This window comes from Lutra lutra, chromosome 14 (assembly GCF_902655055.1).
Source record: "Lutra lutra chromosome 14, mLutLut1.2, whole genome shotgun sequence".
NCBI lineage: Eukaryota > Metazoa > Chordata > Mammalia > Carnivora > Mustelidae > Lutra > Lutra lutra.
Window position 1 is genome coordinate 49,737,350 of NC_062291.1, and position 70,623 is coordinate 49,807,972.

General features: G+C 48.3%; 1 protein-coding gene and 1 non-coding gene across 4 annotated transcripts; both read right to left on the reverse strand.

Moving 5' to 3' along the window:
* Positions 1-2,910: 2,910 nt before the first annotated feature.
* TMEM72 (transmembrane protein 72) lies at positions 2,911-29,684 on the reverse strand. 3 transcript variants are annotated; one of them, XM_047701739.1, is made up of 5 exons: positions 29,341-29,684; positions 12,398-12,464; positions 8,402-8,473; positions 6,682-6,821; positions 2,911-5,271 (listed from the first exon to the last, which is right to left on the reverse strand). In XM_047701739.1, the coding sequence occupies exons 1-5, from the start codon at positions 29,642-29,644 to the stop codon at positions 4,793-4,795; spliced, it is 1,062 nt and encodes a 353-aa protein (XP_047557695.1). In that variant the 5' UTR covers positions 29,645-29,684; the 3' UTR covers positions 2,911-4,792. The 3 variants fall into 3 exon arrangements, with proteins under 3 accessions (XP_047557695.1, XP_047557696.1, XP_047557697.1); XM_047701740.1 differs by lacking the exon at positions 29,341-29,684 and adding an exon at positions 16,991-17,104; XM_047701741.1 differs by lacking the exon at positions 12,398-12,464 and having other exon boundaries at positions 29,341-29,444.
* A 32,921-nt stretch (positions 29,685-62,605) lies between these two features.
* On the reverse strand, positions 62,606-62,711 carry LOC125085359 (U6 spliceosomal RNA). The gene has a single exon (XR_007122887.1). It is a non-coding gene; the product is annotated as a U6 spliceosomal RNA (small nuclear RNA).
* Between the last annotated feature and the right edge of the window lie 7,912 nt (positions 62,712-70,623).

Genomic DNA, 70,623 nt, shown 5'->3' on the forward strand with positions numbered 1-70,623 from the left:
AAAGCTTGCACATCACATTGAAAGAGATTGAAGACAGTCTAATTAAATGGAAAGTCACCATATATTTATAGGTTGAAGAATTAATATTGTGAAGATGAGAAAGTTCTCAAAACTGGTCCAGAAGGCCATGGAATCCCTATCAAAATACCAGCTGGCCTTTTTTTTTTTTTTTTTTTTGCATAAATTGACAAGCTGATCCTAAAATTCATATGGCAATGTGAGGGACCTTGAATAGCCAAAGCATCCTGAAAAAGAATAAAGTTGGGGGCTCACACTTCCTAGTTTCAAAACATACATACTACAAAGTTAGTTACAGTGATCTGAGCTGTGGAAATGTCATAAGGACAGATACACAGATCAATGGAATAGAGTTGAAAGTGCAGAAATTTATGGTCTATAAATTTTTAACAAAGGTGGCAAGATAATTTAATTCAACAAATGGCACTGGGACAACTGGATATCCACAAGTAAAGGAATTAAGTTAGACTCCATTTCGTGCCATGCACAAAAATTACCCCAAAACTGATATTTCTAAATTTAACAGCCCAAACTGTAAAGCTGTTAAAAGAAAATATAAGAATAAACCATGACCTTTGGTTAAGCAATGGCCTCTTAGACTTGGCCGCAGAAGAAAAGAAATAGATAAATTGGACTTCATCAAAATTAAATCTTTTGTGTTTCAGAGGACCCTACCAAAAAATGAAAAGGCAACCCACAGAAGTGGAAAAATACTTGCAAATCATTTATCTGATAAGGGTCTAGTATCTGGAATGTATAGGAAACTCTTACAACTCAAAATTGAAAGACAACCCAGTTTAAAAAAGGTGAAGCCTTTGAATAGCCACGTCTCAAAGAAGTTATGCAAATGATCAATAATGACATGAAAAGATGCTCAACCCCTTGAGTCATTAGGGAAATGTATATCAAAACCATAATGAATGGATGACTATAATGAAAAAGACAGATAATAACAAATGTTGGTGAGGATGTGAAGAAATCAGAACCCCCATACTGTTGGTGGCAATGTAAAATGATGTAGCACCTTTGGAAAACAGTTTGGCAGTTTTGCAAGAAGTTAAACGTTGAGTTGCTATTTGACCCAGAATTTCCACCCCTAGGCATCTGTCCAAGAGAAATGGAAATATGTATCCACCCCAAGACATGAATGTTTATAGCAGCATTGTTCATGATAGGCACAAAGTGTAAACAAACCAAATGTCTGTCAACAGATGAATAGATAAACACAATGTGACATATACATGTAATGGAATATTATTCAGCTACAAAAAGGAGTAACATAAGGATACATGTTATAAAAAGAAGGATACATGTTATAACATGGATGAACCTGAAAAATATTACGTTAACTGAACAAGACAAATAACAAAAGGCCACATACTATATGGTTCCATTTATATGAAGTGTTCGGAATAGGAATATCTATGAAGACAGAAAGTGGATTAGCGGTTGCTTTGGGTGGGGTTGGGGTAGTGATCACTTAGATACCAAGTTTTTTTGTTTTTTTTTTTTGTGGGGGGTGATGAAAACATTGTGAATTTAGATTGTGGTGAACTTGATTATGAATATACTAAAACCCATTTAATTTTGCACTTTATATTGGTTAATTTCATGCTGTGTGAATTTTATCTCAATAAATATAGTTTAAGAACTAAAAAAACAATCCCTTAGGGCTGATGAGAGACAGAGAGGACATACTGGGTGGCCCCCAGGGCCCAGCTCCTCTTGATCGAGGGTCCCCTGTGTCTCTGTCTAAGCTGGAGGATGGTGGCTATGCTCTTCCCAGGCTCAAGCACTGAAATCTGGAGGGAAGAAAGAAGCTCTTGGACCTGCACTGGCCTTGCCGCCAAGACATATTTTGGTGGTGTTTCCTCAGTGCTTCCTTACTCTGGGACTTCCTCGCAGTGCAGTTGCACACAGCGTGAGGCCCCCACAGCTATGGGGACGGGCACTCACACCGACCTGGGTGATTTGTAATCTTGGCAGCTCTTTCCCCATTCTTGTTGGTTGAGTCACTGCGACAGTCCTGAGAGAAGTGCTGTTATTCCCACATTATAGGGGACTCTGAGACCAGAGGGGTGAAGAATTTTGGCCAAGGTCAATCAGCGTGTTAGGAGCAGAGCCAATGATCCAGGCCAACGCTGTTTCTACTTCCAGTCGCTCTGTTCCACGTCTATGCAACAACATCTGCTCCACTTTCTTTTTTTTTTTTTTAAAGATTTTATTTATTTATTTGACAGAGAGAGATCACAAGTAGACAGAGAGGCAGGCAGAGAGAGAGAGAGGGAAGCAGGCTCCCTGCTGAGCAGAGAGCCCGATGCGGGCCTCGATCCCAGGACTCTGAGATCATGACCTGAGCCGAAGGCAGCGGCCTAACCCACTGAGCCACCCAGGCGCCCCTCTGCTCCACTTTCTGCTGAGAAAGGGAAAAGGAGAGGACAGGGCCAGCCCTTCTGGTCTTTGTTTCTCCATCAGGGATAAGGGTCATCACCACGTCTTTCCAGGGATAACAGTGCACAGGGATGTGACTGCAAAGTGTCTTGGGCTGAGGATCAAATGGTGGCATGTGGCACTCATCTGCTCATCAGAGGATGCCACTTTTTTTTATCTGGTCTACTGACAGAGCTGAGGGCTCCAGGCTGTTTAAGGATCTCATCCCAGCCTCGCTGAGGCTGCTGTGATTGGCAGCACTAGCGTGCTGGAGAGCTTTCCTTCACTAAGTTAAGGAAGATCATAACTGTCGAGCTTCTGATGTCTAGTCAGCAAACTCTTGCTTCACTGATCATGGACATCAGGAAGCCCAGATGTCTCAGGAGGGCAGGCCCATCATATCCCCTGGAATTCCCATCATGTGCCTCCCTGCTAAGACCCATCCCAAACAATGCTCTACTCTTTGGGTTTATAGAAGTGTTTATTAAACAGCTCTGATAATACGATTCTGCGTTTGCTTCTTGTGACCTGGTCATCCGTCCCCACTGGGCTGGCTTGGGTTCTGAGAACGAGCGGAAGTGTTGGGTTCCCCAGAAGCCTGCCAATCCTGTGTTGTGTGGCTGTCTGTGCCCATCACTTTCCCCTTCTGGGTGTGACAGGTGCAGGACCCCTGGATCCTCTCCACAGGGGCTCCTTCTGTGCACAGGGGTCCTGCCTGGGAAACCTAGCCCATTAGGAATTTGGTGCCATTCCTGTCTCCTAATACCCACATTCTGTGATTCAGTGTCCCCTGACTGTGGGCTGGCAGATTCTGAAGCTCTTGGTGGCAGCCGTCCGCGAGGGCTCACAAGAACATATTTACTTGTTTGTTCTCACTTGGTTTTACAGGAGAACTGGGTTACTGCGGGAAGAGAGCTGCTCACTTGGGAAATCTGTTGGGTTCAGGTAACAGAAAGATCATCTGGTTGGCCTTAGTCCCCCACGTTTGCGAAGGAACTACTAGGAGATGTTGAAAAGTGTGAACACATCTTTCTTATCTAGACCTTAAAGCATGTGCTCTAAGGGTTGCTCTGCAGAACTCTGGTGCTCACACACACACACATACACACACACACACTCACATGGAAACAATATAACTGTTTCTTCAGATTACCGGTTCACTGAGACTGCTTATGAATAATGTGTCTGCTCTTCCTTGTGACAATCCCATGATCCAAAAGACACCTTTTAGAAACAAATACCATTTTGCAAATCTTTGAAGGGTATCTGATTGAAATTTCTTTCTTCATGCTAGGTTAACTGTCACTTCCCTCGCCCAGTGTCCCAAAACTGACCTGCCTGCCCACTTCCCTCCTATCCGCCCCCCTTTCCTTCCTCTTCCTTCCCTTCATTGAAAACAAATGTATATTTATCACCTATTCTGCCACCAGGCTGCTGAGCATGGCATGGCAGTGTCTCTGTGACTGGTGTCTGGGGACCACTGCCTCCCCAGTACCCCCTTGCCCCCCACCCCACACACTGTAGGCACCGGGTGCTGTGCAGGGACTGGCGCCGCTGAATCCTTGTCACCATCCAAGACCTTTTGGTTTATGTCATCTGCTTGGAATCTTGGGAAAGTTCATGTGGTGGGGATGCCAGGAGTCCTCAGTGATGCTTCTGGAATGAACCCGGCTTTCCCTGCAGGGAGCACAGAGCGGCATTGTTTCCTGAAGGGCTCTGTATCTCCTGCTGCCCAGCACCCAGCCCCAGGACACACAGAGAAGGCGGCCCACGGCTCCCGCTCCTCCCATCCTGATGGCTGGCAGCCTTGCCTTCCTTCTACCTCGGGAGCGATTTCGCCTGGGGGTTGGGATCTAGGGCTACCTCCAACACCTGCCTTGGATCTGCTCATAACCAACACTCCCGTGGGGTTGTTCTGAGCCGGGTTGTTGCATCAGAGATGGGATGGATGATGAGTCCTTGCTGAGTGCTGGGTCCTCGTGTCTGGAGAAGGGAAGCCCACTGGCTTCTGGTGCCAAAGCAGCCTTATGTGAAGCGGGACTGATGGTCTCTTTCGGGGAAAGCACCAGAATTTCCCCACTCTGTGTCCAGGAAGGAGGAACCTGTGCTGGCTTGAGGCAGCGCGAGCTTCATTTGCGCCTTCCTCAAGGATCTGCAGGATCTGCCACACCCCTTGATGGTCCCAGAAGCCTAACTACTGTGGGGAAGTCTGGTCACGCCTTGAAGCCCTGACCTGTGATGACCCCCAGCTCCTGGGGGTCTCTCAGGTATCAGGAAACTCCAGGCAGGGCCATCAATCTCCGCAGACCCCTTGCTGAGTGTCCCTCAGGCTGGAAGGAGCAACTCAGAACAGGCTGGTGTCTGCGAGAGAAGACAGGAAGATAGGGGCTTGTGGGGGAGGGATGATAGGGGTGGTGTCAGAGGTGGTCTCCTCCGGCTCGCTGTCCCCATCATCCAGGTCTTCAGTGAGAGACGGGATGATTCTGACCGTACTGTCCTCAAAGTGCACCTGCTTCTTCTTGACCAGCGAGTCAGCGGGCTCCAAGGTCAGCCCCAACAGGGTGTCTGGGCACTGGAGGGCACCGGGTTTCTTAGCCCCCTTCAGGATGCTCTTCATGTGGACGAAGAGGGAGCTGGGCCCATCCTTGAAGGCCCCGTGGAAGGTGTAGGTTTGCTCGGTGTCCCCAGAGCCAGTGGTGTTCACGGCACTGCTGGAGGGGTCCGTGTACTGCTCAGGGGAGGCCAGCACCTCCGGGGAGGCCTTGCTCTTCTTCCGCTTGCTCAGCAGGAAGTAGGCCAGGCCAGTGATGATGAGCATGGAGCCTGGAAGGAATGCGGGAAGTCAGGAGGCTGGACGTGTGCTGGGGAGGAGCCAGACAGAATGCTGTCCGAGCCCACCATTCCAGAGGGCCACCGTGGCATGCTCAGGCCCCCCAGGCTCCAGCCTGCACCCCTGACTTGTCCGCACACACTCCCTTCTGATTCAGGGCCAGGCCTGCTATCTGGCTAAGGGATGTCTATGGGGCCAGAACTGCACTGGAACCTCCTCCTGACTGTTAGCCAGAGAGCCCTGTGCCTGAGGCCCCTGCCTGTTGATAGCCAACCCTGGGGCCACCTGCCTGTCTTCTCATCACCATCCCTAGCTTCTGTGTTAGGACCTCGTGTTGGGCCAGACCTGCAATGCCTGCGGTGGGTCTGCACTCTCTTCTGGATACTGGGCTCCAACTGCAGAACTGGGCTTCCTTTCATTCCCAGAAGTGCAGAGATGTTCCTTCCTCAGCCTTCTCAGGAAAGATGGAGGAAAGTGTAAATCCTACTAGGTGGGGCTGGCCTAGCATGGGTCCCTCTCTTGGGTGCACCCTCCCTCCCTCCCCACCCATCTCTCCCAGTCTCCAGCCTAGAGGTCTCTCCGTCTCAGGTTGAGATTGCTGCCCTGGTTCTCCTGCCTGCAGGCCTGCCCTATCCCGAGAAGGCCTCTGGGTGTCTCTCCCTCTCTAAAGAGCAGGAGGTTGTGGCTCGCCCTGGCCTCATTGTTGCTGAATCCTCTGGAGTCCACCAAGGGTTGAGCAGAGTGGCCTTGAGTTGCTAAGACAGGTACATTAAGAGAAACCACAGGAAGGAAGAGGAGGCTCTGCCTTCCAATTTTGTCTCCCTGCACACTGGGCTTCCTGGCATTTTAGGCCGGTCACGAGGAGGGACGGATTTTCATAGCTAGGGAGTGGGGAAGAAAAGGGTACTAGCAGAAGGGCTGTGGGCAAAACCCAGGGGTGGGAGCACGGCATGCTGGCTTCTAGCTGACTAGCACGGACTATGAGGTGGGAGGGAAGATGATGAGGCTTGGAGGGTCTGCTGGGGTCCCCTCACGGCATGCCTTCCAAACCAGGCTGAGGAGTTTGGACTGGAATGGGTAGGCACTGGGGAGACATGGGAGGTTTTAGACAGAGAAGTGACCATCTCGTACCCTCTGAAGGCCCAGACCACACGCAGGCATTGGAGGAAAGTTCTCCGTTTGTGGGTGCAGCCTCTGGGCCTACAAGAAGGGGCATTCCTACTACTTTATCAACATGAAGGATGTCTGACCCCACCTCATTCCCTTGATCTAGGCCAAAGAAGTCAGTGGGGCCAGGGGTGGGGGCCAGTGTCACTGAGGTCTATGAGGGGGGATTCAGCCCCTCCTGCTCAGAATCCACCTGTGGTAGATTTCCTCCCTCCACTAACTCCTGGAGCTCCTACCTGGGATGGTCACGTGCCAGACCAGGACGGGATGGAGAAAGCAGGCCACAGACAGCAGCATGTACGCCAGGAACTTCTGGAAGCAGCCCAACCAGCGGGCTTTCTCCCTTGCTCTGTAGGCCAGGGACTCTGGTTGACACCTGGCAGCAGGGGGGTGGGGGTGGGGGCCGAGTCCAGGATTAGCAGGAAATAGGAAACAACCCAGAAAAGCCCCAGGACATGGAAGCTATTAGAGGCTGGGATCGAGTCCTATTGTGCCCATGTTCTCTTTAGTGGCCTCTGGCCAAACACTCCCCAGGAGCTGGGGTCCTCATCATGGGTTCCACAGTTAGGTATCTTGCCTGAGTCCTTCAAGAGGGCCCACAATTTTTCTGAAAGGCTGCCTCGCCTGCTCTTTCTGTCAAGGGCGAAGGGAGCGCAATGATACCAGGATTCAGCAAAGTTAGTGGGAAGGAGAATAGGAGACTCAGGGGCCCTTTGAGAGGTCCCCAGTGGAGTGGAGGAGGCATGAGGTCTGGGAAACAGCTGGCTGGGACAGCTGTGTAGACTGGGCACTGCACAAGCCGCTTGTCCCCCTGAGTGAACAGGCCAGAATCCAGCTCGACCCGGCTCACAGAGCCTCGCCTAGGCATAAGATGGCGTCAGCCCCAGAGGGACCTCTTTTTAAAATGGCCCTCAGTTTAAAAGGTCCCTTTATAAACAGGCCCTTTTTAAACTGGCAGAGGTCTGATGCCGAGCCCATTTCCTCAGCACTCTTGCTTCTGGGTTTCAAAGAAGGAAAGGGCTTGCCTTAGGTTCATCTCCTTCATCCTGTGAATTGGTCTGTCCAGGCTAGTCTGGGGGCAGTGGTGGGGGCTGGAGGATGACAGTCTGGTTCAGAGCAGGGCCCTCCACCTGCAAACCATAGCTGTGGCTCATTGGTGCCCTCTGGTGGACATTGTTTTGTAACCAGACCCTGGCTGGGAGAGGAGGGAGTTCAGAACAGAGTGAAATGCCCCTTTGGGTTCAGGGCTCCTCCCTCCCCTGTCCCAGAGAAGTTGCAAAGATCCCTTGACTGTGCCATTCATCAGAAAGGAAGAAGCCTTTTGTCTCAGGGCTGGTGACCTTGGGAGGCAGCCGACGGCCTTGCAAGGTGCTAGGACACCTGGATTTGAGGCCTGGCTCTTTCTCTGATTACCTAGAGACACAACTATTGAGGTTCTGAGAACTGTGGTCCAGGGACAGCTCTTGGCCACAATGATGACAGTGTTTAGGAACTGAGCACTGTTGGATAGCAAGTATGGGCCTCTGTGACCATGTGGCTTCCCAAGGGGATCCTTAGAGCCCTTGTGCCTGGGTTCTAGCAGGAAAAAGAACCAGTTCCTGCAATCTAGCTCTGCTGCCTCCAAGACCATCCGGCCTTCCGCAGGGTCCTCCCCCTCTCCATGGGTGCCTGGGATGGCAGGTGCAGCTACGGGCTGTTCTTGGAGGTGGGAATGGACTCTGCCGGGGCTTCTGGGTGGGAACGGGCCCTAGGTGGATGCTTCACTCTGCTCCTCTGGTTGGGAGCAGAGAACGGGGGCCATTGAGTTCTGCGGGACTGAGCTGTGTCTGGGCAGGGGCAGGCTGTGTGGCTGGGGAGGGCAGCCATCACAGCGGCTTCAGGAGCAGGACCTCACCTGGGCTGTCCTCACGGGTGGTGGTATGTGGGGGCACCTGGGGCTAGGAGGAGACTACTTACTGGAAGCAGATGGCCAGCAGCTGAGCCACAAAGTACGCCCCTTCACACACGGAGACGGCAGCGCCTATGAACCTGTGGTGGAGACAAGGAAGGGAGTTCTAGAGCCCTCTGATCTGCCCTTTGCTCTTCCAGAGCCTCTTTTCTTACTGCCTCTGGGGCTCCTGGCCATCTCCTGCCGACAGACTGTCCAGGAGTTTCCTGACCTAATGCGGCCCCCCAGCCAGTGTTTGCCGGGAGCTGCCTCGTGCCAGGGCCTATGCTGGGTCAGGCCTCAGTGGACAGGTGCCAGCCAGGGCCCAAAGATGGGTGTGGGAGTGTAGGCCACTGGAGGACGCTGCCTTGACCCTGGCCCCCTGTATGGCCACTAGCAGGCACATCCTTCTACTACTGTCACTAACATAACATTTGCTGCTTGGTTGTACGAACTTGAAGGCTGGATCTGTTCCAGATCCCTTTCCTTCTCCCTCTTTTCCCACTGTCCAAACAGTCTCTGGCCTCACCTATATGACCTGAGTTTGGGTAATGCCCCCTTGGCCCCTGCACTTGTCTCCCCTTTTCTGCCTCTCTAACTCCCTGCCCTCCCTTCTCCCTCTCCTGCTCTTCCACTCGGTCCCCACTGGCTGCCCTGAGGGCTCCCTCTGAATGGAACTGTAGTCTTCCCAACCCACATTGCTTCAAAATCTCCTCATGTTCCTTGTGTGGTCCAGGGAATTTCCAATCCAAATCTTCTGGGAAATATGTGAAATCAAAGATTCCTGGGCCAGCCTCAGACTTTATATATCAGAATCTTCGGGAATGGAACTTACGTGTTTTATTGGAGAGTCCTATATAATTGAAATTTCTTAGCATGCCTTTAAAGCCTTACATAAAAATCCCTAGTCCTCTGACTACAGAGGAATTTACCAGGTGCCACAGGGACTTTGCACAAGCTAGCCCTTCTTGAAAAGACTCCTCTTTCCTCCTTTTGTCTGTCTCATGATCTCTTGCTTCTCTGTGTTTTACTGTGTGACCTGAGCTACCAGCCTGTGAGCTCTCTTTGTCACTTCCTTCCCTAATTCTTCCCTGTAGCCCAGGCCCACTCTGGGAATGGCTTATTGTTAAGAGCTCCATGGATATCACTGGAGTGAATGAATGAGTGAAAGGAGAGGCTACGCCACAGGGGAAGGTGGCTTGGGGCCAGAATTTCCTCAGGAACCTGGGCATTGCTCCTGCTACTGATCAGCTGTGTGCATCAGGCAAGGGACTTGACCTTTCTGTGCATCAGCGTCCTCATCTGTAAACTGACAGAATTACAGTGCTTCAGCAATAAAATTGTTAAAAGGTCTCAATGAGCTGATATTTGGAAAACCCTTCAAATGGGGCACATAGTGCTCATTTTGTAAATGTTAGTTATTATCATTTTTTCGGTCTTTCTCCATAAGCATTTATGTACTTAATCCCTATTCTCTCCTACTCTCTCTGTCTCCCAGCATCTCTCTAACACTTACTCCTCAGCTTTCAAATGGAATATCCACATTTATATAACGAGCACTATGCACCAAGCATGTTCTAAGGGCTTCACCAATATCAATTCATTTAGTCCTTCTAACAATTTTATGATTGAAGCACTGTACTAACCCTTAGCCTACAGCTAAGGGCACTGAGGCACAGAAAGGTCAAGCTCCTTGCTATGGTCACATAGCAGATTGGTAGCAGGGGCAAGATTTGAACCCAGCCCTTAGACTCCAGAGCCTGTGTTTCTAAGAAGTACACCGGGGCACGTAGTTTATAAAACAAGCATCACATCTTTTTCTAGATCCTGGAATGGGGCATAAGGAGGAAACTGAGGCTTGGGCTGTGGAGTGGCTCTCTAGGGGTCCTGTTTGGTGCTGTAGAAGCTGTGCCTCTCGAGGCCAGGAAGGTCTGGTCACTCAGGGGAATCCAAGGGCAGCGAATCCAAGCCGAGAGCCCTGTTGTGGTTAGCGGGATCCCACAAACCGAGGCCTCTGCCCTGGGGTGCCACGCCAGCCACGCAGACCCTTCAGCCAGTGGTGTGGCTGGTGTTTGTGGGTGAGTATGAGGAAGGCCGTGAGGAGGCCCCAGGAAGGAGAAAGATGGGAGCAGAAGCTGGTGTGCAGAGAAGTGGGGAAGAACAAGAAGAAAGCCCACGATAGCTCAGTGCCTGTGGGAGCCTACTCTGAGCCTTGGCCCCTGCTGGGTCCCAGAGACATGGGGGAGGGAGTGACAGTGACACAGGGGTGTGCTAGAGTCAAGGAACACCCTGAGTGTGGGGGTACACAGAGGCAGGAGTCTGAGATCTGCTGGAGAGACCGCATGTGTGCCAGGGAAAAAGAAGAGGGAGGTGGGAAGAGAGAGGAGGGAGGCGGAGCATTGAGATGGCCCTTGAGGAATGGGGAGGATGAATGCGGGAGGGACACAAGGGACGGAGGGGTGGGGCGGGCAGGCAGCCAGGGCTCCCATCCCTGCAGCTATGGAGCACTGCACGGGGGAGAACATAAACTAACTCAGAGCGGGGGCCAGCGGGACCTGAGGCTGGAAATCAAGTCTTCTAGGACTGGACCACCGAGTGACTAGAGGGAATTGGTGTCCCCTTGGGACAGGGACAGAGCAGTCAGGGAGGGGCAGGGCTCTGGACAAAATGTAGTTTGCATTAAGTGGCTATAGACCTGACTTGTTATAGGAGGATAATCACATCTAACTCATACGTGAAGTGATGTTTGTGGGGAAGCTAGGTAGAGAGAGGAGGAGAAGACGAAGCCCAGGCTGGTTTCTGGATTCTGGGGGAACAGGCTCAGAAAGACATGGGGGGAGTTCAGAGTGAAGAGTAGTCGCTTGTAGGCGTCAGGGGCTCCAGGCTCAGGGCAGGCTTCTCAGGGCGGAATGCCAGGGATGAACATCAGGCTTTGGGGACATTGAGGTGGGTGGTAAGTCACCCTGGATGCTCAATGCAGTGAGCAAGGGCTTGGAGGTGAGGTGAGGCAGGGAGTCTGAGAAAGAATCAGAGATTCCTGAGGTAGAAGTTGAGTGACAAGAAATAAAACAGAGGCAAGGAGCTGGCAGAGGAATATGGCCCGGCGGCCGTGGCCGTGGCTGAAGGTTCCAGAACAGCCCTGCGTTTCTAGGTGGCGAATTTTGTGGCAAAGTGGAATTGGGCTGGGCGGGTGGAAGATGTTTGGGAGACAGTAGGGGCCGATCCACACAGCAAATCAAAGAGCCGTCCTGGGCAGGGGAAGCCCGGATGAGGGTGGGTGCAGGCGGCAGCTTGGTGAGCCCACAGAGAGAGCATAGGTGCCCCGTGTCCCTTGGGAGCTGGCAGACCCCCCCCCCCAGGGTGTCCTCCCTCTTCAGGCCACCACTGCACAGTGGTCTATCTCCCATTGGCTGGCATTTGTGAAGGCGGCTGGCTGGGAAGAAAGGACAGAGGCTAGGGAACTAAATGGACCCAGGCCTGACTCTGGGCCCTGTTGCTCATGAGTTTGTTGGTGCGGGCCGAGCTGCTTACTCCCTCTAAATCTTCTAATCTGAAAACCTAGGACAGTATGCCCTTCTACAATGCTGTTGGAGTTAAAGGACACATGTAAATAAGACATTTTTCTGTGCCTGGCATATAGAAGGGCTCAAACATATAGTCTTTGGAGCTGATTCCTCTCTCTCTGAAACAAGCTTGGTTCGTGTTTGCTGAACAAAGAGATGATTGAAAAGATAGATGGCTGGATAGATGGTAGCTGGCTGGCTGGGTGGGTAGATGGACAGATGGATGGATGGATGGATGGATGGATGGATGGGTGTGTAGGTAGAGGGACGGAATAATGATCTGACCAAAGCCCTGCCCAAACCAGAGAATATCCTAGAAGTCCCCTCTAGGGCTTCCACCTGTGGGATGTGATGGAGTTAGCATGGAAAAGGGGTGTGGGCTACTCTGTGTTAGTGGGGCAGCCTTAGGGTGAGCCAGACCAGAACATGCCAGCAGGGAAGGGCACATGCACACATACTCACAGCAAATAGAAAGCCAGGCTTTTGAACTGCCCCTGGAGGAAGGTCTCAGTGCCCACGCCGATCAACACTAAGAGGGGAAGAGGAGAGGGGAGGGTGGGCCTGGGTGCTGCAGCCACACGGCGGCCCTGTGGAAGGTTCCCTGGCTTTAGAGTGAGCCTTCTCCCCGGGGACTGAGAGCCAGAGAGGCTCTTCTCCAGGCACAGGTATTGGTGGCTGGGAAAACGCAAGGGAACAAGGAGCCTTCTGGATTGGTCTCTGGAAACCAGACGGGTTTCAGCAGAACCCCAGAGGTCTTTTACTCCAGCTCCCAGATCGCAGATGCCTTTCCTCCTCTGCCCACATTGGCCATGCCTCATACCCCCAGAGACAACATATGCTCCCAGGCCTCCAGCCCCTCGGTTCCACAGAAGTCATGGCTTCAAGGGCCCTCACTGTCCTGCAGGCCATGCCCATATGTGCTGTGGGTCTGGGTTCAGTGCTTGGCCATGGGTGGGACCTTCCCAACCCCTGTTGCCCGGATCACTGTTCTAGCTGTTTCTGTGACCCCGTTTTCACTTGCTGTTTTGGTAGCTGTATGATACTTCCTGGTTCCTTGCTTTGGACCCACTGCGGCTGAGCCCCTGAGGGCTTGCTCTGACACGAGAAGCTGATTAGCTTCGTCCTTCTTCCTGCCCCTTCTTGGCTATTGGGGTTTGCACGCAAGTACTCAACCTTCCATTTGTCCAGAGTGAATATTGTCTTGGATGCAGCTTTCCAGACTTGCTGGCTCCGGGCTGTCTCCTCACAGGGATTCCCTTGCTCTCCCTGCTTCACTCTTTGAGCTGTGGCTCCAACCCCATCTGCTCACAGATGGAAACATTCCACAGACAGCACTGACAGGTCCTGAAACCTTCCTCCAGGGCTGCATGGCCCACTAACTAGAATTCTTTCTGGTCCTAACTGATTACACTGTATGTATCCTCCATTTCTCTCTGGGGTCAGCAGACACCCTCTCGTAGTGGCCACGTTGTGGCTTCCTCTGGTCTCCCTCCCAGAGAATCAAAGATGGCAGCGCTAGGCTGTCGTGTTTGGCTGCCTGTACATGGCCATTCATCTCTGCTGTTCAGGAGGCTGCTTCCCTGAATTTGATGACTCTCCTCCCTGGAAGACACCCAGTAAGCTTCCATCCCTGGTTCCTGAGCCTTTTGTCCATATGGAAATGAGAAACCATGTGAGGACCCACACTGAGGGCACCGGCACCTCCCCCCTCACTTCTGAGAGGACTGGATTGTGGAGGTACCTCAGGGAGCAAGGCACAGGGTGCTTCAGTCTAGGAAGGGAGGGGAGATGCCTAAGTATGCTTGGTGAGGGAAGGTTTCGGGGCTCCCCTGGGCTTGGTCTAGAACCATGGAGGACACTGCCTCTGCCCTCTTCAGGTTCTAGATGTTCACGCTTGTACCAGGTGAGGGGCTGTGAGTGCTGAGCAGCCACAGACCCTTCTAGAGGGTCAGCATGACCTACAGAGCACTTAATGCTTTATACACGACGGTCACACTTGTGCTCACTCCTCCCGGCAGCCTGAGACACAGGCACATCTGTGCTTCCTATTTTACTGGGGAAAACAAGGCTCAGTCAGTCACTATGCCCCATACTTCCAAGGACATGCCAGAAAGTAAAGGACCTGCAGACCAAACTTGAGAATCTGGCTCCAGGTGGCAGACTGTTTCCTGGTTTCCACTGTCTATCTTTCTGTGTGTGTGTGAGTGTGTGTACATGTGAGATGTGTGCCTATGTGCGTGGTGTGTGTGTGTGTGTCTTCTGCAGGCAAATGCCCATCTATTTAGTTTTCACTAACTATCCTGTCCTATTCTCAGCATTTAGCACTTATTACCTTTTTAAATCACCACGACAGTCCTATGTGAAAGTCTTATGTTATCCTCATTTTATGGGAGGGAAACTGAGGCACAGAGCACATAGGCAAAACCAACCTGCCAACTGGGCCATTCCAGCATTTTGGTCTCACATCTGCTGGTTAAAAGCTGAGTCACTCAGTCTCTCTGAGCCTCAGATTCCACCTTGCCCCTCTTGCGCATGGTGGTTATAAGGATTCAGTTAGCTGACTAGTGCCAAGCACCTTACAGGTGCTCAGTCCCTTGCACGCATTCCGGGATCGGGGTCAGTTTTTGGAGATTTGCATGGCCTTGCCGTGAGTGACCAGCAGGTGGCAGGAAAGGGTCTTGGGAACTCAGCCCTTTACCCGGATTTGTTTGGCACTCTTACTCTGATGCCTTCTGATGGAAACAAAAGGTCTATAGTCAAAGGGGCATTCTAGGAATGCTGTAGGGGCAGCACTGGTTTGCAGTTAAAAAAACAAATCGATGAAACAGCAGAGAAGAGAGAGAGCTGGGCTGGAATCCCCATTTTGTGAGTTCTTACCTTGGTAACCATGGGTAAGCACTTTAGCACAGAAGGGGGTTATGGGCAATCCTTGTGAGCCGAGGCCTGGGAGTGGGTCTTGAAATATCAGCGTGCACAGGATGGGCAGGGAGGGCCTTCAGTGTTTTGGGGAGGCTGAGTGACATGTTCAGATTGGCGTTTCAGAAAGCGACCTGACCTCGGGCTACAGGGTAAGAGGCTTTGGTGATATTTGGCTGAGAGGAAGCAACAGAGGGGAGGAAGTAACCATGTTCTGAGTGATCATGGCCTCCCGGTGTCCCAGCACACCAGGAGCCACTGGCTCCTTTGTTGGCCTGGCCTGAAGCAAAGTTCTGGTCATGGCTCCCGATGGTGTGCCCAGGACCTTGTTCACCTGTTTTAATACGCGGGTGCTAGTAGGCACAGGAGATCAGGAGGGGAGGTTGGTTCTGCCTGGGGGCTCCGACAAGCTCTCCAGGCACAAAGAAGGGCCAGCCTTGCCATTGCAGCCTAGTTTCCATTTTTTTTTTTTTTTTTTCCAGGGTAGTGGAAGGTGGTGGCGTAGGAACAGAAGGTGTCTGGGTTCGGAAGCCCGCTGGGTGTGCCAGCCCAGCTATCTCTCAAGGAAGTCCCAGCACGTGCGGCACACAGCAACCCCCTCACCCCCATGCATCTTATGTAGTCTGGACCACATCCCTCAAGGTGGGAATCCTCAACCCCATGTTATTTATGGAAACATCCCAGCAAGACTCCTGGAGGTGCAGCGCCTGGCCCAGGGCAGGCTGGTGGAAAGGGGGCAGAGGGAAGCTGGAAGCAGGACTGATTTTCAGGGTGCTCCAGGAACCCCCAGCAGAGGAGGACTGTGGTGTGAATGGTGCTGGTGGGGAGCACATTTCCTGGGGGCCTTCATGTGAATGGGGGTGTCACATGCATGAGACCCTCGTTGCCATGGGCACTGGACTGCCATGTCCCCCAAGCCCAGCAGTGAATGGAGTTTTGTAACTCTGCCACAGAATGGCCAAAGACCGCCTCATGGCCTCAGGGAGCTTCCTGGTGCCTAAGGTGCGGGTTGTGGTGACGGTCCCTCTGCCCCCCAACCTGAGGGCTTGGTGCGGGGCCCCAAGCCTGAGCAGAGTTCTCTTCTGAAGGTCAAAAGTAGCCCCAGCCCAATCTCCTTGCCCAGGGCAGTTCCACCCAGCCATCCAAGAGTCGTTCCGGTTGGCCAGGGTCCAGAGTCCCCAGTGGTCAGTCTGTACCCTCGTTTATGGCACAGCCTGTGCGCCGGGCCTGGTAAAGAACTACGGGCTGGAGCGACTGTCACGGACCCAGGAAATGAAGAGCCGTGGAGGGTGGGACAGGGCCCAGCAAACACGCTGAATGCAGGCTCCATTCTGCCTGGGAACCAGGATGGCTCCACCGAGAAGGAAGGCAAGGTGAGGTCAGGAGCCAGAGCTGCACGAACGAGAGCCCGGAGCAGCATGAACGAGAGTCTGGAGCTGCTGCCACCGTTCCGTGGGCTTCTCCGTGCAGTTCCTGTAACTCGGCAAGGTCATGGGTTCTTCCTGGGGCAGCAACAGTGTGACATTCCGGGCCCACACCCTCAAGTCTTTTTGCACCTTGCAACTTCCTCCTGCCCCTCTGAGGGAGCCAAGTCCACGGAGAAAGCTGCACCCCGCGTTTCTGGGGGAAACTCTATTCCCACAGTCTAGGTGCCAATAAGTACCTTGGGCATGAGGCCTGCTTCTGCGAGAACTTAATTTCCTCCCCAGCACTTATCTCCTCAAAGGCCTCCTGGGCTTCTGAACATCACACCAGCGGCCATGACTGAGGTAAAGTGAGCTAGGAATGGTCTCCTTGTGAAGGTATTCCTGATGATCCCGGGGGCAGCAACAGTCCCAGAGACCAGACCGGTAATCTAATTGCTGGGCTCTCTGGCAGAAAATGGGAATTGGCCCCCCATGTACCTAGTACTGTTAGGTGAGAGAAATACCCCTAATTATAGCAATGCAATTTGGGGTTTCTTTGTAAGAATAGGGTGCATTAGATGGGGTTTCGTTGTTAGCATAGGGTGCATTAGATGGAAGCTGACCACAAATTCTTTGCAACTTGTCTCATTAAAAGGTGGAGTCTAATTCCCCTCTCTTTGAATGGGGGCTGGCCTTAGTTACTCTCTTGCCCAATAGAATGATCCAGACTTACACTGCAGTTCACAAAGAGCTTCTGCCCAGCCCTCTTCAAATGCTGGTTCTGGGGCAGCCACTCCCTCTGTAAGAAGTCTGATGCTTCTGAGCATCCTCACCATGTGTGAGGAAGCCCAAGTGAGCCATGGAGAGAGAGAATGCTAGAGAGAGAGAAAGAGAGAAAGAGAGAGAGAGAGATTCATGACCAGTCCCCCCCTAGCTCAACCCTCTCCACCAGGCATAGATGTGTCAGTGAGGAAGTTTCTAGACGACATCACAGCCCCAGGAGGTACGAAGTGGAGAAGAACTGATGAGCTAAACCAACAGTCAGAAGCAAAGCTCCAGATGTTCAGCCCTAGATGCTCCATTGCAGCCCCCCACCTGAGATCTCCGCCTTCATGCGCTGAGCCGTCTCCACTGCTTTCTGCCTGAATTCCTGAGCCACAACATTTCAAGCATAATAAAATTGATGTAGCCTTAAGTCACTAAAGTTTGAAGTAGTTTTATTCTGCAGCCACAGATAACTGAAAAGCAGCTTATCCTATCTTCTTAACTACCTGAGATTTTTGGCACAGAAGTTCCTTTGTCTGGTCTATATTCTGACTCTCAGCAGGGAGTGTGTTCCCAATACCCCTTGGCCCTCTGGCCCTTCTCACTGGTCCCCAGCTTGATTGTCAGAAAGCCAACCTATGGGCTCCTAGGTCCTGCAGCACCTCTCCTCCTGCTCAAATTCAGGCACAGCCTGGGAGATGCAGTCTTCTAGGGGTTGGGTGATGCTGGAGACTACTTCTGGGCTGCAGAATCCTATCGGGGGTATAATATCTTAGGATTTCACACAGGATCAGTGAGGCTCTGCCTCATCCAAAGTAACTCCCTTCTACAGATTCATTTTACAGAAAGTCCCAGTGGAAAAAGTGAGGAAAGCAAAAGTTGAGACCCCCTCCTGCAGGAGGATTTTGTGAATTGCATCCAGTACTTCCCCCAGCCAACCGCAGGGGCCATTGCCATGAATGCTGCTAGCCTGCTGTTCTCACTGACCTGTGCTGGGAACGAGCTGATTTTGGAAGGCACCAGAGTTCCATGTGACCCGGAAACAGAACTCCAAGACGGTTTGACTGAGGGTCTGGAGTATCCTAAAATGTTTTTTTCCAAGGGACTAGTTTCCAGAACTGGGGCATTTCAGAAGCCAGGAAAAGATCATGATGTGTGGTCTTAAATTGGAACGGGGAGTGGTAGGTGAAAGATGGGACTGGTGTGTGAGAAGAGGTTTGGTCATCCTGTGTCCTGTGTGTTTGTCTCCCCAGGACTGCACAGGTAGACACCTGCTCTCCCGGAGGCCTCCTGTCGACCCCATGGATGAGAAAGGGTACAACCCTTGCTTTATGGAGTTGGACCCAGGAACTCTCCCCAGTTTCCAGAATTAGGCAGGGCTGTCTGTAAGACACAGAGAAGTTGTGGCATCTGGCAGAGCCAGGACGAGGGGGAGGTAAGCAGGGCCCCTGGGCACAAAATTTAAAGAGGCACTCAACGTCCACGTAAGGAGACAATTCACTCCCAGTGGTGGTCAGTGGTAGCATTGGCCCCTTTGTGACCATAAGACTGAGTACCTGCAGCCCTGGCATCTGGCGATGTTCATGGCCCAGGGTTTGGGAGCCTCTAAGCTACTTGTGGAGTCTAGCCTGTACTTCTGGCCCTCCTTCCTCCTTACCAGGCAGCCTGGTGGGTAGCTCTGAAACTTCGCCTTTGAAGGACTCCGGTTCAGTGTGACCTGGGCAATCAGGATCAATAATTCACTCCAACAAATGACCCTGAGACCTTTTCCCAGAGCTGGGCATGGAGACAGAGATGCTGACAGTTTGAGGGTGGAAATGAATGTCATGCATGTCTCCAGAATCAGGGCTTCATTATAATCAATTCTCCATAAGAAGAAAGTAGCCCCCAAGAGCAGCCTTGATTCCCAGATGTGTTGGGTTTTGCACTGTATGTGGGAGGGGTGCCAGGCGGAGCGGTTATCTAACCATTTTTATACCAACATTAAGCTGCCCATTGATGCCTTCCATCCTTCCCTGTTTTCTGTCCCTCGGGTTCCTGTTATTCCTAGTCCCAGGCCAACAGAACCATATTAGGAGCCCAACCCAGTGCAGTACGCCCCTGGATTCTGTCTCCCCTCTCCTGCACAGCCCCCCGGGAGGCTGCTTCCTTGACACTCATTGGAGTGAACTCTTCCTCCACTAGCATTTATGGACAAGCCTGGCCTCCTCACCTTGTCCCCTTCCCTCTAGTCTCTATCCCTCCTGTCCGGGACAAGGCACAGCTTTCTCTTCTCCCAGGGCTTTCTTCTGAGTAGCCTTCCTGAATGGTTTGTTCTAGTTTAGGTTAGCAGGGATCAGAGGTGCTGGACTGAGACCCTGTGGCACACCACCTTCTCAGCCTCCTCCTGGGTGTCCTGAAGCTCTGGTCCCAGAGGGTGGGTGGAAGCTTTGAGGGTGTTGTCCTATAGCAGAGAGAACATGAAGCTTGATCAGGAAAGCTGAGTCCTGGTTCCTCAAGCAAATCATCACTCTTGTCTGCTTCCTCTTCCAGAAAATGGGGATAATAAAAGCATGCATCAATGACTGTAAACATTCAGTCTTAGTAAATTATAGAGTGTTGTGCAAATTTAGATGATGGCTAATAGAATTATCAGGAGAGGAAGCTTGTTCCTGCCTGAGAAAGGCAAGCACTCTCGAGGGGGGAGAAGAGGGCTTATTCTCATCCTTTCCTTCCATTAATACACATTTTTATGGTGGCTGAAGAGCTTTTATCTATACACTGATGCTTATTCATTGATTTTCCTGTCTTAGGTCCCTTCTGCAGGCCTGACTGGGATATCAGTCATCCAAAGCCCCATCCATTTCAACGTCTCTTGTGTCCTGTCCTCTGTGTAACCTTCGAGGGATGCTAAGGGCTTAGGGCCAACGTGCTCACGAGGATGTGGCCTGTCCGTGGTGCTGACTGCCGAGGGGCTTTCCTGGCGGCCTCCGGGCTTTTGCCACTTTTGTCCTGGGACTGACCTCATGGTTGGCTGTAGGTTGTCTGTTCTGACTCCATAGATGTGTTGAGTTTTGATATCCATCTTACATTCAGTGCAGTGCCCTGGGGGCCATAGAGGTCACTTTTCATGCCAGACAGTGATCTTGGCTCTGGATGCCCAGGGAGAAGGTTGAGAATGTCATGTTCACTGTAGCTGAAGGCAACCCCATAACTCATCCTGTTATATTCATGGCTCTTCTTCATCCTCAAGTATGGTGTGCTTCCTACTAGTCTTAAGGTCTGTAAGGACATCTCAGGTAAGGATGTACCACCTGATGACAATGGCTGGGGATGGTTTAGGTTCTGAAATTGTCATGGTTGGTTGTAGAGAGAAAAGCTAGATTTGCACCATTTCTAGGAACATGAAGATGCTGGAGCCAGTTGTTAAGAATCCATTGAGATAAGAAGGTAGTAGCTGTAGATTTCTTAACTCAGGAGAAGCTGTGGCTTCTAGATATTCAAGTAGAAGAGATTTTAGACTATAGCGTGGCACTCAGTACCCCTTACACCTCCCACAAGCCTGTGTGGGGAGAATTTCCTGAAGGCTAGAGAATGCACCGATGGGGATTCTCTAACCTTGATTCTCTAAACATGAGTTATACACCAAAGTTGGCCAGCCAGGAGATTGGTTTTTCTTGGCCTTGTAGGAGGCCTTGTGGTAGTGTGCAGTAATGCCCCTCTCCATGTCCACCCTCTTTGTTATGTGACTTTGCTAGCGTGAAGTCTGTTTCCCCACCCCTTGAATCTGAGCTTAGCAATGTGACTTGCTCTGGGCAAGAGGATGTTATCAGGCATCATGCAAGCAAAGATATGAAGTGGGTTTGTGAACTGGGCCTGCTCTTTCCTGCCTCTGCCATTATCATGCACATCTAGCTGAGCCAACCTGCCAGAACATGAGGGACACAGAAAGCAGAATGACTTATAGTTTCCTGGTAATACTATCTTCCCACACTTCCATTCGCCCCCAGACAGCCACTGATCTGCTTTCAGGCACTAGAGATCAGTTTAAATCCTCTAGAAGTTTATAAAAATGGAATCATACAGCACGTACTCTTTTTTGGCTGTCTACTTTCATTCGTAGAATTATTTTGAGGTTTATCCATCTGGTAGCATGTATCAGTAGTTATGCCTTTCTGTTGCTAAGTAGTATGGATATACCTTGGTTAGTTTATAACTCATCTATTGATGGGCATTTGGGTTTTCTCTAGCTTCTGACTATTACAAATAAAGATGCTATGGACATTCATGTGCAATTTTTGTATGGACATTTGCTTTCTTTTCTCTTGGGTAGAAATAGCTAGGAGTGGAATGTTTGGATCATATGGTAGGTATATGTTTAAGTTTTTGAGAAACTGCCAAATTGTTCTCAAAGTGAGTGCACCATTTTACATCACCATCAGGAGTGTATGAGAATTCCCCATCCTTGCCAACATTCAGCACTTGGTATGATGTGTCTTTATTTATTTATTTATTTGTTTGTTTATTTATTTATTTGATGTGTCTTTATTTTAAGCCATTCTAATACTATGTAGTAGTGTCTCATTTTATTTTGATTTGCATTTTCTCTCATTCTCTCTCTCTTTAATAAATAAATAAATAAATAAAATCTTTAAGAAAAAATAAAAGTTTTATAGTTTTAGGTTTCACAATTAGGTGAATTTTTTGTCTTTTTTTGTGTATGGTACAAGGTATAGATAGACATTCAGTTTTTGGTAAATGGATATTGCTCAGTACAATTTGTTGAAAAAGTTATCCTTTCTACACTAAATTTTCTCCACACTTTTGTCAAAGGTCTGTTGTTTATATATGTGTAGGTCTATTTCTGGACTCTGTCCTGTTGCATTATTCTATTTATTTTTCTTTATGTCCATACTGTAGTGTCTTGATTTCTGTAGATTTATAATAAGTGTTAAAATCAGGTAGTGTTAACATCCTTTGCTCTTTGTTTACAAAATTGTTTTGGTTATATTAAGACCTTTGCATTTCCATGTCAATTTTAGAAACAGCCTTCAAGTTTTAGAAAAAACTCTGTTGGAATTTTGACTAAGATTGCATTTATACTGTATAGCAGTTTTGGGAAGAATTGACATCTAAACAATGTTAAGTCTTCTGACCCATGAGCAGGAAATATTTTTCCATTTATTTAGGTCTTTTTATTACCTCTCATCAAATTTTTTTTTTTTTTTAGTTTCCTGTGTACAGGTTTTTATTTACACTTTTGGGGTCAGATTCATCCCCAAGTATTTCATATTTTTGATGCTATTATACATTGTCTTTCAAATTTTTCATTTTCTAATTTTTTGTTGCTAGTATATTGAAATATGATTGGTTGTTGTATATTGATTTTGTCTTCTGTAACTTACTGAACCCTTTATTAGTTCTAGCAGCTTTTCTGGTAGACTCCATCTGATTTTCCATAGATGGCCATGTCATCTGTGAAAAACAAGTTTTTCTTCTTCTTTGCTGATCTGTATGCATTTTATTCTTTCTCTTGCCTTATCATACTCGTTAGAATTGTTAATACAACATTGTCTAGAAATGATGATAGTGGACATCCTTGTCTTATTGCTGACTTAGGAGAAGAACACCTGATCTTTGACTTGTAAGTAGTTATAGGGTTTTTTGGTAGATGCTTTTTATAGGCTAAGAAAGTTTTCTTCTCTTTCCAGTTTGGTGATAGTTTTTGTCATGACACAGTGCTGAATTTTGTCAAATGCCTTCTCTGTACCTATTTTCATAATATAAGCTTATCTTTTTTAGTTTGTTAACATGGTCAGTTATATTGATTGATTTTCAAATATTAAAGCAACCTTAATATTTCACTTGTTTATGATATACTACCCCCTTGGCATTTATTTATTTATTTATTTTTTATGTGCTAAAACATTGTTTGGACTTTTACTTCTGTGTTTTGAGGGATATATGTCTGTAATTTCCTTATGATGCTTTTGTATGGTCTTGGTTTTAGAGTGATGCTAGTTCTATAGAGTGAGTTGAAAATAACCTTTCTTTTTTCAGACTTCAGGAAAGGTTGTGTAGCATAGATCGTGTGCCGATATGCTACTTTTTGGTGATGATGTCATTTACAATCCTGCAGGTTCACTGATACTACTGAGGACATTGCCTCTAACACAGAATAGCATCTTTCTTGCAAGGACCCACAGGTGAAATTTCTTCCGGGTCTTGATTTCAGGTCAAAGTATTTGCCCAAGGTATTTGCTTCTTATTCTTTTTCACATTCAGAAAGAATGCATCTGCTCACCCTTCCACATGACAGTTTTCCTGGTGCTGGAAACAATAATTGAACCTCCAGATATTCATAAGCCATGTTTCTTCATCAGACCTTCTCCTGGCCTCTGTAATCTAGGAAGGTTCAGGGGGAGCCCACAGAAGCCTCTCTCTCTCCTTAGCATCTGCCACTGGTATGTAAGGACAATCCTTTTTGATAATAGCCTTCTTCAGATGGTTGTTCAGAACTGAGGACAATTTTAAGAGAATTGTTAGCCCATTTAAAAAAAAAATGAGGCTACCATCTTCCTTCTGATTTGGTCATTACATGTAGTATAGAAATAACCCAATTTCCTTGAGCTGATCCTAATGACCCAACCTTAAAATGTGAAGGAAAATATTACTCAGTAGAAGACTTCACATTCTAACTCCTTCCTCACTTTGTAGCTTTAAGAGTCATAGATTGCCTTGTTCCTTTCCTCTGGTCTTCCTTCTTTTTCCATCTGACAGGAAGAGCCCATCACTCATACTATACAGTCCCTGAGTTCTACACATGCCATTAAAAATTAACCGGCACTGATCGAGAATCAATGTGCCAGGCTGTTTTTGCTTTAGTCATTGTTTTTTTGAATGCTCACAGAGCACCAGAAGGTAGGTACCCTCACTATCCCCATTTCACAGGTAAAAAAACTGATGTTTAAAGTGGCTAGGTAACATGCCTAAGGTCACACAGCTAGTAATTAGTAGAGAAGGACACAAATTCACCCCTCCAAACTCTATACTGAAGAGAATCATGCTAGGATGTGTAATTTCTGGCTTGTTTCCTTGGTCGGACCTTGTGCTTCTCAAGGGGAGGGGTCACCTTTCTTTTTCAGACTTCAGGAAAGGTTGTGTAGCATAGATCTATGTGTCTACATGGCACAGAGTGGGGACTCAGCAAATGTTTGCTGAATAAATGAATCCTAAATAGTGTTACAGATTCCTTGTTCTAAATCTAAGGAAGATACAGGCATAAGGAAGTAAAGAAAAAGTGTTTGAACCAAATCACATGATCTTTCAGTGGAAAGAGAGTGGAACAGAGGTAGGGATATTTTATTCACTCATTAGGACAATCAGATCAGAAAAGAAAAGCAGTCAACATCCATTTTGAGGCTCTGAAAACAATGTGGTCTTGCTTGGGTAATAAATCCACTTGTGGACATGTTGAAGTGCACGAAGCTTCCTTGGATGGCAGGAGATGGTCACGGGGATACACATTTAAGAAGGTTGGAAATTAGCATGGAGGGCCCAAGATGGTTGTCTCAGAAGCATTAGTTTTTTGTTTTGTTTTGTTTTTTTAAGACTTTGATGGGGCTAAGGTCAAACTATGCATTTGCTCTACTCTTCAGTACTCTTTAAAAAGTAATGGGTTTAAATGCTTCTTTTGTCTTAGGCTGTATTAATAAACCAAATCTCCATTTCGAACTGAGTATTGGTAAGGAGTGGGGCTGTTGGGAATGCAGCGCTGTCCTTTATGTAGAGAAGAAGTTAATGGGTCAAAAACCTGGAACAAAACAAAACCCCTAAGTGATTCCAGGTTGATCTAAAATCATTGATTTTTGAGAAAGAGCACATTAGCCTGACAAGCAGGGCTCATTCTAAATGGCCTTGTCTCAATGCCGGCCCATTTCCTTGCTGGCTGTGTGGTGCCCTTCTCTTTGGAGCAGTGTGCAGACAGCCCCAGGATGTGCCCCTGCCTCACTGACTTGTGAGTGGGCAGACTGGACCTCCAATACCAGAGCTGCTTTCTACGGGCCATGTGACCCATGCCAAGCTACACGGACATTCTGAGCTTGTTTCCTCATGGGTAAAATACGTCTAAGATCAGCATTTGGCCCCCATAGACACTGGCAGGGCTTTAGCAAGATCATGACTTCCTCTCACTGTTGTCAGTTATGCATCTCTGGACCCAAAAATGGAAGGTTCTGCTGTTATAGTTCCCTCCGGAAATGTGAGCAGATTTGTCTGTCCTCTGATGAGGTCCAGGAATGGACTTGGCTGGATGGTTATGGTAGTGTCAGTCAAAGTCTGCACGGCAATTATTCAGAGAGAGAAAATGAACATCTGGATCAAATATCAGAGTCTTTAGTCTTTGGTAGTATTAGGTCATGCTTCCTATGCTGCGTTTAACTGTGCCCAACCTCAGCGTGACCCCCCCTTCCTGAGCCTGTGTATGGTATGGCCTCAGACAAGGCTCTGTGGGTATTGTATCCTGCATCTTGGGATTGCCAAACCAGAGAAAGACATGTCCTTTAGCCTGATTTAGGTGGAGGACACACTGTTTAAGACAAAGGTTCTCAGGAATAGACCCTCATCAGTTAGAAAGTTGCCTCTCTGCTTCCTGGTTGTGAGACCCTGGACAAGGTGTTTTTCCAAGCTTCGGTTTCTCCCCACATACAGTGGGGGTGATGATGAGCATTGATGAGGCTTCAAAGGGTAATTATGAGGCTGAAAGGAAATGATACATCTAGGCCATGGAGCACAGGGCTTGGTCACAAAATGTTCATTATCAACTATTACCCCAGGGTAGAGCGGGAAGAGCGAAGAAATCCCTCAAGTGCTGGCAGTGAGAAACCTCATTCTTGAGCCTCCTTGCCCGGAGGAAAGTCACAGAGGTCTCAACAAACAGCTGACACAGTGGGTTCTTTCCATTCACTAGGGCTGAGGATTGAGGCACAAGCACAGGGAGATTCTCCCTCAGGGATTAAGAGGATTGTGGAAGCTCAAAGCGAAGCCAATCCTGCCTTCCAAGAACAGATATGGGGACCGGTCCTGTAAGACGGAGAAGGGGCACTCTGTGCCTCTGTGTTCCCATCTCAGTAAAACCTATCCCCAGGTTCTCTCTTCTGATGGTTGGTTTGTAGTGAAAATAAATCACAGGGCCACGCATCCTCTCGGGCCTGAGTCTCCAACTCAGGACGTCACGACCCCACCTTTATGTGGACACAGTGAGAACCTGCTTTGAGGGTTGGACAAGTGGGTGTCTAACATCTGGACAGGGAGGTGTGGAGCGCTCACAGTCTGTGTGCAGTTCCCTAGCTGTGTTTGCTTCTTTGGGTGACTCCTGGAGCCCCATCTCAGCAGGAGGGACACCAGTGGTCACACATGTGTCCACGCATGCATAGGTGCACGCACGCACACACATGTGCACACACACATACACACACACACAGCCTTCCATGCCAGGGAGGTAATGCAAATGAGTGAAGCTGGCCAAGTGTAAGACAAATTTTGGGAGAAGGTCTGTGATGATTTCGAAAACTTTTGACTGGCTCAAAGTCATAAAAAGAGTCTCATGGGAGAGAATCTTCTAATTTTAGAAACAGTTCAGCTGGGTGCTCTCTGTTTGTGGCTTGTCTACCCCTGTTTAGCAGTGGCACTGCTCGTCGTGCCCACTGGTGGTGAGGGCTGGGCATGGGGGTGGGGCAGCAATGGCCCATGGGACCCCTGGACATCTTGATGAAGCTTCATCCAGAGTGGCTGGGAGGAGAAGAAAAGATGAATTCAGCCAGCTGGGCCATCGCCACTTGGCCTTGCCATTCTGGTGGAGTCACCTGGGGTCTGGTACCCTTGGGCCTCTAGCGGTCCCAGATCTCATCTGCAGAGGAAAAGGGGATTCAGGGAAGAGGCTGCCAGATTGGCAGCTCCCTTGTCTCTGCTGGTGACACTCTGAGCAACCTTGGGCCACATGCTTTTTCTAGCTTCTGGAGAACCTACACTTCTCATAGAAGGACTAGGACTACCTTAGATCTCCTGGGGTTTCTGCAAAGTGACAGCCTCTGTCTCAAGCCGTATTTCCTATCTATAGCAGTGTTATTGTAAATGAGGCCCGGACTTCTCAACAGAGATTTCAATAACAAGAGGCTTAAGGGAATAAGGAATTTGCAAATCTTAAACCCTGGAAACAGGCCAGGAGTTTAGTAATGCTGGAAGAAACTTGAGATTTGCCCAAGAGCCCTGAAGCCCCTCTCTCTAGCTTCCCACTTGCTCCCAGCACTCTAGAAGGCTCCAACAAGATTACTGGAAAGCCTGGCCATTAAAAGACAACTCATGGCCTATTTTTAGCCTGGGTCCTATATCAAAACCAAGCGGAAGACTCATCTTCAGCATTAACAGTGGCCCTCTGCACAGAGATAAGAGTTGTGGTTAACTCTGTGTGTGTGCGCGCGCGCATGCGCGCACACTCGCACACCAACCCTTCCACTGGCTGAGATGTATCAGATTTTAAGCTGTCTTTTGCAAGGCTATTGGGAAAATAGATATATCTTAAAACAGCTTCCAGAGAGGAGGCAGGCCTCAGCTCTGGGCAGACTGTAGCAAGGGGAGCTATGACCAAAATACCTGAAAGCTGAAAAGAGTACATTTTACCTACCTGGAAACCAAGGCCTAAGGAGAGCAGGGTGGGCTCAAGATCAACATGGTAGACCAGGAATTCCAGACATAGAAGCCCTATTGAGGTTTACCTTCCTTTCCCCAGGATGGGAAGTTGTGCACCTTGGCAGTCATTCCCTTGCATGTAGGTGACAAGGTGGCTCTGGCAGAGACTGGAACAGGTTCCCCAATCAGCCCATTTACTGAGGTCAAGGAATGGGGCCATTTACTCAGGGCCCTCAGTAGAGCAATTCCAGACCCTTCCTGGTGTCCACTGGGCAGGGTTTCTGACTCTGGGGAGCAGGGAGTTCCTTGGCTAGAGTCCTGGCCTTTTCAAAAGTTGGGGCCCTTGGGCTCCAGACTAGCTGTCCCTCTGATCTGCAGGGTGACCTTGGGCAAGGTCGCTGCCTCTATTTGGGCTCAGATGCTCCATCTTGCAATAGAAGGAATGTCATTAGACCTTCCCCAACAGCTAACTTCCTGTGAAGACCTAGATGCTAGAAGAGCCCACCAGCCAGCCACCCCACCGAGCTCGGAACCAGGTCATGTGGGCTTCTCCCAAGAGGTTTATGGGCTCAGTTTCATGGAGCTTTGCTCATTCTGTGCATCCTTGATCCTCCAAAACACCTGGCCAGCAGGTCCAGATCGGAAAGTACCATCCTACAGGGACTAGGTGGCTCTCCCAAGGTCACAGATCAGCAAATGCCTGGGTGGGGGCTGGAACCAGCACAGCTGGAGTCCTGAGCTGGGGGACATTTCTTACTTGCCAAGACTCATACTGGATGTTGTCCAGTGGCAAGGAAGGACTTGGCGAGCGATGTGCATCTCTTCCTGATGCCCAAGGGACAGTGGAGCCTAGAGCTGAGAGCTCAGAATACTGGCTTCTCACTTTCCACACACAGACCCTGAGCACGTGGGGAATCTGGAGGGGCATCTACACTGGGGAAGGGAGCAGGCAGAACCAGGCTGCTCTGGTTCTGCCTCTGAGAGTCAAGCAGCCCTGTGATCAGGCAGAGTGAGGGAGAGGAGCCCAGCTTAGGGAGCCATTCTACCTCAGACCCATGGTGCGTTCTTGAGGTCAGACCACAGAAAGGGGGACTGGATTTCCATGGGACTTTCTGTTAATGGCGGGGGGAGTGGGGCAAGGGATGCCTGGAATCTCCATGTCCACTGCTGGACCTCAGCCTGTCCCAAGTGCTGGGAATTCTCTTTCCTTGAAATGGAGCTGTGGTTTGAGTAAAACATGACAAGCTCTGTTGACTGGCTTCATGACTATACAGTGAAGCATCCAACTCTCACATTTGCCTGGGCTTCTATACCTTCAGCTTCCACTCTCACCTCCACCTTACAATAACCGTCAAGGAGGTAGAGGAGACCCTTTCTACTTATTTTGCAGATGAGGACACGGAGGGCTCCCTAGGTCACATGGGTGGGGGCCAGCCAAGTGGAGATCCAGCACCAGGCTCCCTCACCCGGGCTCACCCCACTGCACCTGCTGCTGCCCTGCAGAGCAGTTTCTGGAGGCACTGGGAAGAAAAGTGAAGGCTGATGTGGCCAGATGTGTCCATCTGTCCCCAGCCTGCTGGCTCCCACCCCTCGAGCAGTCTTGTCTACTGTGCCTAGTGCCCAGGGGACGGCAGCTGGGAGGCGGGGTCTTACCTGCAGCGGTGGTGATGCCCAGGAGCCGGCAGGTGTATTCCAGACCAGTCCAGAACTTTTGCAGCTTCATGGTGCCAGGGTTGAGGGCAGGGTCCCAGTAGGGCAGGCAGCAGAGACTCCGGCCTGAGATGGTCCTTGATGCCCGTGTGCAGGGGGAGGCTGTGGCTGTCGGCTCTGGGCCCCCGTGCCCTGGGGCCCTGCCTTCCAAACCAGTCTTGGCCACCACCACCTGGTTGAGGTGTGAATAGGGCTCACCTTCCCGGCTCTGCTGCCTATGCCCTTGCCAGCCGCTTAGCTTAATCATTACCTTGGAAGAATGCCTCTGCTGCTCCGTGCAGCTCCAGCCTGGCCCAGAGCTGCTGCGGTTCCAGCACGGCCAGCCAGCCGCTTGAGATCACGCCAATTAGGGCTGGGCTGGAGGCAGCCTGGAGCTGGCAATTAACCATTTCTGGGCGGGAGGAGAGAGCCGAGGAGCCAGCCCAGGCCCTTCCTTCCTGGTCAGCTCTGAACAAGTCACACCTTGATCTCAGGCCCACTGGGTCTAGGAAAGCTGGTGTCTAGAGGGGACAGGTCCGTGTCAGTGTGTGTGTGGGAGAAAAAGATGTGTTTTTAAATCACCAGCAGAAGCAGCTTTTGAAATGAGTTCCAAGCTTCTCTTCTTCTGCATATAGATAGAAAGCTTTGCAGTCTGTGTTGAATTTGGACCCCACCAGACATACCTAGAGCTCAGGCCAACACCACACACGTACCCTCCTTTATCCCTGACATGCATCCCTGATGTGCGATGTGGGAAATCACTGGGATACTTTGGGAGGAGACTTTCTATGTCAATAATTAACTGGTGACCTTGGGGAAACCCAGAGATATTTGTGAGCCGTAGTAACTTTTGCAGAAAACAAATGGGAGGGTTTGACTAGACCGGTGGCTCTCAAAGTATGTCCTGATTGCTGCTCTAAGAAGCCCAGCTTCAAAAAGTCGACAATCATGGGCTTTTGCTAACTCTCAATTTACTCATTGATGCGAGGAATTGCATGATATCAAGTTTTAGCTTTTCTCCCAGGAATTTTTTCTCAAGTCTTTTACTCTGGTGCTCAGATGGGATAGATAGCAAAACCACCAAATTAGGTCAAAACCTGAAACAAAAACAAAAACCCAAAGCCCCAAAACCAAATTGTAATGATAATAAAAAATTCAGGCATAGTCTGTTTTGCTTACTGCTTTGTGAGGACCCTATACTCTCATATAATGAATAGACATTTTTAACTATTAAAATTATTCTAAGTTTCCAATGAAGGAAATAATCAACAAAACTAAAAGATAATCTACCGAATGGAAGAAGATATTTGCAAATGCCATCTCTGATAAAAGGTTAGGATCCAAAATCTATAAAGAACTTATCAAACTCGACACCCCAAAAACAAATAATCCAATTAAAAAATGAGCAGAAGGCATGAACAGATATTTCTCCAAAGAAGACATCCAGATGGCCAACAGACACATGAAAATATGCTCAGCATCACTCATCATCAGGGAAATGCAAATCAAAACCGCAAGGAGATATCACCTTACACCTGTCAGAATGGTTAAAATCAAAAACACAAGAAACAATGGGTGCTGGTGAGCATGAACTGTTGGTGGGAATACAAAATGGTGCAGCCACTCTGGAAAATAGTATGGGTTAAAAAAAAAAAAAGTAAAAATAGAACTACCTTGTCACCCAGAAAGCACACTACTGGTTATTTAGTCCCAAAACACAAAAACACTAATTCAAAGGGATACACATACCCCTATGTTTATAGAAGCATTATTTACAGTAGTCAACCTATGGATGCAGTCCAAGTGTCCATCAACTGATGAATGGATAAAGAAGATGTGGTACATATACACAGTGGACTATTACTCAGCCATAAAAAAGAATGACATCTTGCCATTTGCAATGATATGGATAGAGCTAGAGAGTATTATACTAAGTGAAATAAGTCAGAGAAAGACAAGTACCATGTGATCTTACTCATGTGTGGAATTTAAGAAACAAATGAACAAAAGAAAAAAAAAAAGAGACACACAAACCAAAAAACAGACTCTTAACCACAGAGAACAAATTGATGGTTACCAAAGGGAGGTGGATGGGAAGGTGGGGGAAATAGAGGATGGGAATTATAGACGTATTATAATAAAAAAAATAAAATTATTCTGATGTGATTGATTAATTTGATCAAGATTTCATAATATTCATAAAAGCTATATACTTTTTTCATCTCCCCCCTTTGATTGAGTTTAAGAATCTCTGTGTTCATAGTATCTTTAAGGTCAAGTTTAAAACTGTGGTTTGGGACGCCTAGGTGGCTCAGTTGGTTGGACGACTGCCTTCGGCTCGGGTCATGATCCCGGAGTCCAGGGATCGAGTCCCACATCGGGCTCCCAGCTCCATGGGGAGTCTGCTTCTCCCTCTGACCTTCTCCTAGCTCATGCTCTCTCTCACTGTCTCTCTCTCAAATAAATAAATAAAAATCTTTAAAAAAAATAAAAAAAATAAAACTGTGTGGTTTGACATATTTATTTCTTGGGTCAGCTGACTATGTTTAATAGCAGACTGTGATCATCAGCTCCAAATTTCCCAATTTTCCGCAGGCCTTGGCACTCATGTCTCTGTGCATCGCCTCTCCTACCTGGGTTTCTGTGACAGACACTGAGGCACACAGATGTTGCTGCTGGGGACCGGGGTCTGTGGCCCTGTGGCTCCATGTCCTGTGGGGACCTGTTCTCTCTGAGCCCCTCAGGAGACTCTGAACAGCCCCACAGCCTGCCTGGCTTCCTCCTTGCTCACAGCAGCTGGTTTTCTTGGCTCTCTGATACCTGCCTGCTTGGAAGACATAGAGTCCTTCCAGGCCTTGGTAGACAAGATCTGTTTAGCTCAGTCCCGATTATAGCCTCCCCTTCTTAGTGCCTTTGTTTTAGGAATGAGCATGAGGCCCACTTCTGGTCAAATAGCCCGGAAGGGGCATGTGCTGATGCACTTCTGGGAAAGCATCCCTCACTTTTTTTTTTTTTTTAAGATTTTATTTATATATTTGACAGGCAGAGATCACAAGTAGGCAGAGAGGCAGGCAGAGAGAGGCGGGGGGAAGCAGGCTCCCCGCTGAGCAGAGAGCCCGATGCGGGGCTCAATCCCAGGACCCTGAGATCATGACCTGAGCTGAAGGCAAAGGCTTAACCCACTGAGCCACCCAGGCACCCCAACATTCCTCACTTTTAACAAGGGGTCCAAGGAAGGGCTGGGCTCCCCCTCTTTGGGTGCATCTGTTGGGATGGGCAGCTCTGTCGTGATGGGAGGGTCAAGGCAAAGGGCTCAATCAGCAGGTGGAGTCTGGCCGGGGATGCAGCAGCCACACTGGGCACCGGCTATCCTTTGGGAGTTGCTAAACTTACCTGTTCCTTATTGCTAAGCCAGTTGACTAGGTTTGGGTTACAGCCCAAAGCATCTTGCCTGACATGGTGGGTCATGCCTGAACAGAGTTCTTGCCAAGACCTCTCCTCAGGAGGCTCTTTCCTGCACACTGGGCTCCAGTTGGGGAGAGTCAGAACCAGGGAGCTCCACCCCTCCTGAGGGTGTCCCTGTTTCACGGGGGCTGCTGCTAATATGGACGGAAGTGGGGTGTTGGGCCAGTGGGGGAAAGAGGGTTCAGCCTGTAGCAAAAGCACAATGTGGAGGAACCCCAGGGTGTGTTGTCTCGAAGAAACTGCCTGGAGAACTCTGGCACAGTTTCTGGCCACTCTTACTACCATGAAGCCATTTGTGGGAAAGGAGAAATCTAGCTGGCAGATAAGGTTCTCAGACATCTCAGAATTCGGAGAAAAGATTTCCAGTAACCAAGGGCCAGAGGCCCTGAAATTGAAGCTGACTGATGGAAGATGGTAGAACTCTCAGACATTGTAGTCACCAAGGGGCCCAGAGGGAAAAGAAAGGGGCATGTTCCTGCCCCTGGAACCACTTCCTACAGGCTGGAGAAAGGGTGGAGGGAAGGACCCAGACTGTGGACGGCTTTAAGGGACCTGACTGAAGAGTATGGAAAAGTACCCCGAGCAACAAAAAGTGAGTGTCAGATTCCAGCAGGTTAGGAAGCAGAGCACTAGGGACCCTGTTGCTCTCTTCAATGGTGTGACATGGGTATCACATGGAGAAAGCGGACTTCCCACTCCTGGTGCACTGGAAGGAGTCTCAACTTACCTTCATGGGTGAGAGTTATGGGGAAAAGCTCATAGCAGGGGAAGGTGTTCTATCCATCATTCCCCTGCTGATAGGATGGGCTGGTGCAGGATGTCATGAACTCCCTGGAACCCCCAAGCTCAATGTCTGTGAGAGTGTGTATGTTTGTGTGTGTATGTGCACACGCATGTGTGCATGGGTGGGGAACACCGTGGGTCATTCTCAAGCACTGATTGGATGATTTGGACCCGGGAGTCTGATTCCAGATGGCTGTGATTCCTAAAAGAATCCAGACAGGTGCTCTGAGAAGTTCCAGGGAAGCTCTGAGAATGCAAAAGAAGAGAGCTGGGCTCTCCTACCTTGCCTGGCTCCCCTTCTACAAGTCTGTCCACAGTCCCTGGGTGCCCGGCCAAGGCCGAGAAGCAGTGTAGTGATGGAGAGGAGGGACGCCAAGCTCGGCTCCGCAGTTAACAGCTGTGGGGCCTGGGACGTTATTTATCCTCTGTCAGTCTTCACTTCCTTATCTGTCCAATGGGTCTACAAGGCGTCTCACTGGGTTGGAAGTAAGGTGTCAAAAGTACCTGTCTAAAACAGATACCAGGAAACGGGGTCTAATGTTATAAGTGAACAAAGAAAGCTGTCTGAATTGTGGCCAAACTTTTGTAGATATTTTTACAACAGGATTCCACCCAGCAAACTGACAACACTCCAAATTCGGGGCACAGCCTGGCCCTGACCTCATGGAAAACCAGGCTAGAGGAAGTAGTTGTTCCTTGGGCCCACTGTGTGTTGTAACCAAAGGAAGACAGTTCAACTCGATCCACTTACAATCATTCAAGTGGCTTGGTAATGAATGTCCTGCCTCCAGGGCCGTGAAAACTGGTGATAATGGCGGTGACAATGAGAATAGCTAGTGTTTGCTCAACATTAACTGCATTCCAGGTGCTGTGCTGAGTGCTATGTATACATCCCCATTCTTCCTCTTATTCGCATTTTACAGATGAGAAAGCAGTCATGTTGGATTAAGGGCATGCCCTCGAGATCACACAAAGCAGAAATGAGGCGACAGTGAACCCAGGGGTCTCAGCAGAGCTCCCTCTGCTGTGCCCTCTGATTTTTCCAGTGCTTCCATCATAAAGCTGCCCAGTGAGAGGAGCCCATCCCAGGGCTTCTGCCAGAAGCTGGGCGTTGATTCCCTCACTGCTCTCAGATCCGAGGAGGCGACTGTGGACCGGGTAGAGCTCCCCTCTGTCTTCACATGGTGGTTCATGGGAATGAATGGCCCCAGAGGCTGGGCTGCAGCTGCCTCTGGCCTTGTCTAGAGCATCTGTGTGTTGCTATGTATGGATGCTTCACAGATACGCCCTGCCATATGCGATGGTCATAAATTGTGCACCCTTAAGAACAGCATTAAACTCCTAGATGCCCAGGATGGCTCTGGGAGCGTAAGAAGTCAGGAAGAGATGAAATGTGGGTGTATGTTAATTTTCATCTGTTGGGGTGTGAGGAAGCTTGCACAAAAGAGAAGGAAGCTCATGGGCATAACTCAAAGCCGGTGCGTGGTCCTGGAGACAGATCCCTGGGACCCGTCTAAACCTGTGCCCTCCTCAGACCGTCATCTCCTTGTCTGCAGAAGAAAAGAGATATCCTCAGACCTGCAGGTCCCCGCAGCGGGCCACATTGTATTTCCACTTGCTGAGTTACTGTTGGCCTCTTCCATGGGCTAGTGAAGTTGATCAACGGAGGGATGGTCGGTGCTTGAGTGAATGAAGAAGCCTTGTCCAAGGGGACCCTTTATTTACATTTTAGCTCTTTAGGATCAATGTAGCCAAAGCACAGGAAGTAGGCAAAGCCACATATCCAATAGTGTAAAGGGTACAGAGTGCACACATTTTCGGGTAAATTCCTCTTTGCTCTTGACTCTAAGTTTGGTGCCATCTGTGTTTGCTCCCTCACAGTGTGGGGTGTACTGACTGATCCGTGCAAGGCCCATGTCATGGCACAAGGCTGCTCCCAAGGGGGCAGAGCTGTCCAGGGACCACCAGGTGTTGGTTTGTGCAGGGCAGGGAGAGACACCTGTACTGGAATGGGCTGGGTGGGGTAGGGGGGAGGCTACTGAGCCCTGTGGGTCTGTCCTGCTGCAGCCCAGGGAAGGGCTTTGCGACTGTCATTTTCACACCCTGGTTCTAGCAGAGGGGATGGTGCAGCAGTCTTCAGGCCAGGTTACCTGGGGGTGAACTCCAACTTGCCTCTGAAGGTCCATGTGAACCAGGACAGGTCATGCTTCTTGGGGACTGGTTTTCCCAGACTTATAAATGAAGCAGTTGGACCCTTCAGATCTTTCCAGGTTACTGAGACTGTGGCCTTTATTACCCTGATTCCATTTCAATTAAGCTGTCTTGAAAGGGTAGACTGACAGGGTGAGGGATTGCCTTGCCTGATGGGCCTAACACAGGGACCACCTGCTCTGTTGAGCGAGCCGCGTTGGACGTGGTGGGGCAGCCCTACCAGTGCAGCTGGCTCTCCGGGGACCACCTGTCGAGACACAGATTTACGGTGCGAGGCCAGAGGGGGTTTTAAACATTTCACGGGCTTGGCCCTCTTGATGACCACGGATTTCGGGAAATTGGTCTCTGACATCAGTCCACCCAGGGGACACAGAGAGACTAAATACCTGTCCAGGTTTGTAGCATTTAGGAGGTGAAATCCCCAGGGCTCCCAGGAGTGAACTCCAACATGTGGAGGAAATAATATTTTAGTCAGAGGCGCCAAGTTAACTCAGACAAGGTCCCCCTCTGTTGTTGCTGTGAGGAAGGAGTTTCCTCATCAATCAGAGCCCCAAGAGGGGGGCTCAGAAGAAAGAACACAGGCTTCTTCGTGAGAGTCCTGGCTGTGCTCTCCCAGAAAACCACACCCGCCATGAAATGTGAGGGCAGGGGTGAAATGAGGAGGGGAAGCTACAGTTCCCCCTTCCATGTCAGTGCTTTTCATAAGAGTGTCTTTGAACGTTTTGATTTTTTGGTTTAAATCAATTCGCAAAAGATGTCTAAGGCTCTGTCAGGTGAATCCTGTTGGTGAATTTTGTTCAGAAGTCAAGCAAGGTCATTTTAACGTGTCTAAGTGCTAAAAGGCATGTTTTACTCGTTTGATTCCTGTCATTCATCCACCAGCAACCAATTGCTAGTCCACATACTAAGAAAAAAAATTTTTTTCTGATAGTTAAAAAATAAATAAAACAAAAAAACACCCAGATTTAGTTTTGAAAACACAGGAGCTTCCAGATGAATGCGGGGGTTTTTGTTTGTTTGTTTTAACGGTTAAGCATTTGGCTCCTCCCCATTAAGATGGAATGTGAGAATTTAAAAACTGTTTACTCCAAGGACACAAGACAAGAGCAGACGGGGGAAATTCAAGTGAAGGGGGATGGAGGAGTGGCAACCGATTTTACAGAACATGGCAAGGTTGAAGCTGCCTTCCCCCGGTGGGTGTTTCCTGTGAGCAGTGAGGGTTTCCTCCTGCAGATCCCTGAGAGGCTCAGCACCCAGGGACAGCACAGACCAAGGACCAAGGGTCAGGCTGGGAGCTAAAAATGAGGTGAGAGTTAAAAGTCTGGAAACTCTGAGGTCCTTTCCCTACTCCTACACCACGTGGAGGCTCCCATCCCTTCTTTCTGCCCTGCTTGTCTCCTGTTGCTCCCTCCAATGGAGGCCAGAGGTTTATTGTCCAGATGAACTGACTGGAGGCATGTCAGGCTCTGGGAGGTGAGGCAAGGCATTGAAGTCAGACTTGTGTTGAACTGTGGGCACTTCAGCACTTTCCCCGATTTGACTCTAGAACAGCAGCAGGCAGCCCTGGGCCCCAGGGAGGCAGCTGGAAAACTTTTCCTATAGAGTGTGAATAGCCCCAGAGAAGACCTAAATATTAACTTGAAGGGGATCAAAAAGTCTCATGACCTTCTGGTGAAACCCCCAAGTCCTCAAAGTCTCCCAAGGCATTTCCAATCAGTTTTTCAGTAACTTATTGTAGGTAAAAGGTAGTGTTTGAGGAGAGGCTCCAACATAACAGAGAGAGTCCAAGATGAATAGAAAGAGAGGACCCAGAGAGAAGGTACAGATCATATAGGACACACGGGGAACTTAAAAACAATAAACCCTATAATTGCTATCCTGAGAGACCTATGAGAAGGTATGACACCTACAAAACAAGGACAGAAAACACTGGGAAAAAAAAAAAGCAAAAGAATCTCAAAACAAAAAACAAACAGAATCCAAGCAAAATATGTAAATAAAAAAAAGAACAATTAGAAGCTAAAATCCAGTACAACAATAAGACAAAGAAAGGGAAATAGAGGAGAAAGGCTAAGCTTATGTCTACAGTAGTTCTGGAAAGTATGACAGAGGGGGAAAAAACAGGGAAGATGTAACACAAGAAAATTTCCGAGAACCGAAGAAAAGGAGCATTGACAATAATTATGTTTTAGGGGGGTGCCTGGGTGGCTCAGTGGGTTAAAGCCTCTGTCTTCCACTCTGGTCTTGATCCCAGGGTCCTGGGACTGAACCCTACATCCTCTCTGCTCAGCAGGGAGCCTGCTTCCTCCTCTCTCTCTCTCTCTGCCTGCCTCTTTGCCTACTTGTGATCTCTATCTGTCAAATAAATAAATAAAATCTTTAAAAAAATAATTATGTTTTAGGAAGATGGAAGGAGAGGTAGTGATGGGGACGTCAGAAGCTAATGCCTACAGCTGATCAATCAAAAATTGCAACATGAATATATTATAAAAAATAGGGCAGTGAAAATCAGAAGAATTTACAATGTTTATCTTTGGGGAGTAGAACTAGGGAGAGGAATTGGAGAAATAGGGGCTTTTTGTTATTGTTGTTCTTGTTGATTTGCTGCTTCTTATTATCTCTTGAAATATTAAGCTTGGTTCCTTTTTTATTACTTGGAAAAAAATACATTTTGAAAAAGGAAACAGGGATTAGAGTTAAGAAAGTACCCCCTCTCCAGATGTTAATATATTACAGTGTATTCTTCTAGATATACTATTCTGCCTATGTGAAAAAACATATTTTCTTACCACAACAGGATAACATGTGTGTTGTTAAATAATTCATTTTTTAAACTTAAAACTATACTGGAATAATGCACCTGTCAACAAAAACATGTAGGATGCTTATATAAGGAAAGCCTATTACTTGGTACTGCAAAAGAGAATGAAGCTGTATACAGCTAGAAAGTATAAAAGCTGCATGAATTTAGTGCCAGGGGAGAGAAAAAATAGGGAGGCTTCTGAGAAGGAATGGTTTAGAAACACTGCGGGTCACAAATGTAGAAGCCTCGGTGATGGAGAAGACACAGCATGTCAGGACCATGGCAGCTCCAAGCCATCCACAGCCAGTGAAGCCCATGCCTGGTCCTGGCTAGAAGGCTGGGCCCATATCAGTCATGGCTGGTGTCCAGGTAAAGGCTAAGGGGCAGGGAACCCCCAGCTTGGTTATAGGGAGCTTTGTGCCCTGCCGGGAAGGAGGGGGAGCAGGGCAGACACCTTCCAGATCTCTGTGATGATACTCACCACATGCAGCAAGTCTCCCACTGTGAGATCTCCAGTGACGAGCTGAGCTGAGCTCCGTGAGGTCCCAGACTGGGAGGTTTCCGGGGAGAAACCATGTGAGGGCAGAGAGGATGCCTGCAGAATCTTCCACTTGAGATGAAGCCCTTCACTCTGACGGCTTCCTTCATCAGCTCCTTCTGTGTCTGCTCTCAGCTTTAAAAGGCAGTCTCGCCTTTCTTGCTTTCTTTTCCGGTGACACCTCACCCCTCTGTTCCTTCTGCCTATGGTTTCTGCCTGTATAATTCCCATCTGTGTTGCCTTATCCAAAGACTACCTTGGAACGGGAAGCTCTGGGAGGGAGGGTGCCACACAGGGCACTCACATAGGTCAGAGGCAAAGGCAGTACAAAGGGAGGGAGGCCCATAGCACTCTGAGCTGCAGTGGGGCTCAGTCTGGTGTCTGGGCTCACATGAAGGGGTGGCCTCTTTCTGCAGCCTCTGTGGGAGGACCTGTTTCCTTACTCATTTCTGCTTACTGACAGAGTTCATTTCCTTGCAGCTGTAGAACTGAGGGCCCCGTCTCCTTGCTGGGTGTCAGCTGAGGGCTGTTCACACTTTCTAGAGGACACTTCCATTCCTTAGTTTGTGGTCACTTTTCACCATCTTCAAAGCCATCAAATGGGGCCACATCCCTCTCACCTTCAAATGTCTTCCTTCATCTCATCTCTATCCCAGATGGGGAAGTGGCTCCACTAGGCCCTGGGCCAGGTGGATGACTGATAGTGTCCCTCTCTTAGGGACAGCCCCTTCAAAGTTTAATTCCACCTGCAACCTTACTTCCCTTTTCCAGGTAACACGTCCTTCCGGGGCCCAGGGATTAGGACATGGATGTTGTCGGGGGCCGTTATTCTGTCTGCTGTACTGTCTGTCTTCCCTCTGCATACCCCGTTTTCCACAGAAGACTGGGGCAGGGAGCCTAAGCACAAGAAGTTGTGGCATTTTATTTAGGCTTGCAGAGAATCCTGTGAGAAGAAAAGTTGCAACAGTGGGAAAGCAGAAAACAGCTACCTTTGGACCAGTGGTTTGCGGAAGGGGCTCTCTGGACCAGCGGCATTGGTCACCAGGGAATATGTTAGAAAGGTACATTCAGTGGGTCCCACCCAGACCCACCAAATCAGAAAGGCTTGGGGTGGGGCCCAGCAATCCGGGGTTTAGAACCCGATTCCAGAATAGTCATCTTGCCCCATCCTCATTGTGATGGCTGAGCTGGCCCATCGGGGTGGCCTAAGGCAGAGTCTTCCTCTCTGCCCTGTGCTTGGCTGCGGGGGATGTCTTCTTAGGCTTCCAGTGCCCCGCAGCCCTTCTGGGGCCTCCTCAGAGAAATGGGAACTCGATTTCCTCAGAAGTCAGGCTGCTAATGCCCCTCAAAGGTAACATGACCCAGAAAATCGACCAGGAAGAACTAAAAAGCCTCTGACAGGGTCTTCTGGGTAAAGAGCTGGGCTCCCGGCTCAGAAAGAGACACCGGAAGTCAGGCCTGCCAGGAAGGAGAGAGCTCCCCAGCAGGACACAGGCCGGCCTGAGCTCTGGAGTGCTGCTGGAGGCGTTCTCTGGGGGCGAACGTTTGAGGAGTGAGTGAAACCAGAGATTCAGACCCCAGAGAATGGTGGTGTGGGTGCGTCCCTGTGGGGTCAAGCACCCAGGTGATGGGAACTTTTGACCTTTCTGAGAAACCCAGACTCACTCTTTCCTTAAGGTCGCCTCAGACAGCAGGTCTTAACTTCAAGACTCATAGGAATCACTTGGGAGGTTTAAAAAGTGCCGAGGCCCAGGTCACACCTCCAACTAATTAAATCAGAATGTCTGTGGTGGGACCCAGGCTCCATACCTTTTTTAAAGCTCCCTAACTTTAACATGTAGGTAATGTGGAGAACATATCTCACCCAGCGGCCCTTGATCCTGACCACACATTGAAATCAACTGGGAAACGAACAAACAAAAAGCAGGACGGCCAGTGCCATAAACCTGTCTCTGGGGGGCCGGCTCGGACACTGTTTGCGTTAGAATGCCCCGGGAGACTCCAGGAGGGAGCAGCCAGAACGAAAGCCCTGGTTTAATGACAGCAGTGCTATCTCTTGCTGGTTGTGTGTAGTTTTGAGGTTCAGCTCAGTGTCCCCTGCCAACACCCATCCATGGGGTGGGATCCTCCCCTTTTAATTTCAAGGCATGCAGCGCCTGGCCTGGCCTTGGCACATGGCAGGGCTCAGTGGAGGTCCCTCTGTCCTCTATTAGACCAGCTCTTCTTTGTGTCCAGCAAGGAAACCTGGATCACAAGAAAGGCTTGGACCCGACCATGAGACCTGAGAAGTGTCCCACGGTCATTATTATCTATATAATCTGAGATTGGTTTTAGTCAAAGCTCTTTTTTTTTTTTTTTTAAAGTGAAGATCTAGTCCTTTTATTTTAATGGGTTACAAAATGATTTCCCTTGTTTTCCCTTCTCTGCTTTTCTGTTCTGACAGTTCCATATAATGTACAGAGAAACCCTACAAAAGAACAGAAAAGCTGGCTCCTCCTCAGGGATTGCAAGTATGACAATACAGAAGCCACACGTGCCTTCCAGGTCCCTGGTGGGGGAGGAGGTGAAGCGGCAGGGGCCAGATGCCCAGTTCTCAACGTGCCTTTCTTCCTGGGGTCTCCCGGTGCGAGCTCGGAACTCTCAGTGCCCATGTTTCATTTAAGAGCCTCCCCAGTCAGTGGACCATTTATTTGCCTTCAGCTACCGGCCCCCAGGGTAGCCTGTGGATGCTGAGAAAAGCAAGTTTGATGGGCTACTTACTAGCTGTGTGACACTGGGCAAGTGACTTGGTCTTTCTTTGCACTTCAGCTGTTTTTGGTGAGCACAGATGTTGGTCCCTAACACTTAAGTAGAAGAACTGTTACATTTCTCCAAGGTAGATAACCCGTGGCGGCTTCTAGTGACTAAGCCTGTGGACAATGTATTCTGTCCGGTTGGAGGACTGCCGTCTCTGACCGCCCTCTCCATAGGACTGAGTAACAGTGTTGGGGATTTAAATGGCCCAAACCCTCAGAAGAGGCCCCCTGGTTTTCATTCCACACTAATCCCCACTGAAATTCTCTTTGTTCAAACCCTCAGGTTCCTCAAAGGCAGGTGGTTGTGAACCACCTGGACCATGTCACGTGGGTGGTGGCACAGTTTAAGAATGGCCACAAACCCACGCTCCTTCCTGGACCCACGGTCTTTGCAATGTGTCTTTGCAACTCCTTCTCTTCCTCCCAAGTCAGAGCTGGCCTATGTCTTTCTTTGGCCAATGGAATGCAGTGGAAATGTCAGTGGGCCAGCTCTGGATCCCACACACATCCATGTTTTCTCTTTCTCTTTTTTGGAGCTCATCCAGAATTGGAACACCCATCTGCTGCTGTGGCAAGGTGCCTAGGCCAGTGTTCTGGAGGACAGAGGTTGAGAGGAGCTGTTCTCACTGAGGCCATCTCCAACCAGCTGGCCCCCAGCTGCTCCAGCAACAGAGGAGGAAATCGTGTCACTGAGCCCAGCTCAAGCTGCCAACCCACAGAGCTGTAAGATAATCTCTGGTTGTGTTTTAAGTTGTGGGGTGTTGGTGAGTCAAAACTGACCAAGTGGCCTTCCCCACTCTGGCCTGCAGAGAGAGATACTGCTGCTGCTGCTGCTTGTTGGAAGAAATCTGACTCATGCCCAAACTCAGGAGATGTTTGCTCCCCTCCATTCTCTTGGTGGGCTCACCAGCCCCTCTCTATTCTCTTGGCGGGCTCACCAGTTCCCTCCGGGCCTAGGCCCAAATGGCAGGTACAGCTCTTCATAGGTCCTGGTGGGCATGTCCGGTCTGAGGGCTGGCTGGGAGTGAGAGGCTTGGGGCCAGCTGACCTCGCATAAACCCTGGCTGTGATGATCTCATGTGGATGATGAGGTGACAGGGTCTGACATCGTTCCAGCTCTAACACCCTGAGATTGTAAAACAAGGTGAAATCTTGCTGAGGAGGGAGTATGATCTCTAGCCAAGGACGCAGACATCTTCCCTCCAGTCTCTGCCGAGCCCTTGCTGAAGACCCTAAAAGTGCTCAAGTTAAAGACCTGGCCATTTGGAGCTTTTGGGAAAGCACCTTCTTGCTCGTTGTTCTTTTTCAGGTCATGGAGAGTCAGCATCTAAATAACGTGGGATTTCTACTCATAGAATTGATTGCAGTTTGGCCCTTGTTTGAATTTTGAGATACAAATTACTCCTGTGTCTTCTGCTCCAGGACCATGTTATTTGTTGCTGGAGGTTAAGATATGTGGAGGATCAGATATGGGCAGCCAGGTCAGGCTGGCTGGGGACAGTCTGCAGACCTTGCATCATTTCCCCTGTTTATCTACTCATTGGTTCCAGTCATTTTGGAACTGAGCAGTGGCCCTTAAATATGAGTGTGAAGACTGTGTGAGTTCCCTTCAGTCGTGTCTTCCTCCCAGGCACTGGTTTGTGACGTGCGCAAGGCTGGCAAGGGTTGGCAGGAAGAGAGAAGAAAGTACTAGAACCGATTCCTAGACTCTCTAGGTCTGATGGGACACATCACCAAGCTTTCTAGATAGGCTGCTAGTCCCCGTCACCACTCTTGCTATGGAAAGAAACATAGACACAGTTATAAATTTGTTGAGATTACTTTAAAAAAAAAAAAGATTTTATTTATTTATTTGACAGACAGAGATCACAAGCAGGCAAAGCGGCAGGAAGAGGCAGACAGAGAAGTAGGCTCCCTGCTGAGCAAGGAGCCCAATGTGGGACTGGATCCCAGAACCCTGGGATCATGACCTGAGCTGAGGCATGCTTAACCGACTGAGCCACCCAGGTGTCCCTGTTGAGATTACCTTTGACAATGGCTTAAATTGTCCATATGGTACAGAATACATAGACTGGTATACACAACCCTACACAGAAATGTTTCCTATAAATAAACGATGTGGAAAGCAATGGAGGCATATAATGGGCATGCCTGCTGGGTGCAATCTGATGATATTGCACTGTGATTACATAAAAGAGAGCAAGAGATCCCATCCGTTAGGATGGCTGTTACTAGAGAAACAGGAAATAGCTGGTGTTGGTGAGGACGTGGGGCAATGAGAGCCCTCATGCGTTGCTAGTGTGCATGGAAAATGGTACACGGTGGAGAACAGTTTGATAGTCCCTCAAAAAGCTAAACGTGGAATTATCATATGATCCCACAATTCCACTTCCAGGTGAAGCTCAGGGAAATGAGTTCAACATGAAAGGACACACACTGTGATTCCATTTATGTGAGGTACCTGGAAAAGGCAAATTTATAGAGACAGAAAGTAAAATAGGGTGACAGGGGCTGGGGGTCAGGGGGATGGGGACTGGAGGTTTCATGGGGGCGGAGTCGGGAGGAAAAGACCTGGAGGCGGACGGGGGTGATGGGTGTGTAACATTGTGAACGTACTTAATGCCTCTTAAAAATGGTTAAAATAGTACATTTATGTATATTTTTCCACAGTAAAAAAAAAAAAAAAAGAGAGAGGGCAAAAATACCTGTAATTCGGCTCATTCTCCGTGCCCTGCAGCGGACAGCAGCGGTTCCCACCTGGATTTCACCAGAAGGGGGAAGTCAGTGGCCACAACAGTCCCACTTTGTAGATGAATAGACAAAGACCCAGGGCTCAGGGAACTGGCCCAGGGTCCCTATTCCCCTTGAGTTTGTTCACAGCACACACGTACGTGTTCTCATTTGTGTGCCTGCTTACCGCTGGCCCCTCCTCCCCTAGGATACGCATTTCTCCGGGCAGGGGTGATGTGGGGCCCCTCAGTGCTTGGCACGTGGAAGACATTTATACTGAATGGAGGAGCCAGTGATGCTATTGGCCTGGGGCTGGTCCCGGAGCTGGCAGGGAGCACACACAGAACATGTGCCTCATTTTCTGGCTCCGGCTCCGTGTTTTCCATCATCTCAGGCTACCTGGATGGGCGAGTGGAGACCCCATAAATGTGAAGACCTCTTATGCTCCACACCAGGGTCAGTGGCCTCCGCAGAGCTGCACTTTGAGCAGGCGCACTCTCTTGATGGCTGCGGGGCTTCCCCCAGAGTCACCCCATTTTCTGGGCTGCAGTTCTTCCCAGTCTCCTGCCCTAGCCTACCTTAGCCACCCCAGCACACTCCCAGTGGGGTCAGCCTTCACCTCCTTCTGCAGAGTGCCCTCAGCACCTCTACAGCAGGCTTGTCCCTGTTCTCTCTAGTGCTTTCTCCCCACCCAGAGCCCCCTGAGGCAGCCATCGCTACTTCACTTCTCACCCCATCCCCAGCACGGCGAGCCCATCCTGTCAAGGCTGATGTACGTCGGGTTTCCCCTGCTGAATGGCAGGTGGGGCCCCTAACAGACCCGGGTTCCACCCCTGGGTTTTGGGCAGGTTGGGGTTGCAGGGATTACCTAGGAGTCACAGGTTTGGGGCGTGCTTACTTCCCTTAAACCCCTGGCTGTGATGATCTCATGTGGATGATGAGGTGACAGGGTCTGAGGGCTGCAAACATCCTTCCAGCTCTGACACCCTGAGATTGTAAAATGAACCGAAAACTTGCTGAGCAGTGGGGGGAGGATCTCTTGCCAAGGACGCAGACCTCTTTCCTCCAGTGTTTGCCTGGCCAACACCCTAAGTTCATGATCATAGGGCACCACCCATTACTTCCGCTTCAAAACAGCTCGAAGGGACTCATCTTTTCTCAGTCCTGGTCCTCCCTTGAAGCCTCCTCCTGAGACTTCTGACTTGGCTGATGACATCAGAATCTATAGATCACTCAGGCTTCAAACCTCCAAGCCAGGGCCGCCTGGCTGGCCTGGTTAAGTGTCAAATTCTGGATTTTGGTTCAAGTCATGATCTCAGGGTCCTGGGATTTAGCCCCAAGTCCAGCTCTGCCCTGGGTGTAAAGCCTGCTTAGGCTTCTCTCCCTCTCCCTCTGCCCCTCTCCACCCCAATTAAAAAAAAAAAAGCCAAAGTCCATTTGAACTCCGACCTATTGACTCCAAAGCCAGGGTCTTGGACTATATGCTTAGCTCTTCTGAGTGAGGGGTTTGGAGGGGTATGAGATCTGTCCAACTTCAATTTAAAAAACAAATGAAAACCCAAAAAACCCAGAGCCAACTTGAGCTCCTAGCTCTTCTTCAGTGCTTCCCAGTGCAGCATAAGCCCTGCGATTTCCAGTTTCCTGCTCATCACCCCCGAAGCTGTTCCTGCTCCAGGGTCAGCCCGTCCATCCTGTGGTGTGGGCCACGAGCTGCTCGCTGCTCTATTCCTCGGGCGCCTCCCCTTGCCACTCCAGATGCCACACCACAGCCCGCGGGGTTGTTCAGAGACACAGAATGAACCACGGCACACCCCAGAGTAAAATCTCAACAACTCCTACACCACACATTCTCAGCCCTCACCCGGCTCAGGGACGATGATGGGCTGGCTGGTGAATGTTCAACCGCAGTCATCCAGGGAAAAAAGCCCCCTTATGTGTAGCTTTGGCTCAACTTCAGTCATGTGAATACTCCCACTGTGGCTGCCTTCAAGCTACCAACAGGACGCTCTCGCATGCGGAGCTGGGAAGGGACACCCAGAGGACACCATCATCCAGTGTTTCCTGGGTACAGTTCCACGGCTGCTAATGACTTCAAGGACAGAGATGAGAGTCAAATGCAATAAATTAATTAGACTGTGATGGATTTTGAATATTTGTTCTATTTCATTATATGTTTACTTGAATATGATTTAATTTTAAATGGTGACTTTAACAGCTCTTTACATACCTGGAAATGTGACCATTAGCTCTCACAAGACAACACGAGTCAATGCCAGCACAGAACTGCCTGCGACCAAGCTGGTCTCTATCTAGCTGGGGCTGTAATGTGGGGCTCTTGGCTTGGGAATTGAACCTCATCAGCCTGCTCATGGATTCTTCCCTGGTTTCTGATGACTGAGTTCTACCTGGTTGGTCCTGTCCTCCTCTAGGCATGTGCACACTTGGGAAATCAGTACTCTGACTTGGAGCCAGACAGAAGGGAGTGCTAGAGGCATATTCCAGAGTCTGCAAACCTGAAGGACAGATTACCCCAAAATGTCAGGATGGAGAAAGTTATCTGTGGAATTGAGATACAAAGCATCACATACTCAGTATTTAACCTTTAATCCATACATTCTTTTCATTTATGGAAAACAAAGTGCAGATGGTGTTGGAAAGGCCCTGGATTCTGATAGAATGCCATTCGCCATCATTCTGTGGTTTTTCATTACGTGAAGTCCAAGGGATTGTAGAGATTCATTCTTGGCATTGCACAGATCGCTGTAGCAGAAGTTTTCCTTGTGTCAGTCAGCCTTCATCTCTGATAGCCATTTCAAAGATGGGGAGTTGAAATGGGAAGGAGCCCCGTTCAAGGAGGGAACAACAACAATACTGTAGTTTTCCCTGAAGCCTATTCATAGCAGTGGTGCTGGTTCAATCTCACCTGTGAACTGGCCTGATCCTTGAACTAGGATGCTAGGTTCTTTGACCATGCCTTGCATTCACCATAAAGGACTCTGAGCTCCTAGGAGTCTTCACAGGCCCTTTGCTGTTGGCTTGGACATTCTTCTGGTCCACTGTATCTTGTCTCTTCCTCTGCTCCCCTGAGTACCCCTTCCCTGACTATCCTGATAGACTTGGTCATTCATTTTCTCTGCTGCCAGAAAGGCTCATCTGGGCCTCTGTGGTGGCCCTTACCACGCTATAATACCACCATTGTCATCATCATCATGGCCACTCGTGTTTGTGAGTACTTACAAGGTGCAAAGCGTGGAGCTGGGCAGTCTGAGTGGCTTTTATGTCTGTGTCCCCCTGCCCCTTGTTCCCTGAGCTCCTGGGAGGCAGGGAGCATGTTTAATATATCTTTGTCCCCTTAGTCTAGTGACTAACATGATATTGGGTTTATGGTAGATATCCTATAAATATTTGGTAAAGGAACTTATGTGAATTGATTTGTAGCCATGCCTTTTACAAAATCAACCTCATTTCTATTTAATATTCTAACAAAGTGGCTTTACTCCTTTGTCTTTTGTGAGAAGGTCCTTCCCTTCTCTCAAGGTCTGTTCTCCCTTAATAAAGGTAGGTCCACAGGGTATTTCCTCAAGTCTACAAACTCAGCCCAGTTTCTCCTTCCTTCCCTCTGGGGCTGAGACTAGAGAACTCCATTGCTAGGATCAGAAACTATTACCTGCGAATGTCCACAGCGCAGTCACACTGACCCTGTTCCCGCTGCTGTGATGCATGTCCCATCACTGGCTGTTCCTGTGCTTCCCTTAGGGTCTCCCTCATGGAGTTGAGGGATTCAGCTTGGATAATCAAAATACAGTGTATGTACCCCATGTAGGAGGATGTCATGGGAGTGTCATTACTAAGTACTCCTAACTGATGAGCTCAGACTTCAATTTTGGATTTATAAGTGGTTTGCTTCTGTACACCCCCATCACCTGGGTGGGTGGTATGACCACTTACTTGTTAACTAAAATCATCCCTTTATCACTCCTCTTCTGACTCTATGTAATTCTACCTTATTTTTGTGAAATCTAGTTCTCTCGACACCAGCAATTTTTGGTATTTCCCAGCAATGGAGATGTTTCCATGGTGATGCTGGTAACTTCCACCTGACTTACCCAAGGGACTTATCTGGGAGGTCAACCTTGGGGCCATTGGGTCTAAAGCAGGAGTTATAAATCCCTTTTTGCCTCCTTGCACTTTAGTGTGAAAGAAAGCTGGAGAAAACGGAAGTGAGGTGGATGAAGGAGAAGGACCTCATTTTTTGCTCTAATAAATCACTTCACAAAATACATATGTAATTGTTCCCATCAGCATGGCAACATGCTGGGATTTCTTGCAGAAAGAGGCACTGCCCCATTTGTCTGCTCCCCTTAGAACACAATTTCTGAGTGAGTGGTTTCTTTTGCTGTCTCTATGGTGTGTGGCATGAGGAGAAAGATATCCTGCTCCTACCAGAAAATTGTATGCTTATATGGTTACTATAGTCAACGCATATTGACAGACTGGGTACTTTGGTGTCTAGGATTGGGTTTTCTGAGTCATCCATAGCCAGCCCTGATAGTTAGGGATTTAGTGCAATTCGCTATTTATAGCATACCTAGGGTCTGTTATCCTCCACCGGGTATGAGGTATACAGAGAGGGGTGACAAACCTCACTGTGTCCCAGGAGTTTCTGGTTTGAGGACGCGGACTGGGAGAGGCAGGCAAGGATTGTGACTCAGGAAACACATTTCACAGACACTGCTTCTGGAAAATTCAGGGAAAGGCAAGGTAGACCAGTGTTCATACAGACATTGGAATCTTTCCTTAGCAAGTCTCCAGCAACTAATGCAATTCTGGAATTCAGGGTTGGGATTATAGGATTAGACAGGATTTTTCCTGCATGGCCAAGGGCCTCCTCTTCCCATGTAGAATGAGACCTTAATACAGTTCTTAGGCACATGATCTTCACTGAGAAGGCTTTAATTGTTTTTTTTTTTTTTTTTTTTAAAGTGAGGTATAAGCCAATAGATAGTAAAATGGAAGATTTTAAGCTTTCAGTTTGGGGAATTCTGATAATCATGTACACCTGTGTAGCCACCATTCAAAAAATAAAATATAGAACACTTTCAGTCTCCAAGAGAGCTCGCTCATACCCCTTTCCAATCAACTGCCAACCACCATGTCCCTACCTTGATTCTTCTAGATTAATTTTCATTATTCTAGATCAATATACACGGGATCATAAAGTATGTACCTTCTTGTGTCTAGCTTCTTAAAATTTTAAGATTCATTCATTTGGGTTTTTCTATCGGTGGTTCATTCCTTTTTATTATATGACAATTCATTTATCCATTCACCTTCTGTTTCTAGGTTTTTTCAATTCAATGACCATCCAGTACAGTTCTCCTTGTAGACATAAGTTTTTATTTCTCTTGGTGAATACCTCTGAGTGGAATTGCTGAATCATGGTGAAGCCGTGCGTTTAACTTTATGGAAACTAACAAATATGTCTCCTACACTCCCATGTGAAGGTGAGCTCCGGCTAGTTCTGATCGGAGCATCACTGGTGCTTGTGAAATAGTATCTCATCATGGAGAGTTTTAACTGGTTTACTGCACTGGTTTGGCTCCTTTCACACAATCCTCCTAGATGCACACAGCCTACCTATTAGGTAGGTTTGATGGTATCTTGCAATGTTTGCAGCCCAGGAAGTGGATCCTTGCCCAGTCAGCCAGGTGATTCAAGGAAGCACCAGCTCATGCTGTGTGGTACAATAAAAACTAGACACTTGATCTTTGTCCCTGGTTCCTGGCACAGAGCTCCTAAAATCCTTGGGATTTCCTGAATGGTAGGAGTGTCTTTTAATACTCCTGAGTCTCTGCTTTTGAACTTACCTGAGTTTAGCTAAAGGAGGTGAATCTTGGCAGCTCTCTAGAAAGCCTCAGGATGGGGATTGGTTGTTGGAGAAACCAACCCTGGGGAGTGGGGGGAGTGGAGGATTAGAGGATTCAAATTTTTAGCCTCACCTCTTGACCTCGAGAGGGGAGAGGGGCTGGAGATTGACTTTAATCACCAATGGCCATGATTTAATCCATCGTAAAAAAAAATACTTGGATAAAAAAAATACTTGAATTAGAAACTCTGGAACAATGAGGGTAACAGAGCTTCTGTGTTTGTAAATACAACAGCTGCAGGGAAGGGAGCACATCTGAGGAAGGCGTGGAAGCTCTGTCCACCCCATCTACACACTTTGCCTTATGAATCTCTCTTCCATTTGGCTGTTCCTTCGTACCTTTTATAATAAAACCGTATCTGTAAGCAGAGTTGCTTTCCTGGGTTTTGTGAATCATTCTAGCCAGTTATCAAGGCTGAAGGGGCATTGTGGAAACCCTGAATTTACAGGTGACAGGACAGAAGTGCAGGTTGCCTGGAGACTCTGGCATCTGAAGCAAGGACAGTGTGGTGGGACTGATCCCTTAGCTTGTGGGGTCTGCCCTAGATCTGGGTGCTTAGTGTCAGAACTGAATTGAATCGTCAGATCCTCAGCTGATGTTGGAGGAGAATCTGAGATCAGTGTAGAAACATTATTATGTTACTTGAGGAGAAACCCTACAGGTTGACCTGTAGCTATCCCTCTGACTGTTCCTCTGTTTTCCGTGGGCACATAATATTAAGGTGCCCTTGAAAGGGTGGGACCTGCCAGTGTTAGGACTGAAAACTGAAGAGAGAGCCCTGTGGAGCCCTGTGAGAAACGCCCATGCTTGCTTTACAACCTTTCTTGCGATAAAAGCAGACATTTCCGTGGATCTGCCAGGTGCTATTTATCTGATAAAGATAAAGAGAGAGTAGTAATGTCTTAGGAAAATGAAAGTTACAGTCTACTGAGCACTGACTGTGTCTCCGCCCTCTGTGGGTACTTTCCAAATGCCCTAAGGAGAGAAGGAAGCTGAGCCCGAGAAAGGTGAGGTGAGTTCTCTAAGGTCAAAGGTCAAGCACGTGGGTCTTTGCCCCATGGACAGTGTAGAAGATGCTGCCCTCCCTCCGCTTTGGACAGTCTCACTGATCGCCGGCCGAGCAATGACATGATTTGGGGCCTTTCCAGCCCTAGTATTCTAGAACGCGTTGGCTGTTCTTTCTAAGACTGGTCCCCGGTCACCCAAGGACTGCTCCCTCTTGTCCATGTGGGGGATGCTCAGGCGGGTCCTGAGTTATGTGCGTCCATTTCCTCGGGCTCTCCTGTCGCTCTGATAAGAGGATGCCACACATGGAACTGTGCTGCTCTAGGGTGATAGCAGTCAGTCACACTGTCCGTTCTCCCCGAGCGTCTGCGGCTTCACTCTGGTCTGCTCAATGGCTCCATTTTCCAGTGATGGAAGAACAGGTGCCTTCTGTTTCATGGCATGTTTGGTGTCCTCCACAGAGTCTCCTGGGCCACATGTGGGCCTGGGACCCGCATGGCCCCCCAGACACAGAGAAGTCTTTCAGTGTCGGGCAGCCAGCCTCAGAAGGGAATGTCTCTGTCAGTGAGACTTTGCTATATTGCCCAGGTCCTTCCCATTCCCACTTCCAGAGACCAGAGCAAACCTGTCTTTAACCAGACTTTCCTCAGCTTGGATTTAAATCTGAAAACCTACAGAGAAAAACAGTAGATCCATAAGGACTTGGAGGCCAGAGCAAGTATTTGATGAGCTTTTGCATTTAATTGAGAAGAGAAAGAAGAAGTCTGAGCTACGTTACTAAGGGTGGGCCAGACTCTGTAAAATGGTATGATTGCACTGTATGTTAAGGGCCCTCAGCTTCCTCCTCTTCCTCCCTGTAGCCCCAGCCCTGATCTAAAGTTGTTGGTCCTTCCTTGCCCATGACCAGACTTGCCTGTGAGACCATCTCTATTCCCAAAACCCACAGGCCCTCCCACAGTCATCATTCCCCCTGCTGGGAGGGTGTTTTCTCCCCATTCTACAGATGGGCAGACTGATGCTCAAAAGCAGTAAGTGGCTTGCCTTTGAGGCCACAGGGTGGTGGGGATCCTGACTTGAGGCCAGATCTTCAGACTTCTCCTCCAGGGTTTTCTGCCACCTCACGCTGGCTCCTTGCCAACCTCAGCATCCAAGTTCCCCACCAGGTACACTCTGAACTGGGAGCCCAGGCAAGAATATCTCCCCAACATCCTTGGCAAATAATCTGTTCTTGGGGTGATTTTCAGAACCATACACTCCATTGCTCCTGGGGTTTCTCCCCTGGGTGCTCTGTAGGCAGATCTGTCCTTCTCTGCCTGAAACAGATCATATGACGTCCCCCTCCCTTACTGGCTACTTTTGTAAGAGCACCACCTTCCACCCAACACCCTGACCAAGAGCCTGGTGGTGGGCTCAGCCTCCATACCTGAGTCCAGTGTCCTTGCCTTCTTCATAGCTTTTAATCCAGTCCCCTTCTCTGCACACACTGCTCCCGCCTCGGGTTGGGCATTAATCATTCTCACGACTACAACTGGAATAGACTCAGACAAGATTCCCTCGTAGCTGGTGTCCTGGGTGCCTTGCCCTCTCTCAGGGAAGGAGAGTTCTTTGGCTGGAAGCAACAGAGACTTATACTAGTAACTTAAACAGAAGGGACTGCATTTGCTCACAGGACTGAACGGAGGGCTGACAAGCCAGGCTTGGAGCAGGAAGACGTTGAGGGTCTCACTGGTGAGAATAAACCTGCCTCCCCCCACTTTACTTTTGTAAAGCAAATGTCCACTCTACTTGACGACTGTGTGATCTTGTCTAGGAGGTAAGGGAGAAGAACCTGCTGAGGGCATGACCTCCTGGGACCCTGAGTAAAGAGTTTGGGAATAAGGGGATGAGAAAATGGGCAATGTCTTCGGGAGTCAAATGAAATCAGTTTGGAAGGCCACGCAAACAGTCATCAATAGAGAAGCAAGGCAAGGGGAGATGGGGAGGGTGGAAGGAAGAGGGATGGCGGCAGGGGGAGAAGAAACGAAGGAGGAAGAAAGGAAGAGAAATGCACAAATAGGAGAGAAGGGAAGGCAGGTGGGGGGTGAGGAAGGAGACCATGTGAGATTTGACATGAGGCTAGAACCTAGGAAACCCAGACTGACATCAGAGGTTTGAAGCAGAGAGTGGGAGGTGGGTCCTGGCGAATATTCTTAACTTGCAGGGAATGGCCTCTGGAGCTTTATGAGGGGGATTTGAGGCCTCCGTGTAGGCACGAAGAAGTTCTCTGAGGACACTTACCTCAGCCACACTGGGCACAAGGGGAGTCAGGGGAACGAGCCCCAGACTGGTCCTCAGTGTCCCCAGGTTGGCAGGGGCCCTGAGACAGGCCTGTAGATTGGGAGGCAACCAGCCAGGAGAGGATGCAGGTAGTTAAGCCTCTTCAGCACTAAGTTGTTCAGGGTCCTATGTAAGGTGGATGTTACTGTCCCCCTCACAGATAAGGATGTCAGACTCAGCAGGATGGAGCCTTTGTCCATGTCATAGCTAGAAAGTGGGGCCCTGGCATCTGAGCTTAGAGCTCTCTGCTCTCCTCCACACAGTGCACACAGCCTCTTCGCAATATGGATTCAGGACCTGAGACTCAGGGAGGCTGGGGGAGGCCGAGGACTTGGGCTGGTGTGACAAGGGGACGTTTGCACTGAACAGAGATGTTGCTGCATCAAGGTGACTTTCCCACCCAGCCCAGGGAGGCCCAGGCCTCACCTGGGCCATCCCATGTCTGCAGCTGGGTAGGCAGCCTGGGTGGGGTGGGAGTGGAGGGGTGCAAGGGGGTGCGGAGGGTGCTTCCCCTCCTTCTCTGAGCTGACCTTTCAATGTCAAATCAGGCTGCTCCCTCCCAGGTTTCTAGTACATTCCCGGCTGTTGATTGCTCCAGGGCCTGCAGGAATGAGTCCTATGACCTGGCTGTTTTCTCAGCCCTGCACGGTCACAAGGGGTTGTTTTGTTTTCGGCACTGCTGTTAAGTCAAATCTTGCTGTGCGACATCTAATTTTGGCCTTCAAGCACCCTTGTTTTATCTCATTTCCAGGCCGGCCTCCATTTGTCATACCTTCCAACATGCCATCTGGAAATCCCATAACCACTCTGAAAGACAAGAGACCTTGTTACTTGGAATTCTCTGCTTGTCTCCTAAGTAGGAGTCCGTGGACTGAATGCAAGTGAGCCATTAGGTCCATGGAAAACGCCAAGTTCAGATGGATTTGTTTTCATTTAGATATTTTCTAGATCTTAGCCCCGCCCTGCAAATAAACACCGGAAAATTATCCAGTTACTTGGTTTGCCGTGGTCGGATGGAATACCCATGTCTCGAGCCTCAGTGTCGTTTTAGTGACTTCTCTGATTTGCCTGTCGCTGTGGTTAATAAGATCATTGCTAGCTTTTCCTTCCTTTTGGGAGGATCCTGGGAAATGCCAACTTTCTCTATGCCTTTGAAGGTAAAAAGGAATAAACTGGTGACCCAGAGCATCGTCACTCCCACCGCTGGACAGGGACTCTGCTCCCGTGGTCCCCTGCGCCCTGCTCTAATTGGACATGAGGTTCTTAGACGTACTCTGCTTAGGAAAAGTGACCTGTGTGTTCAACATTCAATGCTGAGGAGGGAATAAAGTCTCCGCTTTGCCTAATAGGTAGAATGAGAAAGTACTGAATACGTGAAAATGTTTTGGACATGATAGAACATACAGGAATGTCAGCCATTGTTATGATCATGGCGCTCCTCTGTGGGGATCTGGGAACCATCAGCTTTGCTCTAAAATGACTCTGGCCCTGACTCTTCATTGAAGTGTACACAACCAAAGACTGTCTGGGTCTGCTTGCCTGGCCATAAGGTCCAGTCTTAGCACTGTGATGAATCCAAAGAAATGCAGGTTTAATTCCGGAAGCATTGCTGAGTAGCATAAGACTTGAATTTAGTCTTTTGGAGACTTGAGGGAACACACGACACAGCAGAAGTTCTCACAGCTATCTTTAGGAACAAGGCTTCATTGCAGTCTTTGTCACCAGTGCCTGCTTCCTCTCCCCTGTCGTGGGCCACAGCCATATCTTCTGATCTCCAAGCTCCTGCCAGCCCCCTTTTCAAGACCACATCCCCCCTCTCACAGCTGTCCTCTTGGTCCCCTGGCTGACTGCCACGAAAGATTTAGGATCCTGCTTCTATTCATGCTTCTGCTGAAGTTCACAGAGAGGAAAAGTTAAGAATAATTTATGCCGTATTCTCATCTTTGTGACATATGCTGTAAAACCCATTCAAGCTGGGTCTAAAGCTTCCTTTGGACTCCACGTCCTATAGGTCTTGAACCATATGAGAGGTTGCATCTTAATAACCCGGGGTTACGGGTGAGGAAGCGAAGGTGAAGGGGGTGGGTAGGACTCGCCTGACACACAGGGTCCTTAAAGGGTGGAGCCTAGTTTTCAATCTGGGTTTTCTGGCTCCAAGTTTGAGGCTAGGGCCACTAATTCTTAGAATTCAGGCCCTGAGTCTTAGCACTGGTGTGGTACAGTGTGAATCACAGCTTCTGGGGGGAATAAATTTCATTTTGTTTTGCTGCCCGAGCTGGTCGCATTTCCAGCAGTGACACTGGCAGAGGGACGAGCAGGGTCAGGCTGAGACTAGGGATGGGGAACTGCCTTCAGGATGCTGCTGGGCTGACCCTCATCTCATTCTTGCTGCCCGAGCCCACCCCGAAGAGCGCTGTGGCCTGGCCACCCTGATGGGGCCCCACTGACACGAAGGGTTCCTCAGCACCCAAGCCGCTTTTCTAGATGGAATGCAAACCATTCCCTGCCTGGGGCCCTGCCAAGCCTTGGCAGAATCAAATGTGACATTCAGTTCCAGATTAATCCAAGTCGAAACAGTTTTCCCGCAGGTGTAGAAGGTGTAGAGATTATTTATTTATTTATTATTTTCTGAAACCCCAAAATAGCTTTAACATCATGATTTTGGGTTTCTGTACCTAAGATGCATAAGCAAGGTTAATATTTTTATAATGCGCATCCATAACCGTTCTACTAACAATGCCACCTTCTTATATTTCTTTAAGGTGTGTTCCTTTCTTTAAAGCTTCATCCCAAGAATTTGGGGTAGAATTCAGGGATTCATAGAATTTTACAATGTGAGAGTGGAGGATGTATCCGGTCTGCTCTCTGAATTCTCTCTATGAAATTCCCTCCAAGCATCCTCCGCTTGGTCTCTCCCAATCACAGGCAACCTCCTACATTACAGAGCAGTCCATTTCCCAACCAACAGCACCAACTGTCTGAGTGTCTGTATTGAACAGAATCAAGATGTGTAAGACCTTGGTGGAAGAGTAATTAGGTCTAGAGAGACCTGGAGGAACCAGGAGCTCTGGCTTTGATGAGTTTTCCAAACTGTGAGCCCCATGACCTTGCCCAGCCAGAAGTCTTGACTCTTGGTGCCCTTCCCCTGCACTTTGACCATATTGAGGCTGACCAGCAGGCATGTGTCTCTACTGTTTTGGAATAAATTAAATAAATTTAAGTTAATTTATTTATTAATTAACTGATTAGATGTATGTGAGTAGTCACCCAACTTTTTTTTTACATAATTGCATGAGGGGGTGGTCAGGGCTGGGTGGACATTTTTCTGGGGTTAAGAAAGTCCTTCTTGTTGAAAACTTAAATGTTAGGAAATTTTCAAATAATCGTTATTATACAGAGAATACAGATCAGAAAAATACATTTCTGTAATGATGGTTTATGATGCTTTAATGTCAAATGTTAGAGCAAAGTAGAAACATGATTCAACAGGATTTCTCAGTGTGGTCCCTGGGTCAGCATCATCAACATCAAGGGGACTTGCTATAAAGACAGCCTCACTCTACTGAATCAGAAGCTCAGAGGGTGGGACTCCGTGACCTGTGTTTTTACAAGTCCTCCAAGGAATTCCCATACATGCTGAAGCTTGAGATCCATGGTTGTACAGAATATTGTCTTCCTGGTCTATAACTGTGTGATGGTTAATTTTATGTGTCAACCTGGCTAGGCATTTGATTGGTCAAATATCTGTTTAGATGTTGTGAAGAAATTTTAAAATTTAATTCAGTAGACCTTGGGTAAAGAGATTACCCTTCATAATGTGGGTGGGCCTCATCCAACCAGTTGAAGGGTATAAGAGAAAAGACAGCTCCACTGGGAAGGAGGAAATTCTACTTCTAAAAAGCCCTGGAACTCAAGACCCCCAACATCAACTCCTGCTGAAATTTCCAGTCTGCCAGCCAGCCCTTTCTCCCCCTCTCCTTAATCTATCCATCCCATTGGCTCTGTTTCTCCGGAGAATCTTGACTAACACAAACAGCATTAGAATCTATTCTCTGCAATCTTTCTCTCTTAGCCTGAAACCAGCTGCACAGTTTTTCTCAGTACAAGACTGCAGACAGCTACTTCCATTAGGCAGGAGTTAGGATAGTCATGAAACTTAATAACTATCCACGAATTAGAATATTAACTAGGAGCTTAAAATTTTGTAGGTATACCTGATTTGGCAGAAACCATTTGGTTTGGGTCATTCCTTGGAAACTCTCCTTTTTTTTTTTTTAAGATTTTATTTATTTATTTGACAGACAGAGATTACAAGTAGGCAGAGAGGTAGGCGGGCGGGGGTAGGGGGTGGGAAGCAGGATACCTGCTGAGCAGAGAGCCTGATGTGGGGCTCGATCCCAGGACCCTGAGATCATGACCCAAGCCGAAGGCAGAGGCTTAACCCACTGAGCCACCCAGGTGCCCCTGGAAGCTTCTTTATTGAAAAAAATTCCAGCTTTCAGTGAGCAGTTTAAAACCAGATGGATCTGAATTTAAGTCCCCACTGTTACTCACTAGATGACCTCAGGCAAGTCATAGGAGAGCCATGTTTTCCTAATCAGTGAAACAAAGTTACTAACATTTATTCCTTCGATGGCACTAATAAAGCTTCTGGCACATCCAGAACACCATTTTATGTCAGGCTTATAGTAGGCATTCAGGGAGTGATAACTATTATTATTCAGCTAGTTACTTCTAGAAGTGGAGCTATACTAGAAAGTTACCACGGTCATCTGGGAGTTCTAGGCAGCTGTTCTCTGATTAATCCTGGATTTATTGTAATGTAGCAGAGATAACACTTCCAAGTGTAATCAGTACATCAACGTGGTTATTTGGGCAAGACACTAGGCACTGAGTGGGAAGGGATGAATCTTAAGAAGATGGAAGACACAGTAGCAGTCTTTGGTGGCATGAAACAGCAAAGCCAAGGAGGAAGAGTGTGAAGGATCTACCTATATTTTATTGTAGAAAGAAACCAGGCGTGCCATAGGTTCTTGAAATTGGTACTAAAACAACATAGACTTTCAAGGGAGGACATAATTGTAGGAGACATTATTCGCTGTAGACAGTTCTAGAGATACATATGATCATCATCAAAGAAAATGATGTTGTGTCCAACTGGGAAGAAGGCTGACCTATGCAAATAAGCATAGGTTGGTAAGTGAACTTAGCAAAGCCTAAAAAGGCTAAACCCTCTCATTCCTTGAAACACTCACTATACGTTATGTTTAATTGTGCTAATAATTTTTATTTTTTTATTTTTATTATTTTTTTAAAGATTTTATTTATTTATTTGAGAGAGAGAGAGAGTATGAGAAGGGGGAGGGTCAGAGGGAGAAGCAGACTCCCTGCCAAGCAGGGAGCCCAATGCGGGACTCGATCCCAGGACTCCAGGATCATGACCTGAGCCGAAGGCAGTCGCTTAACCAACTGAGCCACCCAGGCGCCCCCTGTGCTAATAATTTTTAAAAACCAAATGCAATGAATGAAGTTTTAGAAAAATAATGGCCCAAATTAGTTCAGGAGGAAATGAGAAAAGTTATAGACACCAATAATTATTAAGGAAATTAAAGTGGTATTTAAAGACCTCCTACCTTTAAAACCTCAAGTCCAGATGGGTTATAGGTGAGTTTTATAAAACTTGCAAGGAAGAGTTAATTCCTGTTTTTTATAAAGGATTCCATCAATAGAAAAAGAGAAAGTTTTCTGGCCTGTTTTATAAGTCTAATGTATTTTTAATTCAAAATTCAGATAAGAACAATGCATGTAAAGAAAACAGTACTCCGATTTTACTACTTATTACTGTAGAAGGAAAAGCTCAAATCTTAGCTAAGTGAATGAAATAATATATTATTATTGGAGATTGCTATTCGATATTCAAGCGGTGGAGAGTTGTCTAAGGTTCAAGGAGGAGGTCTGAACTAGAGGAATAAATCTGAGACTTGTTGGTGTATGGGTGATTTTGGAAGCTATGAAATTGGATGAACTCACAGAAGATTCTTTGTAGAGGTCCTTTATCAGATTGAGGCAGTTCCTTCTATTTCTAGTTTTCTGACAGTTTTTGTGTGGAATGAAGGTGGATTTTATGAAAATATTTCTACTGTGCCTACTGAGATGCCTATATGATATTTTTTCTTTTTTAATTGATAAAGGTGGTGAATTATACAGATTGATTTTCAAATCACCAATTGACCTTGCCTTCCTGGAATATCTTACTTGGTCATGATGTATTATTTTTTTATATCATTGGATTTAATGTGCTAAAATTTTGTTTGGCTATTTTTATTTTTTGTATCGATTTTCTTAGGGATATAGGTTTACAGTTTTCTTATAAAGTCTGTCTGGTTTTGGTGTCAGGGCAATACTAACCAACCTCTTAGGATGGGTTGAGAAGTATTTCCTCCTTTACAATTTTCTGAAAGAGTTATATAAAATTGGTATTATTTCTTTCTTAAATGTTAGCTAATGAAACCATATGGGCCTGGAATTTTCTTTGTGGGAATATCTTAAAGTATAAATTTACTTCAAAAATAGATATAAAGATCTTTCAGATCATTTGTTTACTTTTTAGTGAACACTGATAATGGCTTTCATGGAATTTGTCCATTTTATTTTACTTGTTGACTATGCTGGTCTCAAGTTTTCTACAATACGCTATTTTTTCTTTTTAACAGCTGTAGAATCTATAATTTCTTTTTAATTATTATTTTTTATTAACATATAATGTATTATTAGCCCCAGGGATACATGTCTGTGAATTGCCAGGTTTACACACTTCACAGTACTCACCATAACACATACCCTACCCAATGTCCATAACCCCACCACCCTCTCCCTACCTCCCTCCCTCCAGCAACCCTGTTTGTTTTGTGAGATTAAGAGTCTCCCAACCCCATCTTGTTTCATTTATTCTTTTCCTACCCCCCAAATCCCCCACTTTGCCTCTCAACTTCCTCGTATCAGGGAGATCATATGATAGTTGTCTTTCTCCGATTGACTTATTTTGCTAAGCGTAATACCCTCTAGTTCCATCCACGTCGTCACAAATGGCAAGATTTCATTTCTTTTGATGGCTGCATAGTATTCCATTGTATATATATATACCACATCTTCTTTATCCATTCATCTGTTGATGAACATCTAGGTTCTTTCCATAGTTTGGCTACTGTGGACATTGCTGCTATAAACATTCGGGTGCATGTGCCCCTTTGGATCACTACATTTGTATCTTTAGGGTAAATACCCAGTAGTGCAATTGCTGGGTCAACTTTTTGAGGAACCTCCATGCTGTTTTCCAGAGTGGTTGCACCACCTTGCCTTCCCACCAACAGTGTAGGAGGGTTCCCCTTTCTCCGCATCCTCGCCAGCATCTGTCATTTCCTGACTTGTTAATTTTAGCCATTCTGACTGGTGTGAGGTGATATCTCATTGGGGTTATGATTTGTATTTCCCTGATGCCTAGTGATATGGAGCACTTTTTCATGTGTCTGTTGGCCATAGCTGTAGAATCTATAATTATATCAAATCCACCCCTCCCAACATTAGTAGTTTGAGCTCTTCTTTCCTATTTTGTGAGCAGTCTGACCAAGGGCTTATCAATTTTATTGATCTTATTTATTATTTATTTGTTTATTTATTTATATGTTTTTTTTAAGTCTTTATTTATTTGACATAACGGGAGAAGGAATACAAACCGGGAGAGAGGGAAAGGGAGAGGCAGGCCTCCGGCTGAGCAGGGAGCCTGGTGTGGGGCTCCATCCCAGGGCCCTGCGATCCTGACCTGAGCTGAAGGCAGGCACTTTATGACTGAGCCACCCAGGCACCTCTGATCTTTTTTTTTTTTTTTTTTAAAACCTCCAGCTTTTTAATTTCACTGGTTTTTCCTCTCTTGTTCTTCTACTTTGTATTTTTGATTTATGCCCTAATCTTTTTTCTTTCTTTCTCCTGCTTACTCTGGGTGTTATTTATTCTCTCTTATTTTTTTAAGATGGAAGCTGATAATCATAGATTTGAGATTTTCCTTGCTTTCAAACCAAGTTAGTGCTGTAACATCCCTCTAAGTATTGTGTGATCCCTGTCCTACCAGTTTTGATGAGTCATATTTTGGCGCTCAGTCCATTGCTTGGGTTTTCCTCTCATTATGGATAATTTCCCTGTTGCTTTGCATGTGTGGCCATTTTTTTATTGATTGTTGGGCACTGTTACTTTTTATCCTTGTGTGCTGGCTATTTTTGTTTTCTTGCTTTTTTTTTTTTTCCCCCCCCCCCCCCCGCTTCCTCCTGGGATATGGTTAAGTTTACTTAGAAACAGTTTGACCCTTTCAGGTCATGCCTTTAAATTTCTTAGGGCGGTTGTGGGGTGGGGGGGGGGTTGGAGCTGTGTTTACTCTAGGGGTAATCATTTCCTGCTCCTGAAGCAAGATTCCACCTAACGCCTCATGGTTTGCAAAGTTTTCATTCTGGCTTGTGGGAAGAGACCCTGTTCTGATCCTGTGTGAATGCTGTGTACCCCTCCTTCCACTGTGGACAAGTGGTTCTTTCCTGGTCTCTGGTAGTTTCTCCATACACACACGTGCTGATCGGTACTCTGCTACATAGTTAAAGAGGACCCTTTCTGTGGAGTTCTCTGGAGTTTCGCGAGCTTGTGCGTCATCCTTACCCAGGGCCACGCTAATCTTCTCTGTGTCACTCCAAGTTTAGTGCATGTGCTGCGGAAGCGAGCGCCGGATTTCTCTGGAGTTCTCTCTTTGCTCAGCTCTGTCTTGCTCCAGGTCCTCAGGAATTGTCACGGTATCTTTGGACGCTGGCTTTGTCTCTTCCATTCATGGAGTCTGCAAGCTGTGCCAGAGTCCCCTCCCTGTGCCCTGGAAATTCTCTGGTCAGTGAGCTGGGCAATCATGGGGATCATTTGTTTCCTCTCTCCTAGGGAACCCTATACTTCGTGTCTGATGTGCCCTGTGCTGAAAACTGCTCTTTGGGATATTTGGTCAGTCCTGCCCAACCCCCATCCTTACCCCCAGGGGTTCTTGTGTTGGGCGGGGGGAGGAGGAGGGTAAGTCTGGTCCTTTGTTACTCCATCTTGGCCATTTAAACCTCATAAACATCTCACAGGAGGTAGGGACTAGTATTACCCCTCACTTTACAAATAAGAACTTCTGCAGGGCTGTTTTCAATAACTTCCCAAGGTCACCTGCTCAAAAGTGGCAGTGTCTGTTAAAGAGCCCAGCATTGGAGCCTGCTCTGGGTGCCTGCGCTCCCATGGCGGGGAGACGGTGCCACCAGTGCCTGCTAGAGGGCGGCAGAGGTCCAGGATTGTTCTGGTGAATCTGGAGGCTATTATTCCCCGCTGTGGCTTCTTTCACTTGATCCTTGTTCTTGGCTCCTGTCCTGTTGCTGCTTTCGTGTCCACTCCTAGTGATTTCTCAGCTCTAAGCTCTGCTCCTTCAGCTTTGCTTCTTGGATGGTGGGCTGAGATGCAGCCTGAGAAACACCCTCCAGGGGAATGGGGAGTGTCGGGGTGGAGGGGGGCAAGTTAGGAGCCCTGGGCAAGGGGGCCAACCACAGACAGCAGCTGGTGTGGAAAAGTTGATTTCCCGCTGCCCTCCAGTGTCATTTATACAAAATCGTGTAGGGTTTTAAAGCCTGTTTGCAGGTTTTCACAAGCTAAAAGCTGGTCACAGCTTCAACGGGGCTCGGCCGTCCAGTGGAACCCCACCTACCTCCCACTCCCCACCCATGTGGGACTGTGGGACTGTTCCTCCACTTATTTAAAAAAAAAGAAGTTGCTTTCCATGACCTTGATGAAATATATAAAGATATTTAAATGCTGTCAGCTCAGTCTTTAAGTGTGCTGTTCAAGAAACTGATATCAATTGGTTACTCTTGTTGAAAGTCCTGGAACTAAAATAAGCCATCCTCTGAGTCTTGACATCTGGAGTGGTCTCCTTCCTGGCATTGCTTTTTCTCCCGGCACAAATACAATCCTAGAGGGCCAAAGGAGGCAGGAGTTACCAGAAATCTTAACAGAATGCAGCTGCACGGAGACCACGAAACCCCTCTGTATGTTCACACCTCCTGGATGTGGGCTCCTGGCAGGCTCACCTTTTTACCCCACAGAGCCTACCCAGCTCAGAGTCCGTGCCAATATGCATTCTTGAGCCGACTTTAGGGATTTGAGCTGCATATATTCTTTCCCTATACCAGGCATCATGATCTCAAAGCCTCTTCGACATTTTTCATCTATTTATCCGTTAATGCTTAATATATGTATAGGCCCTGGGCTGGTACGTGGTGGGCAAAACAGCCACAATTTCTTATTTGTAGAGCTTGCCATCACCAGGATGTTCAGTGCACAGGGAGCCGCGAGGATGAAGCCAGGAGAACTAACTGGGTCCTTGAGTCAAGAAAGACTTCCTGGAGAAACGAGCTCCCAGCTGGCCTGCAGGTGGAAAGCGCTGGGCATCAGGGAGAAACGGATGGGGTATGAGCAAGACATCTCCTACAGAGGGTTACGGGCGGAGGAGACAGTGACAGTGACTCCAGCTGACAGTGTCTTGGACCCTGGGAGCTATACCTGAAGGGGTTTGCCCAGGGATTTGTAGGAAGCAGAAATGTGCCAGGTCACCTGAGTAGAGGGAGATTTAACCTGGGGAACCAGCGGCTTTCTCCACCGTGGGAGAGTCTGGGGAGTGGAGGTCAGAAAGACTCCCTTGGGACTTCCAGAGCAGAAATCAAAGGGAGGTCATCACCAGTGCCTCCAGAGCCTGTGGTACCAAAGCAAGTGTGGCCAGGAGGCTGCCTGGAGACCTGAGAGCTGCCTGTCCACAAATATCATCTCCCTGTGACACCCAGAGGCCAGAGACCGTGGGACAGAGAATCACGATTACTCTCCTGCTGAACTCCACATCCTGGTGCTCACAGACTGACCTAACTATGACCCAGGGGGGCAGTGATTCTGGGGCTCTGGGCATACCCTCGAGAAGCAGAGAACAGTGCAGCAGGGACAAGGAGAGCTGATGACCACAGACAATGCAGAAAAATCAGTTTTGGAGAAGGAACTGGGTGTGTGTCTTGCCTCTCTCACTTACTGGCCATGTGCCTATATGCCCAGGCCTCAGTTGCTTTTTCTGTAAAGCAGAATGACAGTACTATCTGCTTAATGCGTATCATAAAACATTAGCCACCGCCGCAGAAGTCAAGTTCTTAGCACCGTCCTGGGTGTGAAGGTATCAATAATTTCAAATCATTGACAGTATAACCATTATTATTGTTAGTGATGTTTTTGTTATCATGTGTTGAAAGCCATTAAAAGATTTAGGAAGCAGAGCAGAAGTATGCTCATTTTTGAGAAAAAGTTGCAGTGGCTTCGGGGGTCAGTGGGTACAACAGCCACACGTGCACTCACCAGGGTGGGGCTCCTAGGGCACCCGCTGGGCCATTCAGCTCCCACATCTTTGTCAAGTCACTGTGAATCTCAACACATTCAAATGGGCCACATGAGTGACTCACGTAGGGTGGTCGGATCACTTCCCCACTTCTGGCCCAATGAGAATTTGACATACTCCAGGGGTCACTGTTGTTTTGTTTTGTTTTAAAGATTTATTTATTTATTTATTTATTTATTTATTTATTTATTTGACAGAGAGAGAGAGAGCGTGCGAGAGAGGGAACACAAGCATGGGGGAGAGGGAGAGGCAGGCTTCCCATTGTGCAGGGAGCCTGATGTGGGGCTTGATCCCAGGACCTTGGGATCCTGACCTGAGCCGAAGACAGTTGCCCCAAGGGGCCACCATTTTTAAAATTCTGTCCGGTATGGTTCGAATGGCATAGTTTGCTTAGTCTGAACCATTTCAGGAGGTTGCTCTGGATTTTTTCTCTATCTGAAGGTGGCTTGGGGCCATGGGAGCCTCTGAACAGGGTTTGTACTCTTAGTCTGGGGGACAGTAGCAGTGCGATTCTGGAAGGCTCTGTATTGTACCAACCGCTCCCAAACAAGGATGGGAATGAGAGACAACCCTGAACTGGGCTGATGTGGAGTCCATGCTGAGCCACACAAGCTGGAGTCCAAGGGCAAGGTTCACAGGCCCAACAGGGAATTTCACTCAGAAAAATGAAAAAGGAACCAGCATCCAGGGGCCCAACTACACAAAATCGAAAAGGCCCAGGCCAGTAAAGCCTCCAGACTCAATACGCTGTGTGGTTGCTGGTGGGAACAAAGCTCCAAACCTCCTGAGGGTTTGCAGATCCTGGGGGTCTGAGCCAGTAGGAGGAGGGTCTGGAGTTCCTACCTTACTATGCCAAAGGTGCTGTTTCAAACACTGTTCTGTTCCAACTATTTAATCTCCACACCAAATCTAAGAACAGATGCTATCCTATCTCCAGCTACAGATGAAGAAACTGAGATTCAGAGAGGGTAAGGCACTTGCCTCAGGTCACACAGCCAGTGAGTCGGACGGCTAGCACCTCAGTAGCCTGGCTCTGGACAGTGTGTCTGGCATCCTGTCTCTCCACAGATGTGTCTGTGCACCTTCCTGTCGCAGGCTCTATAGCCCATTCTGAGGGCAGCTGGAAGACTGTTTAGTGGTCTTCAATCTGGTCTGCAGAAATTGTGGGTATTTAAACCATTCATTAATCATAAAAGACAGTCAGCCCAGAGGGGTTGGGGGGCACTGCTCTGTAGGAAAGACGGTGACTAAGGCAGGACCAGAAATAGCTCAGTACAGTCCCCGGAGTAGTGTGTGCATATGTGCACATGTATGTGTGCCCATGTGTGTATGCACACATGTATGTGTGAGCTCAGAAAAGGCAGGCTCCAATTATGTCCAACCCTAGAAGCTAGAAATGCAAACATACTGAATCCCTTCTGACAAAACTAGTTCTTTCTGTTTATTCACACGCTCTTTATCATTTTAATAGAGACAGTGTTGCCTCTGAGGGAGTAAGTTTATAAAGTAAGCCTCCGTGTTTTGTGATTTTACTAGCATTAAGTCACCAGGAGACTACTGTTCGCATCTACGTCCTAAGACACACATGTGCTCTCTCTTGTCCTCATGATAACAGACAAATAGAATCATCTCAAGCCTGCAAAGGACCTGAACAACCTTTCCTCTTAAGGGGTTCAGATGAGCCTCCCTGGGTTGCCCACTCATCAGGCTTGGCTCCTGGCTCCAAGCCTTTCTTTTCCTCCTCCGGAAGCCTGCTTCTTCTCAGAGCATCTGAGGGTTTAGCAAAAGAGCATGCGTGGGTTACATCAGTCAGGCATTGCATGTCCCTGGCGGACCACAAGTGTCAACTAACGTTACCATCCTCACTTCTGCATCTCAGTGCCCGACGGTGTGTGTGTTACTCTCCTAAGACAGCTGTTAGCACAACTTGGCTACTGAAAATCAGAAGTATAGACTTTTCTCACTATCGTCTAATTTGTGAGTTTCAAGACCTAGTTTAGGAGTTCAAAACCTGAAGAGTGAATATATTATTCCCTTATGTTCCTGCTACATTGTTCTTAATTCTCCTTCCAGCAGGACAGACTGGTGGCATGGTGGTATACAACCATGGGTGAGAAATAAGTAACAAAAATAATATTTCTATCTGTCACCTTGCTCCTCCTTTTAGGGTGAAGACGCCTGTATTTGTTAGCTGGGCTGGTCTATGCCTTGAAGGAGGTGGGTTTGCAGCTGTTCCCCAGATGTCCAAGGAGGCCTAGACAGCAGGTTTAGAGGTCCGGGAATCACGTCTTCTGTCTTAATCTATCTGGCCATTCTTCAGCCTTTGGTGTGAACTCTGTGCAATCACCGTTAACCCACAGCTTATCTAACTCTCCCTATTGTTTCCAGGGAGGTTTATAAAACCAACATGGACCAATGATAGTTTTTTAAAAACCTCATGAAGAATTCCCACAATCTACCCATCACCTCTACTGCGGAGATCCTAAGTCCCCAGAGGGCAGTGTCATGTGGTGGGTTAACACCCACCTGGGAGGCTACAGGCCTGACTCAGCGTCTCCCCCCTTCACCGCCCCCCCCCCGCCCCGCCCCGACTCTACAACCACAAACATTGCAGAGAACTCTTTGAGATTCATTGTCTTTATTTGCAGAAGAGCGATAGTCCCATCTTGCTCTGCTGGATTCGTGGGATAATTTTAAGGATTTAACCATTGTAGGTAGTCAATTCTTTGTGAACTGAACAATGCTGGACCACTTGTCCTTTTATGCATCATCTCCTGGCTCCTGCTGAATGACTGGGAGCACTGGGAGCACCCCTCCCTCACCTTGGCACCTGCCTCTGTGCTCGCTCTCCTGACCACAGAGGCCTGCTCAGGACTAAGGCTGAGTTCAGCATGTGGCCCAATTAGTTGAACAATTTGTAGTCCTGCTCAGCAAGGAAACCCTCGGGGGAGCTTGGAGTGTGACTCACATTCCAACTTCCTGATAAAGGAGAATGTTTTGAGAGCCATTGTAGCGTTGTAGCCTGGGGTCACACAGCCCAGACACTCGGCTTCTCTTCCTTCCCCAGCATTCCTCAAGACCTCTCTTGTTATCCCCCTCCTCCCCGCAGCGTACCCAGGGCTTAGTCAGAGCGAGGGATCAAGAGTCCGCCAGAATAAAGGCTCTTCTGTGTCCCTGCAGCCTAGCATCAGGCTTCCTCTTCCCACGTGGTCCTGGCTGGGCCCGGGTCTTTCTCACAGACATGTGAAGCAGCAGAATAAAATGGCCCTGGGTGAAGCATCGAGTCCAAGGGCTCTGTTTGAAAAAGGGAAAACTGTCCCTTGCGGAGTTGGAAGACACCTGGGAGGGATCTAATCCAACTTCTAGGAACTTCGGACATTAGACTAAAGGCATGCTTTGGGCAAAGGGAGTTTGCCTCTTTACCTTCCAGAGAGACAACTTCCTCCTTAAATCATGTGCTAATTCATTTGATCGTTTGTTCATTCATTCATTCATTCATTTGTTTTCCCTTCTTACTAGTGCTTGAACCCAGGATGAAATCACAAACTAGAAATAGCCTAAGGAGCAAACCAGACATGGCCCCTGACCTCAGGGAGCTTTATTGTCTGATGGGAGAACAGGGAAATGAAGAAGGTACTAGAAGCTGGGAGGCCGTGCTAGATCATGTCAGACCTTCTGGGCCACAGGAAGGAGTTGGGTCTCCAGGTCAAAAGCAATGGGGAAATTTTGAAGGGATTTTAGGGTGTGAGTAATACAATCAGGTTTCCTTTTTTGTTTTTGTTTTTGTTTTTCCCTAGTGAACGAATTAGAGTGTCAGAACAGGAGGCCTGAGGGCCATTGCAGAGATCCTTGCAGGGAGGAGGGTGGCTGGGAGTAGGGTGGTGGTGGAGAGGAAAGGAGGGGACAAATTTGAGAGAGGGATGTTAGGAGGTTACAAACACAAATCTGCCTCTGCTGGAGGATCTGTTCACCTGTTGGTAATCAAGAAGGAACAAATGCTGGTCCTCAGGCCAAGGAGAGACCCACAGGCCTGAGGGCAAGGGGGCTGGTGTGAGGCACGCAGCAGATCAGGTGCCAAGGCCAATGCCCACTCATGGGAACCACACCAGGGCTGGTGACGGTGCCCATCCATGGACCAGGCACCTCCTCGGGGCGACAGGATGGGGGAGGAGAGGAGCCTGATCTCTGGCCTCCAGGGTACTGAAGACCCGGGGCCCTGAGTCTGAGGGCATCTGGGCTGGTGAGGAACAGTAGAGGAGGGGACAGAGGGTAGGGGTCTGCATTCAGTCTTTTTTCCAGTGTTACTGTGCCCACAACACACGCTTCAGCCAAGGGCTTGAGAAGGGGCAGGGTGGGGGATCTGAGAACAAGGGCCACTTGATGTTCTGGGGGCAGGACAGATAATGAGATGCAGGCATGAGCCCAGGGGGGCTGTTTGAGGTCTGGCCTGTACCCCTTGTGGCACTGAGGGCAGACTTAAAGGTCAGGAGGCCCCTTCCCTCAAAGCCCAGTTCCTTCCTTGTGGCTCCGAGGACGTTAGACTCTCATGGGGGCTCTCCTGGAAGCCCTGTCCCTCCGTGCTCTTCTTCCTTGCCCCTGCCCACTACTGCCCACACCGGCTTCAATGTCCCCATTGTGGCCTCGGCTGCAGCCATGGAGCCTCTGACTTGCTCCCACTCCCTCTTCGTCCCTTCCTACAGGCCCCTGGAGGAAGCCAGCCCATGAGTGGAGAGCTGGGGAGCTTCTTTCTGGGCTCTGATGGTGTGGTTTCTGGCCTCGCTTCTCCATTCTGGGCTGGAGGCTACCTGCAGCCTCTTCTCTCCTGCCTTTCCTGAGGGGATGCTGAGAGCAAGGCAGGAAAACGCCCCCCGTCCTCCAGCAGGTGGACACGCTCAGCCACCAGGATCCACCTTCTCCCTTCCACAGAGGCTTCATGCCTGTACAGATCCTTTTTGTAGGATCCACATTGGAAGGAAGATGATCGATCCTGAAGAAGAGTGCTGTGCTTTTGGTTACAGATTTTGGAATCAAAGACAGAGAGAGAGAGTGAGAGAAAGAGAATTTTAAAGAGAAACCATTTTTATTCTTCTATTCTCCAGGTGGGCTCCACGAATCCTAACAAAATATAACTTTGGAGTCATATGGTTTGATGGATAAGCTATTCACTTTGGTATGGGACTGAAATGTCCTCT

What these genes read in the sequence shown, in the direction of transcription:
- TMEM72 (XM_047701739.1), bottom strand. Translation starts at nt 29,644, where the DNA reads ATGATTAAGCTAAGCGGCTGGCAAGGGCATAGGCAGCAGAGCCGGGAA. An exon ending in GGGCATCACCACCGCTGCAG is followed by an intron (nt 12,465 to 29,340) that starts GTAAGACCCCGC and finishes TTCCCCTCTTAG; the next exon opens with TGTTGATCGGCGTGGGCACT. An exon ending in CTGCTGGCCATCTGCTTCCA is followed by an intron (nt 6,822 to 8,401) that starts GTAAGTAGTCTC and finishes CCCTGCTGCCAG; the next exon opens with GTGTCAACCAGAGTCCCTGG.